The sequence below is a fragment of the Lontra canadensis genome, unplaced genomic scaffold (assembly GCF_010015895.1).
Source record: "Lontra canadensis isolate GAN:19392208 unplaced genomic scaffold, GSC_riverotter_1.0 scaffold10, whole genome shotgun sequence".
NCBI lineage: Eukaryota > Metazoa > Chordata > Mammalia > Carnivora > Mustelidae > Lontra > Lontra canadensis.
The window spans coordinates 9,415,787-9,487,875 of record NW_022631004.1 but is presented as its reverse complement, the minus strand read 5'-3'; positions in this window follow the sequence as shown (position 1 = coordinate 9,487,875).

The window sequence follows — 72,089 nt, the reverse complement described above, 5'->3', positions numbered from 1 at the left end:
TTTCTTTCTTTTGAGCACAAGTAGGCAGAGAGGCAGGCCGAGAGAGGGGAAGCAGGCTCCCTGCTGAGCAGAGAGCCCGATGAGGGGCTTCATCCCAGGACCCTGGGATCATGACTTGAGCCCAAGGCAGAGGCTTTAACCCACTGAGCCACATAGATGCCCCAATATTCTTTCTTTCTAGTTTATGTATATTATTTCTTGTGCTTATTTGGTTTGTTATCAATTTTATAATTAATCATTTAACTTGATACCAAATTTATTAATATAAGCTGGGAATGATAATACAAAAATGATTCAAAACATGTCCTCAAATGCTCTTCTGCATTCCTAATCTTAACTAATATTTTCTCTTATCTTATCATTTAAATCAAGTTTTTAAATAAATCCTAGCAGCAGTTTACTCAACTTATTCATTATTTTTATCTTAAATGCTTATTCACTTTCCATTTTATTCAGTTTTATTTCAGTATCTCCTTTTGCAATTACATGGAGTTTTTATAGAACATATTTAAGAATACCTTATGCCATTTTTATAGGAAGAAAACCAAATAACATCTACTTTGCTTAGTACAGATTGCTCTTTACTCCTATAGGGATCAGCAAGTCTATCATATTATATGAAAATGAACTTACCTGGGTGGAGCTAAGATACCTAGAAATCAATAAACAATTGTCAGACTAGACAGTCTGTCACTGACTTATCTATCTTTCAGGTTCTGAAACAGAAAAAAAAAATCTTTCAGATATACAGAAAAAATGCCAAGGTCATGTAAGATTGAAGAGAGATGGTCGCATTGGGTCTCAGCCTTTATATAGTCATGTTTCCAGAAGGTTTATAATAAGAACCAATAACCAGATGGACATTCAGTACTGACTCTTATCAGTCTACACAGCTCCACCAGGGCAAGAACTTCTCTCAGATCCTTGCTTCCAGGTGTGACTCACCTTACTGAAGCTCAGCCAACTTTAAAGAACTTCTTTTCCTCACAGCGCTTTCAAATTCTAATGAGATCTCCAGAAGTCTATTGCAAAATACCTGTGGCCCTTTGCACACTTTCATCATTGGCTCGTAAACAACCCTTCTTTTATCTTCAAACAGTCTACATGCATTTCAAAGTTTGTTTTTTTTTTCAAGTTTTGTTTGACTATACAATTCTAGGGGTTTTTTATTTTTGTCTAAAAGCCAATGAATTTGGGCTTTGAGGAATTTCTTTTTGTACCTAAAGACATCTTTGGTTTACATTTTTGCTGATCACAGAACTGACAGGTCCTGTGAAAAATAACAAGTCGTCAATCGGACTAATCTTTGTCCTTAGAACAGGAGGCTCATCTCAGTCTGTGAAGCTTCTTGACTTTACCCACATGCTGCTAAAGATAGGAGGTAGAATAAACAATCCAAAACTCACCAGGTAGCAGTTACATATAACAGCATAGTGACTGACGGGCTTCCATTTTTCATCCTTTTACAATGCTCTCTATTTTAAAGTAAAATCCTGGGCATTAAGCCACTGCCACAAAACAACAAGGAGTAAAACAATTACTAGAATATTTGTTTTTAAATAAATATTAGAACTACAAAATGTCCAGCTCCAGACTAGTCAAGAAGCCAAGTCTTGTTCATCTTTGTAATCTCTCTCCCTTAGGACTGTCATGGATGTGGTTCCTCACCCCTATCAACAAGGACTGGTTGCCATCAGGCCCTAGAGGGCCTCCAGACAAATGAAAAAAAGACATCTCTTCCTCATGTAAAAGTTTTTAAGTCGATATAGTATGTATTTCTCAGTTATGACTACAACAATTGTAAACTCATTCTTTATTAAATCCACGAATCAAACTACTGAATGTAAAACAATATAAAACTCAAAATTATAAACACAAAAATTAATAATACCAACTAATTCCAATTTAGTATTTTGCCTAAAATAATTACACAACATGCTTTCTTGGCAAATACATTTATTACAACAATTTTAAACATTTTTTGTAATTATGTCTCATTCTATAAAAATGGCCATTTGGTGAGACTATATTTTTTGTGCTACTGTAGGCCTTAAATCATGTTTAATAGATTTTCGAGTAAAGAATAAATCCTCCACTGCCACTGACAGACTAAAATATAAACTAAGAACCAGGTAAGTATTTGGAGAGAATTAAGGCTGCACAATGACATCCCATCTGTACTCCTTACCATGTTCATCAATTTTGATTGTAAATTTGTATGCACTTGTAGTAATTCGTTTCTACAATTTTTCAAAGTACATATGTCATCTAGAACAGAAGTCAGCAAAAAATGGCTCAGAGGCTGAATCTCATCCACCATCTGTTTCTGTGCAGTCCATGAGCCACGAATGGTTCTTACATTCCTCAATGATTGGAAAATGTTAAAAGAATAGTATAGCATGACACATGAAAATTCTATGAAATGAGCATTTCAGTTTCCATAAATAAAATTTTACTGGAATCCAGCCATGCTCATTCGCTTTTCTGGAGTCTAGGGCTACTTTTATACTATAACGGTAGAGGTGACTAATTGAACAGAGACTCTATGGCCCACAAGCTTAAAATACTTGTTATCTAACCTTTTTGCAAACCCCTGACCTAGAACTCTAAAAAGGTTATGATAGTCTTTTTTCTTTTTTTTTTTTTACCTTTTTAACTTAAAAATATTTTTAATTCTAATATAATTATCATACAGTGTTATATTAGTTTCAGGTGTATTGTGTAGTGATTCAATAATTTTATACACTATTATTCAGTCCTCATCTGTGATAGTTTTTTTAAATATTGAAAAACACTTTTGAAATGATAATCTTATTGTATCACTATTATGTATTAGTAGTAATGGTTGTATTATGATGTTATTGCTATATATTACTATTTTTTATTATTATGATCTCTATTTCTGTATTAATATTGCATGTTATTATTCTTTGTAAGTCTATGCCATTAATATATCTATCTACATATTTAGGGATTTCTAATTACCTCAGCAGCAATTTCTTTTTTTTTTTAATTTTTTATTTTTTCAGTGTAACAGTATTCGTTATTTTTCCACCACACCCAGTGCTCCATGCAATCCATGTCCTCTCCAATACCCACCACCTGGATCCCCCAACCTCCCACCTCCTGCCCCTTCAAAACCCTCAGATTGTTTTTCAGAGTCCATAGTCTCTCATGGTTCACCTTCCCTTCCAATTTCCCTCAACTCCCTTCTCCTCTCCATCTCCCCTTGTCCTCCATGCTATTTGTTATGTTCCACAAATAAGTGAAACCATATGATAATTGACTCTCTCTGCTTGACTTATTTCACTCAGCATAATCTCTTCCAGTCCCGTCCATGTTGCTACAAAAGTTGGGTATTCATCCTTTCTGATGGAGGCATAATACTCCATAGTGTATATGGACCACATCTTCCTTATCCATTCGTCTGTTGAAGGGCATCTTGGTTCTTTCCACACTTTCGTGACCGTGGCCATTTCAGCAGCAATTTCTAAAAGAGCATCACACTCTGCTTCTAACACAGTTTTTAGTGACAATGTTATCAGTTGACTTCTCCAAACCTCTCCATCTCATATTTGATAAAGGTTTTTAAGGGTTTTTTATATTTAGTAAATTTGTTTTAAATGCAATTCACTGTTTGGCTGAAGTCAAAAAATGGTTGGGTAGTTCTTGAAAGATAATTAAAATTTAGTGGTTTACCAGTATTATCAACTATCTAGTTTAAAGAATGCGCAGATGAAAGAATTAAAGGTTCTGTTGTGCAATCAGTTGTTTTCTATATATACTTACATTATTTGTCCTTAAGACATGAGGCTAATCCCAGAGGCATCTATGGAGATTCTCAAATTATTTTTGTCTTTAAAATTGTCTTTTTAAGTTGTTTAGTCCACAAGAAATGTACAAAAGTCTTTAGTTAATTAACTTACATGGCAAAATTCCAACTGAAGAATTCACATATGGAAATATATGCATTTCCATAATCCACAAATCTAGTAATAATTGCTCTTTACTCTATTTGGCACACATCAGGAATTGTATCTAAAATAATTAAGTCATGTTTTACATTTCTTGCTATCCAAACAATTATGCTCCAGTTTTATAATTTTGGCTTTGTATTCTATCCCCTAAGAAGTATGATACGTTGCCAATGTTTGTATTCTGTGCATATGTCTTCCATGGTATAAAATTCTGCTATAGTTTCCAAAAAATACAGCAAATCACTGTTGTCTCATCAAGTTTCTTGAATGATTCTCTGATGCTAGACATAGCCTTGCCAAAAACTGAACCCTGCAGATTAAGAGGTCAATCATAGAATGTAGATATTTTTCTCTTTCCAAGTAATCTCTGTTAGCACCAGGAGTTATAAAACTTTTCTATAAGATTTCAATTCTGAATACTTCCACTATGGCTGATGCACATTGTACTTTTTTACGTTTACTAAGAATATATAATAAAAGCTGACAGTCGTTTCATACTTTCTTTCATTAGTGGATTTTTTTTTCTATCCCCAAGACATTTACAATGGAGACAAAAAAAAATCTTTTGAGGTAGAATGGCATAATCTAATCATTTTCAACATTTGGAAGAATCTGTGTATGATCCTTTCTGAAATATTCTTAACTATAGTTTCTTTTGGACTGTTATACTTTCTTGCAAGAATTGGATTCTTTTCAACAAGAATGGCATGTCCTTTTATTTCACATTCAAATTAGATGACCATGAACCTGAATCTACAAATAGAATATTCAGTTTAGTAAATTCTTTTTGTGGTTTTTCCACTTCAAGTTTTTCCTGAAATTCTTCATTTAGAATTGACACTGAAGTGTAATTAACATTCTGCTCCATTATTGACGTATCTGTGGTCCATTCTGCTGAAAATTATGGTTCTGAAGTCCTTTTCCTTTTTATTCTGTCATTCCACCTGTTTCTCCAGAACATTTGTTTAACCAGCCAAAATTTCTCTTAATTTTCTTTTCCAAAAGTTTCCCAATTATTTGTTTTCTGATACTAATGATTTAAATTTTCCTTTCAACATCTGAGGGGAAATAACACATTTTTCAAAAAATTTGTAACATTTAAAAATATATAACATGTCTCCAGATTTTAAGAGGTTAAGTTCTAAAACAACACTTCTGTACTAACAAAAAAAGCCAACTCTATAATGCAATTAACAAATTGTTATACGGTAATCTCTATTTGGTATCTATGCAAAACATACTTTGTAGATTATTAATGGAAATTGCATCATTACATAGTAATTTGTGTCATAATATAAGAACTTGTAGATTAATTGGTAATTCAGCAGTACAATTCTGGTCCAAGAAACAAATAGCAGATGGTATAAACCATAGCACATGATACCCAATTAAGCCAGTGTACTAAAACCAATAGGAGATTTTTTTTAAAAAAGATTTTCACCAAGATACTCAGTAAGAAGCTCCTTGTTTCAAGGTCCAAATTATTGGATCAAGAAGTTTTTTTGATTATTAAGCTCATTCCTCTTTTACGAGGTAAAACATAATTATACACATCTTCTCTGTTGTAATAGGACACTGTATGTTCATCTGTTGGAAATCTGTCACACTTATGCCAACTTTACTAGAACAAAACTCCTTGCTGTACCAAGCCAGAAAAATCTGTCATAAAATATGCAGATCATCCTTCTTTGAAGTGAAGTTAGGATAGAGCAATTTTAAAAGTTCAATAGAAGGATATCTCTATGTGAACACAACCTCCATTGCTAGACCCCTTTGTGTAGTATACAATCAGAACGATGTGAACAACAGTGATCTATAAGAAGAAACTGGGAAACACTCTCCAGTTCCTAGTGCAGAAGTAGGCAAATAAGTATTTGTGGCATGATAGTACCTAGTGCCTAACTTGACTATTCCTTTCTCTTTTCTTTCCCATCCCCATCCACTTTCCCATTTTTATTTCTTCTTTATGGTGAAGTCAATTTTTAATGTTATGACACAGACTTTGGAGCCCCAAACTTCTTCATTTAATTTACATCATTGCTGAAAGTTGAAATTGTTCTGGGCAACATCAAGTACTTTATGCCTCTCAGCAAGATGACCAGCCAAGGACAAAGAAAGAATTAACTTAAAAATATAGAAGACTGACTAATCAATATTCTTGTAGTATTGTATGATGACATATGGTAGTTATATCTGTGGTGAGCAGAGCCTAACACGTGAAACTTGTTGAGGCACTATGTTGTATACCTAAAACTGATGCAACATTGTGTGTCAATTATATATCAATTTAAAAAGAGCAATTAAAAATATGGAAGATTAAGTAAATATTAGCAACTCTCTGGATGGGCTGTTCACATAAAAATGAGAATGCAACTACTAGGTCTCTAAGAAGTGTTTGATTTTTAATGTGAGAAAAGAGTAGGTCAGCAGAAAAAAGTAAATAGTTAACAATATGTTTCCAAGAGCATAAATTCAATTCATAAAAGGATGTATTAAAGACATGGAATAGTCAGCACTGAGCACCCATCTAGGAGTAGGGGTTAGCAATATACATATCGAGTCTATAGTCCTTAGAATACAATATATACAGTAAAACAGAGAAGGTGCTATGGGAAAATAAAGGAGAAAGAAACAACTTTGACTAGGAAGGATGGTAAAAAAAAAAAAAATTAATTGACCAAATATTGACGGAAGACATACAAAGTGCAAGAACTATTTTTAGTGCTAAAGCAAGCAAAACAGCCAGAATGATGACCCTCCTGATGCTTACAGTCCACTGAAGAAAGCAGATCACAAACAAATAAAAGTTAAAATATCTGTCAAATGGTGCAAAGTGCCATGGAGAACAATAGCAGCAGAAGACAGGAAAGTGTTGAAAAAGTGCGATTTTAGGTAGGATATTCAGGAAGGTCTCCTAAGGAAAGCAATGTTTTAGCAGATCCCTGGAGGAGGCAAGTCATGGGCCCTTGTGACTACCAGGCATGATGAGAGAAGTGTTTTTGCACTGGGGTACGAATGGTGCATTGGAGGAATGACGTATTCGAGGCACAGCGTGAAGGCCAGTGTGACTGGGATTGAAGGGAAGTTGAACTGTATGGAGAGAGAGAAAACAAGGGACAGATCATGTATGGTCTTATGAACCACTGTGAGGATTCTCCTCCCTGTGAGATGGGAAACAATTAAAAGTTTTAAGCAGAGAAATGCAACAATTGACTTGGGAAAAGCAAATATGAAAACTGGAAGACCAATTAGTCAACTATCTCAAAACTCTGGAGTGCTGGTGAGTGGCTCAGACCAGGGTGATAGCAGGGAAGAGGTCTGCAGTGGTCATAGGTGAATACTTAACTCTCTTAATCAACATCTTTTGAGTACCTACCAGATGACAGGTACTGTATCTAGCCCAAGAGCCAGGCCTCACTTTGGACTCCTTCGCACAGACCATCTGGACTCCCTTCTTCAAAATCCCAAACTCTATTGAAACTGAAACCATCCCCCCAACCCAACCACCAAAATATCCCTCAGTGCTGTTTCAAACCATATCGACCTCCTGGGTTTGGATTCCAGCCTAGCCCAGACCACTTTTTGCTACAAACCAAGAATGTGGTGACTTGAACTCCCACCTCTCCATTATCTCCGTTGATAAAAGGCCAAGGTGGAAACTTTCATAACACATTTGGGGGAGAGTGCCCAACTATCTTAGATACCTAAGATAAGAGTGCATACAAAAAGCAGTGCTGAAATATGAGACTGGAAAGGTAGGCTTGGTTTGTTTGACATTTGAACTTTAACCTTAGGGCAAAGATATTTTATTGCATGCTTTTTTAAGCACTGTAGTAAATTGGATTATGTTCAGCAGATACTCACTCATTTCTCCTAGGATCATTGATTTAGCTGGTGGTTCTTCAGTCAAGTTTAACATATAGAGCCACTGTAATCTTTCAAAAATGAAGGAGGAATATCCTCACGCATCTATCTGAGAAAATTAGCCCCAGGCCCAGAGAGAAAAGTGTTTCCAGATCTTTCTGCATCACTTCTACCTGTGAGATAAACTTTTTAAAAATAAATTGTTTAATGGTTCTTCAGAAAACCATGTGTACTAATGATCATATCTACCTTTGAGATGCCGAATTTAGAAATAATAAAGCAATGTAACTAGTCAATTACATGATCAGTTTTTAAGAAATGTCTTGACATATTTGCACTAGCTAGGAAAACCCACTACAGTGAGAAGTTAGATAAGACTGAGGCTCCCCATTTAAAACGTGAAACTATTTTTTAAAAGATACAGAAGCAGAGAGATGTTACTTTAGAAAGAGAAAAGGAGATCAGAAGCAAAAATCTATTTTTTTCCCTACCAAAGCCTTCAAGCTTTTAAGCAGTAATGTTGGCAATTCATTAAGTTTATATGAAATAGTGGTAACAGCTGCCCTTATTCAAGCAATTTCTACTTACAGGCACTATGCACACATAACCTCGTTGAAATTCACAAAACCTTTAGGATAGGTATTATCGCCATTTTACTGATATCAAAAAGGGGCCCCTCAGCAAGTGTTAGGAACTCGTCTGAGTTCACCCAGGTAGCTAAGCCTGTATATTTGCTACCATTCCTCACCATCTTCCCGTATGGAATCCACCAAAATGTTTCCTGTGAAACACAGTCATGAGTGTGCTGTGCTGGACTGTCATTCAAGACACTCTCTGCCCCACACCCTATACAGCACTACTTCACAGAAGAAGGATTGGAGGTGGATTTTGCTACAGAGCTTGTCACTTAAATATTTGTTGATCAAGTGATTGGAAAGTTAAATGGAACAAGTAAAAGCTTATTAGGAAAAGATTGCTTTTGCCTGTCTCAAAGTTTGAAATACATCCTTTTACTAAACCCTACAGACCCCCTGTGTTTTTCATGAATTATTAACAAGAAAGAAGAAAGAGAAGTATAAGCTATTTTAAGGAAAATGAAGATGAAATTTCACATCACTATCAAAGTTACACGTTGCTCTCTAAACCTTTATAGTCAAAAAGATTCTACATAAAAAATAAGTTACTTTTTTTTTTTTTTTTTTTTTTTTAATAACCCAAAGCCTGTTGCCTGATCAGCTCTCAGCTTCTGGTGTTACCTGATTAGCACAGAGTAGGCTGACCTCAGCTCCTCCTCTGAACTTCCCTACGACGAGTGAGAACCTGCTTTCTTGGGGCAGGCCCATACTCGAGCTTTCTTGGGCACTTGTCTATGTTTCACTAGCCTCAAAGTTTAATGGCAACTCTGTCATGAGAATATGAATCACACGTGTTGAAGTTATAGATTCTCCAATATTCTTGAGCAAGATGTGCTAAGCCTTGTGTTTTATTTGGCCCAGTTACACTCGGCTAAAGGGCACGCCTGAAGTTCCACAGAGCTATGGGAGAGCCACCTTCTAGCCTTATAGTTTCCTGTGGCGACGCTTATATTCTTCTCATTTTCTCCTTATGCCCTTCAGCATGAGACAAACCTGAAGCCTTTGTAAATTTTTAAGTCAATTCAATAAGGGAAAGATTAACTAAATGGAGTATTTTTCATTGAATAGAAGAAACTACTAACAGCAGATTTTCCATGCTACACCTGTTTACGTTGCTGCAATAATGACAAAACACAAAATAGACAGTGTCTATCCAAAATAAAATAAAGCTTAGCCTCCTAGCCATGTGATGAGGCCATGCCTTCCTTTTGACCTTGCCTCCTAGCACTCCTTCACATGATTTGTCTTCCTCAACCACACCAACCTTCTTTCTGTTCCTCAAAGAAACCAAGCTTGCTCCTGTTGGGGCTCTGCACCTTGCTGCTCCCTCTGCCTAGAACACTCTGCTTCTGGTTAGAGGCATGGTTTGCTTCTACTTGTCACTCATGACTCACTTCATGCATCACCCTCAGAACTGCTTTCCCAGGTCACCACCCCCCCGCAACACACACATACAATGAGGCAATCCCTCTCTCTTTGCAGCTCTATTTACTTCACTGTGTGAAGTAGCTTGTTCATTTGTTAAGCTGACTTCTCTCTGTCCCCCCATCTAATATAAGCAACCTAAGAGCAATGTCCTTGTCTGTCTTGTTTACCAGTATATCTCCAGAGAACGGGACTTTTGCCTAAAGAACTATTCAATGAATATTTGCTGTATGAATGAAGTAATAAATGAATAAATATATGAATGAATGAATGCATGAATGAATGAATGGTTTTTTATGAAAGTTGTAGCAAAGCCACTAACACTAAACATATCCAGGAGTTATGACAAAACAGCAGTCTCCTACAGCGGAAATGAGTAACTTTGGGAACAAGATTCTGTGTTTGATATTCATTCTTATGTTTAAATTCCAAACGGTGAAAAAGAGAAAATTCTTCTTTTTATTGCCATGTCTAAGCTTCTCTCCTCGTGCCAAAAGATGATATTTCTAAATAGAAGCCAACAACTAGAAAGCCAACCGATAGAAACGATGTAATTTCTGCCTTCATAAAGGGGTATCTCCATAAGCAAACAATTCTGAGTTTTCTCAACTTAATGTATTCCAAACACTATTTTTGCAGTTTACCAGGTATAAAACTTGAATGTACACAGTTCACATTCTTTAGTTCTACTTAATTTTGAATTTCTGGAAATTTCCATTTGGACATTCTCTCTTTCTCTCTTCTGTCCTCTACTTCTGCCCCAACCTTTTTTCTTTCTTTTTTTTTTTCTCTCTCTGACAATATATGCCTAAGTTAAGGATAAAAGGAAGGATTTGTGGGCTACAGCATGGGCATATTTGAGTCACCTCTGCAGTCAGAGAGACAAAGAAAACAAGCATGTTTACATAACAAAACGTTTGAAAACTGAACTAGAATGATGTCTCTTTTGCCTAAAGAAAAGCCATGCATAGGGGCTGCCTGACACCTTTTTTTTAATTTATGGAGGCAAAAGTATGTCTTTTTATTGAATATTATACACATAAATTTAATAATTCAAAACATGTCATCCTATTAAAAGCTGATTATCATTTTTGTTTTCTACCCCCAAACTGTTATATTCATTTTTAAAAAAGATTTTACTTATTTATTTGACAGAGAGAGACACAGCAAGAGAGGGGCAGTGGGAGAGGGAGAAGCAGGCTTCCTGCTGAGCAAGGAGCCCAATGCGGGCTCTATCCCAGGACCCTGAGATCATGACCTGAGCCAAAGGCTGATGCTTAATGATTGAACCACCCAGGGACCCCCAAACTGTTATATTCATATATATAATATATTTTACTATTTTATGAAGAGAAAATTTTGAATATTTACCATTTACCTCAAATGCCTATTTACCATATTAAAAATATGTGAAAATAACCATCTAAAAATTAAAATTTCTTTTTATCTAGAATTTAAAACATTTGAGATTTAATGACCAACATTTAACAAGTAGTAGTAATGGTGATAAAATAAAAGAGAAATAATTTCTACTGATGTAAATGTCTTTACATTCAGACAATTTTGACAAATTGTCACATGAACAAAAGTTTAGCCAGTACATTGATTTCTATGTATATTCTATTTCTATATATATAGAATATATGTATTTTATATGTATAATACACACACACACACACACACACACACACTATGGGCAAGGAGTCAACACTTTAGTTACCTAGCATTTCCTCTGCAGAATGAATTTCTCCAGTTTCAACATGCTTTGTGCCCCATTTATAAGCTAACACCATAACCTGCCCCTAAGCTAATACTCAGATAAAATGAGGCAATTTGGTGACTCAGATTGATCTTCCAATACCCTCAACCTTTGGCAGGGAAAAGCGTACATGTGCTAACTGTCCTTTTCAACCTAATCTCAATTGCATACAGCTGGGATTTTGTTGCTTTAAAAATTGTATTGCAAAAATGACATGATGACCCTCCCCCTCCCCACAAGAACTTCTTCTGGGCCTACTTTCACTCAAAAGTGCAACCAACACAGATATTTTAAGAGTAGGTCAGCCATTGTCATACTAGTCTAACAACATATCAGAAGGGGCCAACTTGTGGCAATAGTGAGATTCCCATCTCATGTAAGCCCATAATGTGTCTTTTCTTTCATACAGCCATTCTCCCTCATCTGGTGGGGGGGGGCGGTATGTTTCAAGATCCCCAGTGGATGCTTAAAACCAATAGTACCAAACCCTATATATACTATGTGTTCTCTTATATATACATAGCTATGATACTGTTTAATTTATAAACTAAGCATAGTAAGAGATTAGCAGCAATACTAATAAAATAGAATAATTATAACAATATCTTGTAATAAAAGTTATGTGACTATGGCCCCTCTCTCAAAATATCTTACTGTACCATACTCATCCCTCTTGTGATGATGGAAAAGAGAAAAGGTCTATGTGATTAGATGAAATGAGGAGAACAGTATAGGCTTTGTGACACAGCATCAGGCTGCTATTCTCTTCACAAGGACCTGAGGACACTCGAGAAGGACGAACATTTGCTCTGGGAGCAGTTGACCACAGGTGACTGAAACCAGGAAACCACAAATAAGGAAGGACTACTATATAGACTAACTATTGATATATGTTTGTCTAGGAATTTACATAAAGTAAGGCATGAAAAAGGAAAAACAGAGTCAAAACCCTAGAAACTGCTTTTGTCTCTAGTCTAGGGAGAATTTCTAAGATACCACCTTCTCTTGTTGAGAGAACAACAAATTTTTCCAAGAGTAGAGTAAACTTTCTTGAATAGTTTCCACTTCACTGAGGCTAACAATAATGGGAAGCTTCCTGGCCATCACCTTAACAGGAATGCATTAACAGAACATATTTCAAGTGAGTAACTTACTGCCAATCAAACATTCTTCTTATTAATGCCAGGACTCAGAGTTAACTATCAGTTTACCTGTCTGAAGAGGGGGAGAATGTGTAATAACAAGAGTTGTAGAACACTGTGCTACAAATAAATGCCCAAGTGAAAAAAAATTTTTTTATTTTTTTTAAAGGGAAAGCTCAATTCACGAACAATGAATCATGGAACACTTCATCAAAAACTAATGAAGTGCTGAATGGTGACTAACAGAACATTAAAAAAAGAGAAAAAAAGGTGGGGGAGAGCTCAGGCTCTAAAGTTAAAACTCATATAGTTTACAGGGATAATATGTACAATCTTTTCAATGCTTCACAAAAGTTTGTTTTTTGGAATTTAATCCAAGTTCATTCAATTTAGTGCTAAGAAAGAAAAGAGTAACTGACAGTTGTTCTTCCTCTCTAACAGGTTAACCTTGTGACCAGTCATCACAAAAATGCCTATTAATTTAGATCACCAGTCATTGTGTTATGGTTTTAGATGGCACATTGGCTTGGAAGGAGCAGATATGAATGTGTTTGTGTGTGTGTGTTCTGTTGGGGATTTGCTCTCTTGAATTTAATCTGGCTGAGCAGTAGGAGGAGAACCTCTGTACCTCTGGCTGTATTTTCCTGTAGGAAGGACCTCCACTCAACCTAGAGGAATGTGTTTGGCAGTTTGTCACCTCTTTACATGTATGTGTGTCTGTGGGTTGTTTTTTGTTTTTGTTTTTGTTTTTGTTTTAAGATTTTATTTACTCATTTTCAGGGAGAGAGAGAGAGAGAAAGAGCAAGCAAGCACAAGCAGGGGGGAGTGGCAGACAGAGGGAGAAGCAGGCTCCCTGACAAACAGGAGCCTCATGGGGGACTGGATCCCACAACCCTGGGATCATTACCCCGAGCCAAAGGCAGACGCCCAACTGACTGAGCCACCCAGGCATCCCTGTGTGTCTGTGTTTAATTACAAAATTGACCCTGCCTCTCAGGTAAGCCACTCCATTAAATCTTACAGATTTTACTAAAATATTAGGACAATTAGGACAATGGGAAGGTACACAACAATATTACAATCCATATTTCCACTGAAGTTAAGAATTTGGTCATTCGGCTCTGTTGAGTATTTGATATTTTCAGGTGCTCACTCAATGATGAGCAAGCTATTCAGGTCCTTACATGCACAGGGCTTATTTTTAAAAATGCTAAAAGAAAAGCCTTATACCTTCTCCTAAATACATTTTCATCATAAGGGTGTTTCTTCCTTTTATCTTCAAAACTGCTTTTGGTTGAAAATCTGAGGACAGACCCCAGCTATTTGTCAAAGAGAATATGGAAATACCAAAAGCTGTCCAGAGAAGAAATGAACTGCCTCAAAGGCAGTGCTTGTAAGGTATACAGCAATGTGACCTGGGTTGTCAACTTTTTGCCAGTCAATGCTTTTTGAAATTTTGTAATTACTTTTCTAAACACAAAGTAGGGAAAATTGAAGTAGATCTCATGAACTTCCAGTTATCCCAAATGAAAGAAACAACATATTAACAACTCATCACGTATTCTATTCTCTTTTTTCTTTCCATTCTGTATTTTTTTACCTGGTCAGTTTCTCCTTCATTAATTCATTTATTCAGACAACAAAATTTTTAGCACTGGGCCAAACCCCAAAATTTTTCAGATGAACATTATTTCTTAGAAAAGGTCCATTGCTTGGGTTTCAAAATATATCTCCTTAATATACACTGGGAACAAGCCCATATTTCTATCTATTGGCTGATAACTTTATGAAGTAAGGGATCTATTCAATAAGGGATGGAAAAGTTTCACCGTTATCCTTCAGAGAACAGCCTAGCAAGTGTGTTTTTTACTTTATTTTGTTAAATACACATATAGAAAGTGCATAAAACAAAAACATAACAAATGATTATAGAGCAAACCTGCATATCCACCACACAGGTCAAAAAAAAAATTCCAAATCAATTCCACTGCTTACCTAAATGAAACATTTTCCTGATTTTTATGGTAATCATTTTCTTGCTTTTCTTTGAAGTCTTATCAACCAGTATACATCTCTAAATACTATAGTTTTTAAACTTCGTAAAGATGGCATCATACATTTTGGGCTGTCTGCTCAGCAGGGAGCCTGCTTCCCCTTCTCTCTGCCTGCCTCTCTGCCTACTTGTGATCTCTCTCTCTGTCAAATAAACAAATAAAATCTTGAAAAAAAAAAAAAAAGATGGCATCATACAGTATGTATTCTTTTGTGGGTATAGACTGTGTGGCTGTACTGTTGGAGTGATTTGTGCATGATGTCCCATTCAGCTATAGCCCTTCCACTTTCTTTAATGGATAATATTACATTGCAGAAATATGCACTATTTCTGCATCCTTTTTCCTTTTAACAGGAACTTGGGATGCTACTTCTTGTTGGAGCTATAATGAATCCAGGTACTATGAGCATTCTTGGACATGTATGTATTCAGGGGCATATATGCCTGCATTTCAATAGAAGTGGAACCCCCTAAGTCATAGAAATCACAATAGCTTCAATTTTAGAAAATATTGCCGACTTTACAAAATGGTTGTACTAATTATAGCCCCACCAGCTATGTATGAGAGGTTTTGTTAGTGCTCTCATTTGACTTTAAATCAGGCATTTCCCTGATTATTAATGAGATTGATCACTTTCTTAGATGTTTATTGGATATTTAATTTTTTTTAATTCTCCTTTCAAATCTTTTTATACTAGGTTGTCTACATTTTTATTGATCTGTAGTTTTTTTAAGTACACTGGATACAAGCCTTTAATTGGTTGCAAATTTTGCAAATATCTTCACTCATTCTGTGGTTTGCCTTTGTCAGTCTCTTGTGGGGTATATACTATATATAAAACTAAATAAATGTATGCCAACATTAGAACAGATGATGGGAGGGAATTGTTTTCATTATAATAATTATTTAATTATGATATCAATTCAAGGAAGAATGTGATGAGATAAATGATATATTTTAATCATTTGAGTAACCTCTAGAAATTAAAAAAGTATAGCTAAAAACAAAAATAAAAGATGTAATAGAAAAGTAAAATACTCTCAAATAACCTAAAAGAAGACAAAGAAAGAATAGCAAAGGAACAAAGAACAAGGGAAATGGGGGGTAGGAGAATTACAATTATACTTGGAGATTTATTGTCTATCCGTCATAATTGATAAAGTAGGGGGAAAACTCAAAATATAAAAAAATTTGACCAATATGACCAAACTGGCATTTATATAGTATTATACCAACAACAGAACACATATCCCTTTAAAGTGCACAGGGCACATTCACTAAGATAGCTCAAGAAATTTCAAAGCATTGTTCTCTAATTGCAGTGGAACAGAATTACAAAAATAAGATAATAGAAAACCCTCAAATATATGAAAAGAAGACATAAAATAAGATATATTTATAATGTAAATTGATGTAATAGTCCCTGTGGAAAACAGTACGGAGTTTTTCAAAAAATTAAAAATAGAAATACCACCATCCAGTAATTCCACTACTGAGTATTTTACCCAAATCAAACAAAAACACTAATTTAAAAAGACATATGCACTCTTGTTATTACAACATTATTTACAATAGTTAATATATGGAAACTGTCTAGGTGTCCATCTATAAATGAATGGACAAAGGAACAAACAAATAAGCAAACAAAATAGAAACAGACTCACAAATACAGAGAACAAACTGGTGGCCACCAGCGGGGAGGAGAATGGAAGGATGGGTGAAATAGGGGAAAGGGATTAAGAGATACAATCTTACAGTTATAAAATAAATTAGTCACAGACATGAAAAGTATAAGACAAGGAATATAGTCAATAATATTATAATAACATTAAATGGTGACTGATGGTAACAATACTTACCGTGGTATGTAACATATAGAATTGTCAAATCACTATATTGTACAAGAAACTAATATAACATTGTATGTCAATTATACTTGAAGAATAAAAAATTAAGTTATATGAGTAGTTAATTAGTACCTGAAAAAATACTCAGTATCATTAGTCATAAAGGAAATGCAAATTAAAGCCACAATGAGATATTACTTCATTCTGACCAAAATAGCTAAAATTAAAGAGACTAGCAATACAAACTTTGACAAAGTTAGGAGACAATCAGAAATACAGTATGTCTGGTAGTGCAACATGGTAATGCAATATACACTTAACCTTTTAACCCAGCACTTTCACTTCTAAATTTTTACCCACGAAAAAAGAAAGCATATTTCTACAAAAAGCATTATATAAGAATATTTATAACAGATTTTCATAATAGCAAAAAATTGGAAATAATCCAAATGTCCATCAACAAGTGAATGGATAACTGAATAATGGTATAATATTATAATAGAATACTTTCAACAATAAAACGTTATGAAATATTAACACACAGAACTATATGAATAAATCTCAGAGAGACTATAATGAGTGAAAAAAAGTCAGATATCAAAGAGTACATAATATTGATTCCATTTATGGATTCTATTTCTGGAATAGATAACTCTGTTCTTTGGTAATCAAAATTAGATTAATTATTTGAATAGGGTATAAGTAAACTCCCTAAGTTAATGTGAATATCATATTTCTTGGTTCAACTAAGAGCTACATGTAAACATACATTTGTTAAAACTCATTAAACTAAAATCAGTTCGTTCTAAGTAAATTATAATGTAATAAAGTGGAATTTTAAAAGACATATCATAGAAAGTAATTTTATTAATAACTTTAAAAGTAGTGAAAAGAAAATAATTATTTTCTTAATCAGGAACAGATTATCTCATTTCTCTTTTTTAATTGAGGCAAAATTTATATAACATAAAAGAAACCATTTTAAAGTGTCATTTAGTACATTCACAATGTTGTACCATCTACTTCCAAAACACTATCATCATCCCAAAATAAGACCCTGTATCCATTAAACAGTTACTCCTGATTCTCCCCTCCCCCCAGCCCTCAGCAACCACTAATCTACTTCCTGTCTCTATGGATTTACATATTCTACGTATTACCAATAAATGGAATCATTTGATATGTACAATTTAGTGTTTGGCCTATTTCACTTAGCATAAAGTTTTCAAAGTTCATCCATTATGTAGCACAGATCAGTATCTAATTCCATTTCTTTTTTTTAAGAATTTATTTTTAAGTACACTCTACACCCAATGCAGGGCTTGAAGTCACAGTCCCACGATCAAGAGTCATATATTCTCCCAAGTGAGTCAACCAGGCGCCCCGGCACCTAATTCCTTTTTATGGCTGAATAATATTCCATTGTGTGTATCTACTATTATTTGCTTACCTGTTCCTCAGTTGGTAGACATTTGGATGGTTTCCATCTTTTGGCTATTGTAAATACTGCTGCTGGGAACACGGTATACAAGTTTTTGTTTGAGTAACTGCTTCAATTCTTTTGAATATAAAACTAGAAGTGTAATTGCTGGGTGATATGGCAATTCTTTGTTCAACTTTTTGAGAAAACTGCCTACTTTTCACAGCAGCTGAACCATTTCCCACCACCAGTGTAAGAGGCTTCCAATTTCTCCACAAACCAACACTTGTTCCTTTACATTTTGTTTTTTGCTTTTATTTATAGTTATCCTAGTGGATATGAAGTGGTATCTCATTGCGGACTTTCCATTACTGTTACACAAAGCTTAAACACAGAAATCCACCAACCGATTTCCTTAACAAATAATTTTTGTTGCTGTCTTGGTAAGGAATCCCCTCTAAGGATAGGCCATTTGGTAACATTTAACAACAACAAAAATAAAAATGATCATATCGGGGCACCTGGGTGGCTCAGTTGGTTAAGCCTCTGCCTTTGGCTCAGGTCATGATCCCAGGGTCCTGGAATCGAACCCCATGTCAGTGCTTCTCCCTCTCCTGCCTCCTGCTCTCCCTGCTCTCTCTCTCTCTCTGTCAAATGAATAAATAAAATCTTTTTAAAAATTATAGTATCTAACACATAGTGCTTATTGTCTAAAAATAATAATAATAACAATAATATTAATTTAACCCTCACTACAACTCTGTGAGGTAGTATTGTTAGCTCCACTTTGTGGATGAGGCTACTGGGGCACTAAGATCTCAAGTGACTTGTCCAAGGTCTATGACCAGTTAATACTGGAGCTGTGATTCACGCCCAGCCAGTATAACTCCGGAGTTCATTTCTTTCCTGTGGTTTCCAGACTGTACCCTAAATGGTCAGAGTCCTGTAGGCCTTATAGAGATAAAGTTAGGTAGTATAACTTAATTACAACACATAAATTCAAAATTAGGCACCCATGTTGTATTTTCAAATACAAATGCGTGATGAGGCTTTTAGCTCTTTGTTTTAAAAGGACTGTTGTTGGGGTACGTGGGTGGCTCAGTTGGTTAAGTGTCTTCCTTCCTCTCAGGTCATGATCGCATGATCATGATTCTTCCTCTTCTGCTCCCCCTGCTTATGCTCTCTCTGCGTGTGTCAAATAAATAAACAAAATCTTTAAAATTGAATTAAAATAAGATAAAAGGACTGTTGTTATATATGCCTCTGAATGAGTTCCACTCTCAGGAAGGGTCCAGTACCTTCCCTCCCAGCTGGGTGGGTAAGGGGAGGGTAAAGGCCAAGATCTGGGATGCACAAGGGGGTGTCCTATTACCTGTTATGCCAATCCCTCAGAGACCTGTAGGAGGTGCGATTCTGCCCTGTCAACTAGCAAGGATTTGGCTGTGACACACAAAAGTCTCCACCAACCACCTCCAGAAGCAAAGGCAAGTCTGAGCAGAAAACTAGGAAACTATAACCTTAAGCCTTCCTCTTTGGACTCTCTCCATTTTCCCTCAGGCTTCAGAGCACTAGAAGCAGCAGTGAAATTTCATGTCTCTGTAAAGAGAAAAGAGCTAGTTTCTCCTCTACGTCTGTAAGTCAAACTTAGTTCCTAATCAGCAGCTCCTAATTCAGCTCCCAACTGATTAGAAAAGACTCCACTAACCTCACAGCATTATCTTTGGATTTCAGATGCAAAAGAACACCCTTTTCAAACACCTCCTCATCCCCCACAAAACTGCAAGCAGTCTCAACTGATAAAGAAAAATCAGGTTTAAAAAACAAATTAAGACTTCATTAATAGCAAAAATCACGAACCCTGGCTAAGAATGTGAGCAAGAATTACCATCAATGACAAATAATGACTCAGAAGGTTATATAACATTCTTGAATCCCCCAGAGGGTCCAGAGAGCCCTGAAACCTTTGCCCTCCTCATGCTTGTCATTCCATCCTAGACTGACCGGTGTCCAGGCAGTGTCCTTGGTGTGCAGACATCCTATCCAACGAGATAACAGCCTTGCTGTCCTGGCCTACCACCACCCAAAAAAGAAAGAAACGAACATCTGGTGAGTTCCTGCTGTGTCACCAGGCCATGCTGGCCCTATACACACACTACATATACATGGTACAAGAAGTAGCAATGGGTGAAAGAAGGGTCCTGGGGTCAGGGAGACCAAAGTTTGGTGTTCAGTGTCCCCTCTCACCAGCCAAGTGACTTCACTAAGCCACTTATGGGCTCTGCATCTCACTATTCTCATCTGTAAAATCTAAGAGCTCACATGTCATAAGACTCAGGGGAGAATTGCATTAAGTAATACTTGTCAAGTGCCCTCCACATAGCCTAGAACAGAGTAACTTCTTGGTGAGTACTGCTAGCAAGAGCAGTACTATCATTAGTACTGTTATTATTGTTCTATCATCTCACATTCCCTTCTTAGGCAAAGTGAGAAAAAAACTCAGAATGGGAAGAAATTCTCAGATCTAAGCCAGCTCTTCCCAAGTTAGTCCCAAGGGCCATGTCAGCATGTAAGCTGTTCCTCTCACCAAAAAGTGTCCCTGCCCCCAGGAGGCATCTGAGTGGACACCAGGCTTCAGGGCATCCCTCTTAACCTTGGCAATGTCTGCTGTATAATTGCTCAAATGCAAGTCTCTGTAGTGTTTTCTAAATTGCCTTGTGAAAATAGCAGTCAACCCCAAATGTAAACTTGTGCACTTGTTGAATCAAAAAATGCCATTACCACCACAGGTCAGGGGTAGACTCATTGCTAAAATAACTGACTGCCTCCTGCTAAGAGTTTACATTGCTACTGAACTGATTAAAATCCATCTTTAAGATGTTTCATCAAGGGCGTCTGGGTGGCTCAGTTGGTTGGGCGACTGCCTTCGGCTCAGGTCATGATCCCGGACTTCCAGGATCGAGTCCCACATCAGGCTCCCAGCTCTTTGGGGAGTCTGCTTCTCCCTCTGACCTTCTCCTCTCTCATGCTCTCTCTCACTCATTCTCTCTCAAATAAATAAATAAAATCCTTAAAAAAAAAAAAAAGATGTTTCATCAATGATGGGTCAGTTGAAAACTTCTGCCCATTTTTAGAACAAAATTGGAATTGGCCTTTTATGGGGATTCAAAAGCAGATAGATAGTATCTACAATTATTTGCTTCTTTGCATTTGTGGAATTGTTGCTCTCCCAAAGCAGGTGGCCTGAAGCAAACTGTGCCAGCTGCTTCCAGAATAATCCATTGTATGTTCACTCCCCACACACATACTCCAAAAAGAATCCACAGGAACTAAGCAGAAACAGACACATGTAAAAAAACAGGTCTCTGACGCATGCACCTCAGCCCACAGTAAACCAGATTTCTGTCCTTCCTTTGGACTCACTTAAGTGGACAATTTTTAGCTCTTGTCTTACTTGACTTTTTGAATACTTTCTGAAGCATTTACACTGTTGTGTAATGGAAACTTTACAGCTTTATGGGAACTGCCTCATCCCAGTTCTGGTGATATTCTGTTCCCCAGGTTCTTTGGGCTTCTCCCTGTCTCTGTCCTTTCATAGGTTCATTTTCCCCTGTGCTCCCCACTTACACTACAGGTGTTATCCTGGGATGCCACCCAATGCCCATCTCCTCTCACTATATGGTACACTGTGTGGTACACTATATGGTACTGCCTGGCACATACTACTGGGAGGAAAGGAATCCAAACAATTTCAACATTCCAGTTGGAGAACATTCTAAAAACTTCAATCTTACTTTTAAAATAAAATATAAGCTCATAAAATTTCAAAGGTGTTTAGATGCCTATAAGAAAGCAACTTAAGATAAAGTCTCTAAATGGTACTCTGTTTACAAGAAGATAGGGAGATAGGCTAGTGGGAAAATAAAATTGCTCTAACCTCCCTGAAAGCAATTTAGCAATAATTATCAAGAAGTCTTTGTAATTTTGATGCAACAATTCTATTTCTATATAATAATTAAGAATATGTGCTAATAATCATCTTAATGCTTAATTAAAAATGCATTTCAAGTAGCTAAAAGTTGGAAGCAATCTAAATACTTCAATAAATAATGGCATAGCCATATAATAACATTTAAACATCTCTAAAATGTATTACTTCATGAAAAAGTGAAAAATAGCAAATAAAGCAAGACCCTAGTACTTAATATATGTATATATGTATTTGAATAAATACACATACATGTAAAAAACATGAGGGAGAAAAACAGAAAGAAGTCACACCCAGTGTTAATAATGATTATTTCTTTGTGTAAGGAATATGGATGATTTGTATTTTACTCTTTGGGCTTTTCTATATTTTCAAAATTCACTAAAAAAGCAAGAATTAATAAAGGGGAAAAACCTCTAAAAAGAGAGATCATATATATAAAGATATAGTAACGATTCTCCTAGAATACTGACTTATAACTCCTATATGATGCATACACTGAGACTATTTGAAATACAATATATATTTCAGAAGGAGTGGTATTTGATTAAATAAGCTGTAAATCCTGTTTGAGGTCAGTCTAGGGACAAACATCTAAGTGGAGATATCTCATCTTGTCACAACTTAATATGGGTAAGGGAACAGCATCTGACTGACTCCAGAATTTGCCAAGAGATAGCTTAGCTTTCTCAAATGCAGTGAGATACATAGTACAAATATGGAAGCCTTGCCTTTGGAACTAGAAGAGCATCATTTACCTTCTGTATCCCCCACTCACTAGCTGGTTAGCCTTAGGGAAGTGACTCAGCATCTTTAAACCTTAAAGATTTTCAATTTGTGAAATAAGGACAACTCTTACTTCATACAGTGTGGATGTAGAAATCAGTTGATTATTATTCATAGATTTCATATTCATGAATTTCCCTATCTACTAAAATTTATTTGTAACCTCAAAATCAATACAGTGTTTTCATGATCACTTCCCAATATGCTCAGAGCTGAGAAAATTTTGAGACATAAACCACACATTTCCAGGTAAGGTTGAACAAGCAATACTCTGCTTTGTTTCAATTCTCATAAACAAGTGTTCATTTCACGGTCTATTTAATGCCATGTTTTCCACATTTTTGTACCCTTTGTTAGTGATTTTGCTGTTTAAAATGGCTCCCTACTGTGTTAGGAGTGCAGTCTAGTGTCCCAAAGTACAAGAAGCCTGTGACGTGCCTTATGGCAAAAGTACATGTGTTAGGTAAGTTTCATTCAGACATAAGTTCTAGTACTGTTGGCTGTGAGTTCAATATTAATGACTCAACACTATATGTTAAATAAGGTATCTTTAAACAGAAACACATGTAAAACAAAATGACCTACTGATTACCTGACAAAAATTTTGTGACTAGAGGCTCACAGGAACCTAAACCGGTATTTTTCCTAGGAGCTATGGTTCGGTATTTGAGAATTCACTCTTCATGGCAACTTTATAAACCATCACTGGTCTACAAAGACCATCACTGTCTGTAAGAATAGGGTGTATAAACAATTCACTCATGCTTTCCACAAATAGTACATTAAATGCATCATGAGCTAGATTAACATCAAGCCTAGAATGAAGAGAAATGGATAATCAACATCTATTTAATAAATGTAATGTTGCCTTAAATAAAAATAACAGATGTCATAATCTGCCTATTGTTAACCAACATTTAGTTACATTTTCTGAAAAGTCTTAAGCATGATGGCTTTACAAACCTCCTTTGCTTGGGCCACCATTGCTTGCAGTAGTAGTTAGCCTTAATTTCTCACAGGCTAACTTGCCATTTAATAACCAAACATTTGTACAAAGGGAACATCCATGACACCTTCAAATGTATATTTTAGCCTAAAGGTAACTATAGATTCTCTTTAAGGAGAGCTTTCCCTCCATAAAAATTAAAAAAAAAAAAATCAGCTTCTTTTCAACCTAATTCATTCTCCTCCTATAAGGAGATACAACTATAGCTTATCTTTAACTTATTAGTTAATTCTTTAATATTCAACATCAGTATTTCTGAAAAAGCAGCCAGAAACAAAGTAGTTTTTTTAAAAAGAGGGAAATACCCATAATTTTAATCTAACCATGAGAAACATCAAAAAAAATTTCAAATTGAAGCGCATACAAGTTTGAGAGTCCTACAAAAATACCACTACTCTTGAAAAGTTTCAAGGTCACAAAAGACAAAGAGAGACAGAAGAACTGTCACAGATTTGAGGAGACTAAGGAGGAATGAAAACTAAATGTAAGAACAATCCTGGGTTGGATCCTGAAACAGGAAAAGGACACTGTTGGAAAACAAGAAATTATAAATAAAGTCTTTAGTTCACTTAAGAATATCATATCTGTGTAATTTCTTAGTTTTGCAATCTATATCTCAGTTATGTCTGGTGTTAACAATATGGAAAGCTGAGTGAAGACAAAGGGAACTCTGTACTAACTTTGCAATTGTTCTCTAATTATAAAAATTGTAAAAAAAAAAAAGTTTTGAAAAGAAAGAGAGTAAGAGAGTGTAAGAAAGGGGAGAAATGGCTCATCTCCTTTTAAGGTACAAATACTGAACTGAAGCCAGGTAGGGCAGGAGGGGTGGACAAACAGCTACTTTGGGTAGTTGGGCAAATTCCTTGCAGCACATAAGGGCCCATCATTTTCTGAAAGAATTGATAGGAAGTAGTTCTTTACTAGTACCATATGGGAGGACAGCTCTCCACAGAACACTTAAATTCCTGACTCCTGGAGGAATTCTGTAAGGCATCCTGAATTCTGAGTACACCTTCCAGGATGAAATGGTCTAAAGAGAAGAGGGACCGAGAAAGCCAGCATTCTGTAAACACGGATCTTATTTCACTAGAAAACTCAGCATAGGGGGATATCTGTGACCTAACAGTGTTTTTTCTGGGCATGAACTCTATGAGCAACAAGTATCTTCAAATGTCCTTCTTTGAAAGCATAGGTTCTTAAGCCTCAGTATCCTGTCTTTACATCACCAATTACATTACATGACCAATTCTAGCTCATAATTATTACCTGCTACAAGTTGTCCCCAGGTTCCTTTGAAAGCCTATTGCTCTTTAAAATTTTTCTTTTATTTAAATGTCATTTTATTTATTTAATTTTTTAAAGATTTTATTTATTTATTTGAGAAAGAGAGAGAGATCACAAGTAGGCAGAGAGGCAGGCGGGGGTGGGGGGAAGCAGGCTCCCCACTGAGCAGAGAGCCCAATACGGGGCTCAATCCCAGGACCCTGAGATCATGACCTGAGCTGAAGGCAAAGGATTAACCCACTGAGCCACCAAGGCACCCCATAAAATTTTGTTTTTCTTTAATTACAGGAAATCATAATAGGCATGATCCAAACATAGGGCAGAAAACTATTATTCCCTTCTTGAAATTACATCAAAGCTGGGGTCTTTTTTTCTGAAATTTGGGGGAATTTATTTTATTTTTCATAAGTCTCTTGAGCTAGCCCTTCCTGACAATGAGCTGATGGGTGGAGGCATTCAGCCCTGACTGCCAAGATTTGGCTGTCCACTATCCATCTATATGATTTTTAGAACAGTTGTCATGATTATATTCTGTATCTACCCAAGAAATATGAGAGCTCAGAGCTATATACCAAGGTCTGTCTAACAGATGCAAGAAATCCAAAGCACTGGCCTCAGAGTGTCACCGAGTCACACTTCCTAAAACCAGAGAAACTCAAGGTCCTAAATCATAAGCTCTGCTTAGAAGAAATGCTATAATTCTGGAACAGGCAGAGGCCTACATGCCCCAAGTGTGTTTGCAACAATAATGGTGTAGAGTAGTAACATAGTAGCAGTATTAATAGTAATAATAGTAAGAAATGCTAACACTTATTGAGTATTTACTATGCTCCAGGCACTGTACCAGGCACTCAATGTGTATTGCACTTTCAATCCTCTCCACAACCTTCTGAGGTAAATATGATTATTGTCTACCATTGGAATGATAAAGGAAATAGGAGTTTGTGGGATTCAGTAGTTTGCCAGAGCTCACAGAACTAGCAAATGTAGGAGATTAACAAATTTGCCCTGACCCCAGAGCCTACCCACTGAACCACTATCCTGTTGAGCACTGTGTAACATGATACATTCCAGGGATCCTTGTTACCTGATTTCTGAACCAACGTGTTCTCTAGGAGATGCTTTTAGGCAAAGTGAAGTGCTCAGAAACCACTTTAGTCCTTGGTCACTCTCTCTTCCTGCCTCCCTAAATACACAGTTTGCTCAGGTCTCTTGTCTTCACTCCTGATGGAGTCCTCACGGTTCCTGAGGCTTCGATTCACCAAGCAGTTTTGTATCCAATGTCTAAATGTGACTGCCCACTCCCTGGTCCTGAGGGTTAGCTTTCCTCTAGGGATAAAAGCAAAGGGCCAGGAATAAGGCTTGTTTTCTAGTCCTCCCTCTGTCATAACTACTTCCCTGGACTTCGATAGGTCTCTTTATTTCTCTGTGCATGTGTGTGTATGTGTGTGTGTTTACTTCATGGACGTATTTTAAGCAAAATAAAAATATTACCTCGGTATAAAATACTTAAGTATTTAAGTAATACTTAATACTGACTAAATAATGAAAAATCCTGGGACTTTAGACTCACTCTGGGAATCTAAAAATCATCTCGCTCAACTCAACTCTCTACCCTTGCCATCCTTATTAAAAATATCATCCAGTCTCTTTTCTAATGGACACTTTCATAGCTGTGGGCAGACAGCCAGTGTGACCTGGTTTTCTTCTGGGAAATGCCTCCTACTTTCCATGAGATTCTATTGAGCCCATCCATCAAAAATCTCTTTATCCCCTATAGACACATCACTCAGGCTGACCAATGAGAGTAATTCATCATCCCCCTATAAAAACCCAAGAAGTGTTCATCCAAGTCCTTTCTGAGGGATTAACATGAATGTTTCTTTTGTGCTTTCATCCCAAACTGTAAGGATTCCTGGGCTTGTATCCACCAGAGATATGTTTCCATAGAGAGAGTGAAAGAATAAAACAAAGTAGTGGTAGGCAATATTGAAAGGCAAAGAGAGACAAAGACAGTGAATAGAGAAAACAATGAAGAGACAGAAAGCAGATAAGATTGTTTGAATGCCTGATACAACTATGCTTAAAAGCAAACCTATCACTTGAAGGTCCCAGTTAAGTAAACCAAAATATTCCTTTGTATATTTGGTTGTATGGGATTTTTGGTTACTTGCAACATACAGTCCTAACCAATACCACGGACATTACAATGTTATTGATACTCAGGTTTCCTTCTTAGTCCTTTTTATCTGTTTTTAATTGTTTAGAAAGTGATGGAAACATGAAACATTACCATTTCTCTTAAGAAAAAAATAGATAAATTTCATGATTTTTCATGTATTAACCATGTGAAATGAAACTTGAGATACAGAAAAATTATAATAGTATGTTGGGTTAATTGAAATAATAAGGAGAAGCCTGAGTGGCTCAGTTGGTTAAGTGTCTGACTCTTGATTTCAGTTCAGGTCATGATCTTAGGGTTGTGGGATCAAGCCCTGCTTTGGGCTCTACACCCAGTATGGAGTCTGCTCGTCCCTCTCCCTCCTCCTCTGCCCCTTTCCCTACTCCCTCTCTCAAACAAATAAAAAATAATAATAACAATAAATAATTTAAAAGACCCTGATATTGTTAGCTTCAGAATATTGGCTAATATTACAAATAAATTAGATGGGCATATTTAAATTCCATGTAATCTTGAAAACTGTCAGTATGAATGTGTGTGTGTGTATGTGTGTGTATACACATCATTGAACTTCCAAATTTATTTTTCCTACTTTGACCTCCCCTGCTGAATGCCAGACTCATTTTTCCATCTGCCAATTGGACATCTCCCCTCTGATGTCAATATGCATCCAATGTCCAAAAGAGAACCTGGTTCTCTTCAGAGTTTTCCTTTTCTATAAAAAGAATCTTTAATTCACTCAATGGCTAAGGTACAAATGTTATTCCTTTCCTTCTTTCACCTCACATCTAGTCAATAAATTTTGTTAGTTCTGCTTCAGAATGTAACCTGAATCCTACCATTTCTCTCTGTCTCCACCATTATGACCTGATCTATCCGAAAACACCTCTCATATGAATCATGACAGCAACCTTTTACCTGGGATGCCTACTTCCACTCTCAGCTCTGTCTAGCCAAATGTTCACACAATAAGCAAAGGTACATCTTTTAAAATACATATCTGATTATGTCAGACCTCTGCTCAGAACCCTTCCACGACTCCCCACCACACTCAGAATAAAGCCAAAGTTCTTATCATGAACTATGAGGCCCCACATGATCCAACCCTTCACAACCTCTGATGTCATCTTTTACTACTGCCTCACTCATTCCTCTCTGGCTGCACTGGCTTCTCTGCTGTTCCTAAGATATAGCCAGCATGCACTCACCTCAGGGCATTTATTTGTATTCCCTATTTCTTCTACCTAGGATATCCTACCCCTCAGCTATCTCCAGAGCTTACCTTCTCTCTTCATTCAGATCTCTAATCAAATGTCACCTCATCCAAGAAGCCTTCCATAGCTAGTTTAAGATTGTCCTCCATCTTGCTCTCTACATTATATTATTATTTTCGCTTCCTGGCTTGTTCACTGACTGATTGCCTTCTCTAGAGCATAAGCTCCATGAAAAGCAGAGCCTTTGTTTTACTTGTGGCTCTATCTCCAGCATCTTGACCTAAGGTATTTTGTTATGGGCAGTACTAGCAAACTAATACACTTCCCTTTTCAGTGGCACTTTACTCCCACCCTGAATTTTGAGTCTGGGCTGAACTTAGTTACTTAATTCTAAAGAACAGAGTATGGAAAGTGAATAATAATGGATTTACAGTGGAGAAACCTGGCAAATACTACCAGAACAAAATAATTATGGTTAATACCATCAGTGCCAAGTCCTGTTGACAGCATGTGCCCCTCCAATAGGATACAATAGGAAAGACATTCTAACCTGTGGTATTCTTCCCAAAAACCCAACATCCCAGTCAAATCAGGAGAAAACATCAGGCAAATCCAAGTGAGAGATATTCCACAAATATCTGACGAGTAGTCCTCAAAACTGTCCAAGGTCATAAAAAACAAAGACTGAAAAACTGTCCCATACCAGGGGAAACTAAGAAAACGTAAAGTTTAAATGCTATGCAGTACTCTGGGCAAGATTCCAGAACAGAAAAAGGGTAATAGTGGAAACCTAGAGCCTGAAGTTTAGTTAACAGCAATGCACTAATGTTGGTTTCTTGTTTGTGATAAATGTACCACAGTAATGCAAAATATTATGTAGGATATACAAGAACTTTCTATAATGGTCTTTGTAATTCTTCTATAAACCTGAAGTGGTTCCAAAATAAACAGTTATTTTCTTTCAGATGGGCAGGGAGAATGAAAAGGCAAATCACTAAAAAACAAACAAACAAACAAACAAAAACAAAAAAAAAACCTAGATGGTCAAAAATCCACGGAAATTATGAACAACCAAACACAAGTAATCAAAGAAATGTAAATGATAACAATGAGTTACTTTTCACCCATCAGAGTGATAATGATTTTCAAAAGTGATAATGCCCAATGTTTCTAAAAAGTTACGGGAAAATATGTAATTTGCCACTGGCATCTAATGCCTTTATCAAGTACATACCTCAATCCATTTTCCAAGGAAATAAGCAAGCAAGTACTCAATATAGTAACTAACATTTATTGAACACTTCAATGTGTGGATGATAGTACAAATGTATTAGATCATTTGACTCTGATGATAATTCTGTAAGGTAAATACTATAATCAACATCCATCTTTTAAGGAAGATAAAATTTAATTAAAATTTTTGTAATAACTAGAATATTTATTATAGTAATGGCTTCCTCCAATAAAGTCTTCCTCCCTGTATCTGTGCTCTAGCATAGTCCCCTCCCACAGTGACTCTGGGTTTGGCCCTGTTACTTGTTTTGTCCAGTGAGATGTAAGCAAATGTCACAAATAGAGAATTTTCCTTTCTCTTTCTGCCTTTGAAATCTTGCCACAATGTTAAGACACCTAGCCTGCTAAGACTCAAATTTAGTCAACAGCCAGCATCAAACATCAGAAAAGGGAAGGCTAATTTAGACAACCCAGCCATTAGTTGAGCTCTCAGATGACATTAGCCACATGAGTGACCTCAGGTGAGAGAAGCAAAAGACCCATCAAGCTGAGCCCAGCCCAGTATGTTGGGCTCCCAGACTCATGAACCATAAATGAACCATAAAATGGTTTGTTTAAACCATTAAGTTTTGGTCTAATTTGTTTTGCAGCAATAGATAAAGACAATCCTATGAGAGTCTTGTTACATCTAATTTATTCATAAGAAATCCTAGACTTAGTTAAATAGTCTGTCTGGTAAGTACCAGAGTCAGGATTCACAGGGACATAGCTAATAATTTTAAGAGAATATTCTTAAACTCTGCCACGCCACTGACCATTCATCTTAGTAAAGTAACTGAAAAGTATTCGAAGGGATTTAAGTAAATTATGTTAAAAATAGCTACAATAGAGGATACAATAAACTACCACTAATAATAGAATAGTATGCCATTATCCTCTCAACAATATAAATCCATTGTTGATATGAGAAGATAAAAGTCCACTTCTGTTGGGTGTCACTATGGCTCATGCATTCTTCTTAGTGTTTTATGTGCTTTATTTTATTTGCTTGTCACAACAGCTTTGTGAATGGATTGCAAATTGTTCTCATTTATTCTTTTTCTCAATTATTCCCATTTCCCATTTCCTTACAAATGAGGAAAATGAGTGCAGGGCAATTGAACCCTTTGCTCAAGGTTAATAAGTGGCAAAGCTGAGCTGCAAACCAGGGAAGCCTGACTTCCAAGGCCATGTTCCCAACCACAACATCATGCTGTCTGTTTTTCCCACAACATATTTTTAGTTGAGAAAGATCAGATTATGAAAACAATATGTGTTTCCATTTCAGTACCAGAAAGAAAGTGTGGGTGGTTGTGTGGCATGTGTTTATATAGGCATAGAAGAGAATATGGAGAGACTTCTAAGTATACACTATCAACTGTAGTTACTCCTGAGTGATAGGATTATGAATTACTTTTTTTCTATATATTTTTATGCATTTCCTGATTTTTTGCAATGACAGTTTACAACTCTGAATATGAGAAATATGCAACTCTTTTTAAAAGAAACACCTTAACACTTCAATATTTAAACACTATAAAGCAGATTTTAAAATTTGCAGAATAAACATAAAGTCCTATATGACCACATAAAAAAGTACAGATTATTTTGTAAGTAAATATGATGACAGATGTCAATTGGACTTACTCTGGTGATCATTTTGCAATATATACAAATAGTCAATCCTTATGTTATGCACCTGAAACTAATATAATGTTATTTGTCAATTATACCTCAGTTAAAACACCAAAAAAATTACAAATTAAAAGCTAATTAAAATAATTCACTGGTTAAGACAATTTTTCTCATCAAATGGGCGTTTCTTAAATGTTAATTCTCAGTGCTTACAAGAGTCTTGAGAGATACATATTTTTAGCCACTGCCACTGGGAACATAAAAACCCTACATAGATATTGTATTCAGAAAGATTTAATATCATAACATGTGTTGGTGAGGATGTGGAGAAAAAGAAACCTTTCCTTGTGTGCTGTTGGTGGGAATGAAAACTGGGGAAGCCTCTCTAGAAGACAGTATGGAGATTCCTCAAAAAATTAAAAATAAAACTACCTTACAATTTAGCAATCAGACTGCTGGGTATTTACTCCCCCAAAAAGACAAGAACAATAATTCAAAGGGATATATGCACCCCTATGTTTATAGCAGCATTATATACAATAGCCAAACTATGGAAGCAGCCCAAGTGTTGATAGATGAGTGGATAAAGAAGATGTGGTGTATATGTACAGTGCAATATTATTCAAGAACAAAAAAAGAATGAAATCTTGCCATTTGCAACAACATGGATGGAGCTAGAGAGTATAATGCTAAACAAAATAAGTCAGTCATAGAAAGATAAATACCATATAATCTCACTCATATGTGAAATTTAAGAAACAAAACAAATGAGCAAAGGAAAAAATGGGATGAGAGAGAGACAAATCAAGAAGCAGACTCATAGCTATAGAGAATGAACTGATGACTACCAGACATGATATGTGAAATAAGTTATGGGAATTAAAGAGTACCCTTATCATGATTTAAAAATAAAATAAAAGAATAAAATAGAAGAAATGAGCAAAAATGAAGAAATAAATTTACACATAAAAAAGAATTAAATTATATGTAATAGTAGCAATGACATCTTATTTATAATTATAAAATTATAAATTTATAATTTATAAACAAATGGGGGAAAAAACCTAAGTCCAACAATAAAAGTATGGTTCAGTGGATAATGCAACATCTGTATAATTGAAAAGAATATAGCCACTAAAAATCCTGTTTTCATAAACTATTTAATAACATTCACTATTTCCTAGTACTTTACTTCTCCTATTACTTAAAAAGCAGAATACTGGGATTCCTGGAGAGGCAAGATGGCAGAGGAGTAGCAGAATGAAATGACATCAGGTCCCAGGAGTTCAGCTGGATAGTTATCAAACCATTCTGAACACCTACAAACTCAACAGAAGATAGAAGAGGAGAAGATGAGCAATTCTAGAAACAGAAAATCGACCACATTCTGTAAGGTAGGACATGCAGAGAAGTGAATCTGAAATGACAGAAAAACAGACCATGCAGGGAGGAACCAGCTCCCAGCAAGTGAGGGAGCAGCGGAGCACAAAATCAGAACTTTGAGAAGTCTGCTCCATTGAAGGACATCACTCCAGAGGCTAAGTGGGAGTGGAGCCCTCGTGGGAACAGTGTGGTCTCAGGACCCATAGGGTCACAGAAATGCCAGGGGTGCCTGAGTGTGGCAGAGCTCCCAGGTATCGGAGCAGGGAAGCTGACTACAGAGACAGAGCTGAGGAGTGAGCTCTGAGGTGGGGGTTATCTTAAACTGTGATCCAAGGCACAGTGGGGCCGTGGCTCTTCAAGCAGGGACCCCACAAGTGGCAATCCAAAGAGACCCCTCCTTCTTCCTCCAGGAGGAGTGGCACAGGAATGTGCTGCAGGAATCTGCTGGGTTTGGAGAATCCAAACAGGGCCATACGCCAGAGATAGAAACGCTCAGTCACAGGCTGGGTGTGCTCAGAACATGGCCAGAGACCAGGGAGACATGGCATGATTGACAGCTTTTCTCTGAGGATGCACTGAGGAGTGGGGCACCAAGTGCTCAGCTCCTCCAGGCCAGGGATTGGGAGGCCACAATTTTTATTCCTGGCCAGAGACCAGGGACACCAGGCATGATTGACGGCTTTTCTCTGAGGATGCACTGAGGAGTGGGGCACCAAGTGCTCAGCTCCTCCAGGCCAGGGATTGGGAGGCCACAATTTTTATTCCTGTCCTCCAGAGCTCTACAGGAAGCATTCAGGGAACAAAAACTCCCAAGAGCGAACCCAAGCAGATTACTTAGCCTGGCCCCTGGCAAGGGCAGTGCAATTCCTCCTCAGGCAAAGACATTGAGAATCATTGCAACAGGCCCCTCCCCCAGAAGGTCAGCAAGAACACCCAGCCAAGACCAGGCTCACTATTCAAGGAGAACAGCAGAACTCCAGAGTTAGGGGAAAGCAATGCATAGAATTCATGTTTTTTTCCCCATGATCCTTTAGTCTTGCAAAGTTAAATTTTTTTTATTTTATTTATTTTTTTTTAACTTTTCTTCTTTCCTCTTTCAGCGTTTTTAACTAGTTTATCTTAACAATACTTTTCTTAAAAAAAAAAAAAAAACTTTTTAAACCTTCATTACTATAATCAAATTTTATTCCCTCATTGTATTTAACCTTATTTTTTGTATACATATAGTTTTTTTTTTTCTTTAAAATCTTGGGATACAATTTCTTCATCAAAATATACCCTAAGTCTAACACATGTCTTTGTTCTAGTCTTCAGCCTGATCACATTCTCTTTTTTTTTCTTTTTCCAATCAACTTATCTTATCAATTCCCTTTTTTAGATTTTTTTTAAATTTTCATCTTTACAGTCATATTACATCCCTTCATCATGTTTACCCTTATTTGTGTGTGTGTGTGTGTGTGCGTGTATACATATACATACATATATAAGTTTTTCTTTCTTTAAAATTTTGGGAGGTAGTTTCTTCTAAAAGACCAGAATAAACCCAAAATCAAGTGGGTGGCTCTGTTCTTTTCACCAGTCTAACATATATTTTTTTTTCTTTCTTTTTTCCCCCTTTCCTTTCCCCCCAGTTTTGGGTCTCTTCTGATTTGGTTAGTGTACAGTTTTCTGGGGCCTTTGCCACACTTTTATTTTATTCTCATGTTTACATATTTTTATCTGGATAAAATGACAAGGTGGAAAAACACCACAAAAAAAAAAAAAAAAAAAAAGAAAAGAGGCAGTACAAATGGCTAGGGACCTAATCAATACGGACATTGGTAATGTCAGAACTAGAGTTCAGAATGATGATTCTGAAGGTGCTAGCTGGGCTCAAAAAAGGCATGGAAGATATTAGAGAAACACTTTCTGAAGAAATAAATCCCTTTCTGGAGAAATAAAAGAACTAAAATCTAACCAAGTTGAAATTTTAAAAAGCTATTAATGAGGTGCAATCAAAAAATGGAGGCTCTTACTACTAGTATAAATGAGGCAGAAGAGAGAATTAGTGATATAGAAGACCAAATGATGGAGAATAAAGCGCTGAGCAAAAGAGAGACAAACAACTACTGGATCATGAGGGGAGAATTTAAGAGATAAGTGATACCATAAGATGAAAAAATGTTAGAATAATTAGGACTCCAGAAGAAGAAGAAAGAGAGAGGGGGGCAGAAGGTATATTGAGGCAAATTATAGTAGAGAATTTCCCTAATATGGCAAAGAGAACAAGCATCAAAATCCAGGAGGCAGGGCTCCCTGGGTAGCTCAGGGGTTTAGGCCTCTGCCTTCAGCTCAGGTCCTGATCTCAGGGTTCTGGGATCGCCCACATTGGGCTCTCTGCTCAGCAGGGAGCCTGCTTTTCCCCACCCCTATCTGCCTCTCTGCCTACTTGTGATCTCTGTCTGTCAAATAAATAAACAAAATCTTTAAAAAAAAATCCAGGAGGCACAGAGAACCCCCTCAAAATCAATTAAAATTCGTCCACACCCCCATCATCTAATAGTAAAACATACAAGCCCTAGTGACAAAAAGAAAATCCTAAAAGAAACTGGGGACAAGAAGTCTATAACATACAATGGTAGAAATATTAGATTGGCAGCAGACTTATCCACAGAGACTTGGCAGGCCAAAAAGAACTGGCATGATATATTCAGAGCACTAAAAGAGAAAATTACGCAGCCAAGAATACTATATCCAGCTAGATTGTCACTGAAAATAGAAGGAGAGGTAAAAAAGCTTCCAGGACAAACAAAAACTAGAAGAATTTGCAAACATCAAACCAGCCCTACAGTAAATATTTAAAGGGGTCCTCTAAGCAAAGAGAGAGCCTAAAAGTAGTAGACCAGAAAGGAACAGAGACAATTTATAGTAACAGTCACCTTACAGGCAATACAATGGCACTAAATTCATATCTTTCAATAGTTACCCTGAATATAAATGAGCTAAATGCCCCCAATCAAAAGATGCAGGGTATCAGAATGTAATAAAAAAACAAAACCCATCAATATGCTATCTACAAGAAACTCATTTTAGACCCAAACACAGCTCCAGACTTAAAGTGAGGGGATGGAAAACGATTTTCCATAGTAATGGACACTAAAAGAAAGCTGGGGTGGCTATCCTTATATCGGATGAATTAGACTGTAAGCCAAAGACTATAGTAAGTGATGAGGAAGGACATCATATCATACTTAAAGATCTGTCCAACAAGAAGATCTAGCAATTTTAAATATCTATGCCCCTAACATGGGAGCATCCAATTATATAAACCAATTAATAATAAAATCAAAGAAACACATCAACAATAATACAATAATAGTAGGGGACTTTAACACTCCCCTCACTGAAATGGACAGATCACCCAAGCAAAAGATCAACAAGAAAATAAAGGCCTTACATACTGGACCAGGTTGACATCACAGATATATTCAGAACATTCCATCCCAAAGCAACAGAATACACATTCTTCTCTACTGCACATGGAACATTCTCCAGAATAGATCACATCCTGGGTCACAAATCAGTTCTCAACCAGTACCAAAAGAGTGGGATCATTCCCTGCATATTTTCAGACCACAGTGCTCTGAAACTACAACTCAATCAGAAGAGGAAAGTTGAAAAGAACTCAAATACATGGAGGCTAAAGAGCATCCTACTAAAGAATGAATGGGCCAACCAGGAAATTAAAGAAGAATTTTTAAAAATTCATGGAAACAAATGGAAATGAAAACACAATTGCTCAAAATCTGTGGGATACAGCAAAGGTGGTCCTGAGAGGAAAGTATATAGTGATACAAGTCTTTCTAAAAAAAACAGGAAAGGTCTCAAGTATACAACCTAACCCTACACCTAAAGGAGCTGGAGAAAGAACAGCAAAGAAAGCCTAAACCCAGCAGAAGAAGAGAAATCATAAAGATCAGAGCAGAAATCAATGAAATAGAAACCAAAAGAATAGTAGAACTAATCAACAAAACTAGGAGCTGGTTCTTTGAAAGAATTAATAAGATTGATAAACCCCTGGCAAGACTTATTAAAAAGAAAAGAGAAAACACCCAAATTAATAAAATCATGAATGAAAGAGGAGAGATCACAACCAACACCAAAGAAATACAATTAAAAGAACATATTATGAGCAAATATACACCAGCAAATTTGACAATCTGGAAGAAATGGATGTATTCCTTGAGACCTATAAACCACCAAAACTGAACCAGGAACAAATAGAAAACCTGAACAGACCCATAACCAGTAAGGAGTTTGAAGCAGTCATCAAAAATCTCCCAACAAACAAGAGCCCAGGGCCAGATGGCTTCCAAGGGGAATCCTATCAAATATTTAAAGAAGAATTAATACCCCTGAAACTGTTCCAAAAAATAGAAATGGAAGGAAAACTTCCAAACTCATTTTATGAGGACAGCATGACCTTGATCCCAAAACCAGACAACGACTCCATCAAAAAGAAGAATTACAGAACAATATCCTTGAGGAACAGAGATGTGAAAATTCTCACCCAAATACTAGCCAATAGGATCCAACAGTACATTAAAAGGATTATTCACTATGACCAAGTGGGATTTATTCCTGGGCTGCAAGGTTGGTTCAACAGCCCCAAATCAATCAATGTGATACAATATATTAATAAAAGGAAGAATAAGAACCATATGATATTCTCAATAGATGCTGAAAAACCATTTGGGAAAGTACAGCATCATTTCTTGATCAAAACTCTTCAAAGTGTAGAGACAGAGGGTACGTACCTCAATATCATCAAATACATCTATGAAAAACCCACAGCGAATATCATTCTCAGTGGGGAAAAACTGAGAACTTGTCCGCTAAGGGCAGGAACACGCCAGGGATGTCCACTATCACCACTGCTATTCGACATAGTACTAGAAGTCCTAGCCTCAGCAATCAGACAACAAAAAAGAAATTAAAGGCATCCGAATCAGCAAAAAAGAAGTCAAACTCTCACTCTTTGAAGATGATATGATACTTTATGTGGAAAACCCAAAAGACTCCACTCTAAAACTGCAAGAACTCATACAGGAATTCAGTAAAGTGTCAGGATATAAAATCAATGCACAGAAATCAGCTGCATTTGTATATACCAACAACAAGACAGAAGAAAGAGAAATTAGGAGTTGATCCTATTTACAATTGCACCTGAAACCATAAGATACTTAGGAATAAGTCTAATCTAACCAAAGAAGCAAAGAATCTGTACTCAGAAAACTATAAAGTACTCACAAACGAAATTGAGGAAGACACAAAGAAACGGAAAAACGTTCCATGCTCATGGGTTGAAAGGACAAGCACTGTGAAAATGTCTATGCTAGGGGCGCCTGGGTGGCTCAGTGGGTTAAGCCGCTGCCTTCAGCTCAGGTCATGATCTCAGGGTCCTGGGATCAAGCCCCACATCGGGCTCTCTGCTCAGCAGGGAGCCTGCTTCCTCCTCTCTCTCTGCCTGCCTCTCTGCCTGCTTGTGATCTCTCTCTGTCAAATAAATAAATAAAATCTTAAAAAAAAAAGAAAGAAAGAAAATGTCTATGCTACCTAAAGCAATCTACACATTTAATGCAACCCCTATCAAAATACCATCATTCTTTTTTCAAAGAAATGGGTCAAATCATCCTAAAATTTATATGGAACCAGAAAAGACCCTGAATAGCCAGAGGAATGTTGAAAAAGAAAGCCAAAGTTGGTGGCATCACAATATCAAAATTCAAGCTCTATTACAAAGCTGTCATCATCAAAACAGTATGGTACTGGCACAAAAACAGACACAGAGATCAATGGAACAGAATAGAGAGCTCAGAAATAGACCCTCAGCCCTATGGTCAACTAATCTTTGACAAAGCAGGAAAGAATGTCCAATGGAAAAAAGACAGCCTTTTCAATAAATGGTGTTGGGAACATTGGACAGCCACGTGCAGAAGAATGAAACTAGACCATTCCTTTATACCACACACAAAAATAGACTCAAAATGGATGAAAGATCTCAATGTGAGACAGGAATCCATCAAAATCCTTGAGGAGAACACAGGCAGCCACCTCTTTGACCTCAGCCACAGCAACTTCTTCCTAGAAACATCACCAAAGGCAAGGGAAGCAAGGGCAACAATGAACTACTGGGACTTCATCAAGATCAAAAGCTTTTGCACAGCAAGGAAACAGTCAACAAAACCAAAAGACAACTGACAGTATGGGAGAAGATATTCACAAAGGACATATCAGATAAAGGGCTAGTATCAAAAATCTATAAAGAACTTATCAAACCCAACACCCAAAGAACAAATAATCCAATCAAGAAGTGGGCAGAGGACATGAACAGACATTTCTGCAAAGATGACATCCAGATGGCCAACAGACATATGAAAAAGTGCTCCACATCACTTGGCATCAGGGAAGTACAAATCAAAACCACAATGAGATACCACCTCACACCAGTCAGAATGGCTACTATTAACAAGTCAGGAAATGACAGGTGTTGGCGAGGATGTGGAGAAAGGGGAACCCTCCTACACTGTTGGTGGGAACACAAGCTGATGCAACCACTCTGGAAAACAGTATGGAGGTTCCTCAAAAAGTTGAAAATAGAGCTACCCTACAACCCAGCAATTGCACTACTGGGCATTTACCCTAAAGATACAACTGTAGTGATCCAAAGGCGCACATGCACCCAAATGTTTATAGCAGCGATGTCCACAAAAGCCAAACTAAGGAAAGAATCTAGTCCATCAACAGATGAATGGATAAAGATGTGGAATAGGGGTGCCTGGGTGGCTCAGTCAGTTAAGCATCTGCCTTTGGCTTAGGTCATGTTCCCAGAGCCCTTGGATCAAGTCCCATGTCAGGCTCCCTGCTCATCAGAGACCCTGCTTCTCCCTCTCCCTCTGCCTGCTGCTCCCCATTTGTGCTCTCTTGTTCTCTCACACACACTCTTTCTCTTACATGTGCACTCTCTCTCTCTTTAAATAAAAAAAGAAGATGATGTGGTGTATATACATACACACAAACACACACACAATGAAATATTACTCAGCCTCCAGAAAGAATGAAATCTTGCCATTTGCAATGATAAGGATGGAACTAGAGGGTATTATGCTAAATGAAATGTCAACCAGAGAAAGACAAATATCATATGATTTCACTTACATGTGGAATTTAAGAAACAAAACAGATGAACATAGGAGAAAGGAAGGAGAAATAAGAGAAAAACAGAAATGGAGACAAACCATGAGAGGCCCAACTCTAGGAAACAAACTGAGGTTGCTGGAGGGGAGATGAGTTGGGGTTTGGGGTAACTGGGTGATGGGTATTAAGGAAAGCACTTGATGGAATGAGCACTCATCATTCTATGCAAGTGATGAACCACTAAATTCTACCTCAGAAATTAATAATACACTATATATTACTTAAATGGAATTTAAATTAAAAAAAAAATTTAAAAGGAACATCTGGGGCCAGATCTTCCCAAAATCATAACATCACACCTTGAATGTGGCTTCAGTAATTAGAATTTTACATTCCTGGGGCCTCTTTTCTTTTTTTTCCCTACCCCACACCAGGTACTTCCAACGTGCCAAGGCCACCTTCTAGAAGGAGCACAGGAGGCCTCATCTGCTTTCTGAGAGAGTCAGGGATACCTCCAAGTTAAGTTTTATTTTCTCATCTATACAAATACATAACCAACCCAGGATCCAAACCTGTCAGACTGCAAAGCCTACTGTAAATCTTAACCTGTGGCCTTTGAATGTGAAAAATTCCATCTTCTACCCATCTACTCCCAACTGGGGGCAGGTGAAGAGCAGTATACCAATATTTGTATATGAGATTTATTTACTTATTTACTTATTTATTTACTTATTTGGGAGAGAGCATGCATAAGTGGGAAAGGTGGGTTTTGATTTGGGAGAGGTGGGTTTTGATGTAGGGAGAAGTAGAGGGAAAGCAGACTCCCCACTGATCAGGGAGCCCTCCTTGGAGCTCAATCTCACAACTCTGAGATCATGACCTGAGCCCAAACCAGGAGTCAGAGGCTTAACTAACTGAGCCACCCAGATGTCCTCCCAACATTTGCATATAATGTGTGCTTAAATAAGCAACCAAATGGATGAATCCATGGATCTGATGGCAATTCCTAATCTTGATCAAAATTAACTAAATCTTGACTTTTAATCTAAACTATTATTTTTAAATTCTATTAATTCTATTATTTATATATTATATTATTTTAAATTATATTATATTTTACTTTACACCCCCACTTTGTTACCAAAAAGTAGCTTACCAAGATGCAAAAATTGTAAGAAAATAATATGAGAAGTAGGTGAGAAAGAAAAGTGAATACAGTGGTAGGGACAAAAAAACTGTGGCGTCGAGGCTAACACTAAATCACAGATCATGATGTGATTGGTATTTGTCCTTGGTATTATTGGTATTTGCACTTGGTATTTGTCCTCTTATAAATGTAAACAGCATTTTTGAGTTGCGTCAGTACAAATCCAAGTCAGTATGGTTTACTCCCAATTACGCAGTTACACCCTAAAAAGACAGGATAGCTCTGCTGCAGGTGGTTTAAAGGACGCCTGTCTCGGGGCGCCTGGGTGGTTCAGCTGTTAAGTGTCTGCCTTTGGCTCAGGTCATGATCCTAAGGTCCTGGGATGGAGCCCCACTACAGGCTCCCCGCTTGGTGGGAAGCCTGCTTCTCCCTCTCCTGCTTCCCCTACTTGTGTTCCCTCTCTCACTGCGTCTCTCTCTGTCAAATAAATAAAATTAAAAATAAATTTAAAAAACAAAACAAAAAAAAAGGACACCCGTCATGGTAGCAGGAAAGTCTAGTAGTTTAGAATTGGCTTTAGAACCTAATGAATACATGATCACAGATAGTGAACTAAAAAACCTTGAGACACACAACAGCAGTTATCTGGTTTTCCATCATACTGGTTGGGGTGACCAATGCCTAGTGGGACTAAAGATGTAATTTAGGAAAAAAGAAAAAAAAAGGTGTAATTTAGAATCAAGTAAATGTTTAATTTACCACCTCTTGTTTCTATCACATGCTGCAATTTTCAGTCCCCGCCCCCCAATTAATGGTAGAACAGTGCTAGGTATACCATAGTCACAAATATTGTAGCATTCAACATTTATTGTATTTAATGCAACTAATATGATATAATTGCTTTGATTGATAATAAACAGGAAGCCAAGGTAGATGTTGATTTGTACTTTGGAGAGATGTTATCAACGAACTATATCACATAAGGTAACACGAAGTTCAACTATATACCTATTCAGGAACAATGGCTTTTCACTTTGAGAAAATCCTAATAGCCACACATGCTATTCTCTACTCGAACAGAGCAAAAGAAATTAGAAGTTTATGAGCAAGTACAGCATCTTGAAAAATCAAAAACATGCACTGAGAGAATCTAATACTTTCCTTATAAAGGTGATGCCAGAACCAGGGCTGCAGGCATGTGGGGAGGGTACTCAGAAGAAGTCACATGAGCAATTTGAACAAAATCCTCCTTGCTTTCCCCTACTTCCACCTATGTGTAAAGACTGTATGGTTGGTTTATATCAGCAATTTTCAAATTTTAATGTGCACATAAACTCTCTCTTTAAGATGCAGACTCTAATTCAGCAGGTCTGGGGTGGGGCCTCAGATTTTATTCATGTAAGAAGCCCCTAGACGAGGCCTAGACGACGCTGCTGGGCTGAGGACCTCAGTTACCAGTAGTAAGGGTTTTTATTGTATTTTATTGTATTTATTGTATTGTATTTATTGTATTATATTGTATTTTACTGTATTTTTTATTGTATTTTTTTTAATCACTAAGTTGATCTATGAAGAGATTTGCCTTCACTCAGTACAATGGTTAATTGTATGTGCTGGCTTGACTAGACTGAAGGATGTTCTGAGAGCTAGTGAAACATTATTTCTGGGTGTGTCTGTGGGGATTTTTCCAGAAGGAATTATCATTTTAGTCAGGAGGCTGAGTGAAGGGCATCCTCACTACCGCAGGGGGCAACATCCATCCTTGAGGGCCCTCACAGAACAAGGAGTGAGGAAGAACAAATTCACTCTCTCTACTTCAGCTCAGACACCCACCTTCTCTTTGTCTTAGACATCAGCTCTCCTGGGTCTCGGGCTTTTAGACTTAGGTGGGGATTATACATTTGGGCCCCACTGAGTCTCAGGCCTTTGGACTTGGACTGAATTACACCACTAGCTTTCCTGGTTCTCCAGCTTGCAGACAGCAGATCATGAGAAACCTCAACCTCTATAACAACCACTTCAGCCAATTCCTGTAAAAATTCCCTCCCCTATATATGTGTATAGATCCTATTGGTTCTATCTCTGGAGAACCTTAACTAATCCACTTGAGTAAAACAAACCATAAGTGGAGTTTTGGAGACTCAATTCAATTTGCAAAGTGCAGTGTGATCACTTCTAGCCTTGTGCGCCTATTTAAATTTAAATGACTTTATGTAAAATAAAATCTAAAATTTAGTTTCTCAGTTACATTAGCCACCTTTTAAGTGCTCAGTAGCCATATGTGGCTAGTGGCCAATGGACAGCATGGAAGAACATTTCCATTATCCTAGAAGGTTCTAGTGAACAGTGCTGAACTAGAGATGGTTCGGTCACCACACAAAAATGTAAAGAATAGAAGGTTGACTCCACTTTCAAACAAATCAAAAAGTGAACTCCTGAACTGCCATTGGTAAAACTCCAGCCATGTCTGCTCAAAAAAAAAAAAAAACAAGGATAGGTCAGGACAACATGATACCCATTAATAAAAAGCTTACATTCTTTCTCCCCAGCAAAGCGCAGTCCAGCTTAACCTCAAAGGGAACGTGACATTAAGGAACGAAAAGGGAAAGACGGGTAACAGAGCCACTGAAGCGAAACAGAGCAGGCCCCACGTTCGGCATCCTTTCCTTCCACAACCATAGTCATTACCCTGAACTTTTATCAGTCAGTCTCTAGACCTGATGGGGAAGCTAATACCGGTGAGACAGAAGTGCAGGTGGGGTGGGGCAGTGTCACAGTCAGCTCTCACAATGCAAGGAAGTCAACTAGCACCACAAACAAAACAAAGGAACAAGAGGATGTATTAGTCAGGGATTAGATAGACAGACAGATAGGCAGACAAATTGAGATTTACTTAAGGAATTGGCTCATGTGACTGCGACGTCTGGCATATCTGAGTGTGTAATGCAGGCCAGAAGGCTGGAAATTCAAGGAAGAGCTTATGTGGTTTTGAGAACGAAGGCAGTCTAGAGGCAAGATGCCTTCGTCCTTTGGAAGCTTCAGACTTTTAAAATCTTCAACTGATTTGATGGGATTCATCTACGTTATCAAGCTTTACTCAAAGTCTACTGGTTTAACTGTTAATTATATCTAAATCATATCTAAAAAAATACCTTCTCCTGGCAATATCTAGACTGGTGTTTGACCAAACAACTGGGTACCCATAGCTGAGTCAATGTGACACAGTTCATCATGCCAAGGGGTTGGAGATTGAAACCTTTAGCTCTGGGTCCCTAGCATTTGGGGCCTCCCTTACCACCTCCCTTTCTGGCTAATTTCCTCAAGCTCAACAGCATCACCAGTGGAGATTAATGTTAGTGAGGCTGTAAGAAAGGCAGACTGGGCAGTGGTGGCCACTGATCACCTGTCCCACATGAGGCTGTTGACAATAGTAAGGTCTCCATGAGCTTTCAGAACAGCATGCCTGATGTCAACACTGAGGGTTGCTCTAGGACATGGGGTAGCAGAAACACCAGTCTTTCTCTTTTCCCCAAACTGCCCCCTGCCAAAGCCTACAAAGACACTACAATTTGGAATTACATTTTGCAGATTATATGACCACTTGGGAAATCCAGAAAATAAATGAGATATTTGTCAACTACTTTGAGCATTTCAAAAAACAAACTCTGATGGAGGGAAAAATGGTTTTTATTAAAAAAGCTTTTCCAGAGGCACCTGGGTGGTTCATTCAGCTAAGCATCTGATTTGGGCTCAGGTCATGATATCGGAGTTCTGGAATCGAGCCCCACATCAAGCTCCACATAGGGCTCTGCACTCAGCAGGGAATCTGTTTGTCCCTCTCCCTCTCCCTCTCTACCTGCTCATGCTTTCTCTCAAATTAAAAAAAAAAATCATTTAAAAAAGTAAATAATAATAATAATAATAATAATAAAAGAATGCTTCCAGACTTCTAAACCTAGCTTGAATTTTTCTGTGAGTTTTATGCAGAAGAGGAGGAAATTTCCTTGACTTCTAGAAAAAAAAAAAAGATTCTTCCAGACCCTGGGCTTCATAGGCTATGAGCAATATAAGTTTATGCTTCCCTGAGAAAGTTCCTTCTGCCCTTAACTTTTTCTGATTTTACATTCATAACTGATGAATATATCCTGCAATGGTATTATCTGGGCAAGAAGAAATTAACTTGTAAATCCATAGATATCTTTCCTCCCCCCCCCCCCCAATGATACTAGATATTCAGGTAGCAGGTTTTTGGACTGATTTCCTTTATCACTTATTTCAACATCCAACCATAAACTTTGTGAGTCACAGGCACTGATATCCAACTGTAGCTTTTTGCCTTTACCTTGGCGTAGCCCATGGGGCACTTTTTCTAAGCACTCCGTCAGAAACCAATTCCTGCTTATAATACTACAAGCCACACTCTCTGCACCTGTTTATTCCACAAGACACAACTAAACTCCATGATTATCATTTCCTCTCAGCTGTTAAAGAGAAAAGATTATAAAAAATGTAGTTATTTAAATCTACAAAAGTATTGGTTTATTTCCAATCTTGATCCAGACTTCAAACCTGGACCAAATCTCATCATAATTGGATTTCATAGGAAGTATGAGAACAGTATGTAATTAAAGTGACTTAGTTTCCAAGAGTCAATGTAAATTCAGGAAATGACACTAGTAAATTCATTCATACAAGAATATGCCCCTTTTCCAATCCCCCCCATCGAGCTTTTCTCATTCTAGACATTTTCTGCTACCCTCACCTCCCCTGTTTTGCATCCCACCTTCTCAAATTCATCCCTTCTTTTGAATTCACCCAACTCATTCTCATTTATAGATCCACCAAAAGTCTGTCTGCCAGATACTTTACCATCTAATCCCCTGTTTTTAAAAAGCCCTCTCAAAGCTAATCACTTAGAATTAATCTCTCCTCCTCTATACTTTCAGAATACGTTGTCTTTACCAGAATTAGAGACTTCATCACATGTCAGGCTAGGTTACTTGTGTACCTTTCTCATTACTTGCGAGCGCTGACTCGGAAATTTACTGTGTGTCATTTTTCTCTCCCAGAACCTAACACACCAAATATACGTTTAAAATGAAGTGGGATGATGGAAGGGGATGGAAGTAGTTCCAAAGGGGAACAGTTTCACAGGCTCAGGTTCAGCTGCTAATACAGCTTTTCTGAAAGCTGAGTGATTCTATAATGTGGTACCATGACTTTAGTCCACAGGACACCAAAGGCAGGAGAGAAATGTCCTTAGAGAAATGACATAGAGAAATAGAAAAGAATAGGACATTCAGTTAGCAAGTACTCATTCTCCCAGAGTTGCTTTGAACTTCCCATTCTTGCAAGAAGAATCTATCTCTGCCTCTGCACTTTCCAAGTGCAAAGTGGCAAACTCTGATTATTCTTCCAGTGCATACTATAAGAGAATGGGTTGTGTTTAAATCTCTTCCATATACATTAGCACATTCTATTTTGATGTATCCTGAGAGGCAAGCAGGGTAGTTTTAGCTCATTTTGTAGATGAGGAAAAGGAATGTCAGAAATTAGATCATTTTCCTAAGGTGGCAATGAGCTGGAACTCATGTGGCAGAGCTGGAACTGTAACTCAAGTCTTTCTGCTTCCTGATTTAGAAATGGTGGTGCTGGCGAGTAGATTTCCAAGCCTTGACTGCCATTCACTATTCCACTCCAGACATTGTGGGGTGGGGGTTGGGAGGGCAACAGGTAGCTCCACATGTGGAAGCAGAGAAAGCTCAAGCAAAGCATCAGGGAAGTAGAGAGGGAGCAAGCCCTGAGTGTTAGATTGTAGTATTGTGTCAGGGAAGTTCAGATTTCCATAGACTCTTTTCCACAAGGAGCAGAAACTTTGCCTATTTAAGACAAACCCTTCAGAGGTCATCAGTATTTATAATTGTCCAAGTTAGGTAAAAGTAAGGATTCCACACTGGCATGCAGGAATGATGGAATTTCTGGAACCCACTCAGGAATCATTGGTCCATCGAAAGGGAGAAAGGGACTGTCCATTTCTCCAGAAGAAAGAAAAAGGCAGGGTTTTTTGAGCTCTCAAAATATGTAGTCTTGAGACATTTGATCTTGAGAGAAAGTGCAAGTACCTCCTTGACCAAAGTCTAGGATGTTCTGCTACAGGCAGCGGCCACTTTTCATAGACTTGCTGACACTATGCCTAATTCAATGTTGTGACATTTTATGGGAATTACCCAAATACTGTGGTTATATGCAAATGACAGACAGAACAGCATTTCGGAGCTGTTCCAAAGTGCAAGGTAAAGTTGTTCATAAAATCTTTTTGGCTCTTTGGCATCTGGTATGAAAAGGGGAAGAAGCATGTACATGAAGCCAACATATATCAGATGTAAACGATACATCTGATAACAAAAGACAAAATACATGTTAATTCTATGTAAGATTTCTACAATGCTAAAGATGAACTGGATGAAGAACCCAAGGAATCCCTAAGGTTGAAAGGAAAAGAGGAAACCAAACCAAAGCATGGAAAGGGATCAGTGAAAACAGAGAGAGGGAGGGAAAAAAAAGCAAGTCTTTGTAAACACGAATATCTGCTCATCATAAAAAGATTTTTTTTTAAGATTTTTATTTTTTAACCTAGGTGTAAGCATACCATTTTCATAAATTTATTTTAAATATTGTTCCATTTTGCTTCAGTAGGTTTACAATTTACAAAAAGAGTCTGACTTTTTAAATAGGAAATACTAAAATGTATAATTTATTGAGACAATGGGACTAGGAACGCTTTTTAAGGTTAGATAATTCTAATATTGTTTGGAATGTGTGTGTGTGTGTAACATATATAATATATGATATGTAAAAATACATGTATATGATATATATAATTTGTATATTATATAATAAAAATACAAAAGTGTACATATATATATACACTTTTCTTTGAGAATATTGGCAAAGAGAGGTCTTGGGCACGTTGAGAATGAACTTTGGGTTCGCTGGGAAAAAACAGAATAATAAATTAGCTAAAGAAACAAATTGATGAGAAGAATAAATGACCAGGTTGCTATGTAAATTTTCTCCTGGCTGGTCCAAGAAGACAGATGTAAGGAACTACTGGAAGTGGAATCTTGTCTGCTTCACTCCCACACCCACCACCCCCAGATGTCAGCCACTAGGAAGTAAAGCAGAAAAAGCCTAGCTCTTTGATATGGAAGAGGAGCCCTTAGAAAGCTGTAGTCCATAGCTAATTAAAAAAGCCAAACAGAAAACCACCACATCCTTTCTGATAAAGAGGAAGAAATTAAAGACTTAGTTACAGGGTTGCTTAATAGACTGTGTGTGCAGGTGTGTATTTTAATGCAAAGTCAAATCAAATTCTAAATTACTATCATACAAGTAGAACCTAAAAGCAAATTTTTGACTTTGAAAAAAATGAAAATGAATTGTATTTTATCCAAAGCAACAAATCCATTATGGTTTATTTATTATTACTTGCCTATTTGAAAGAGAGACAAAGAGGGAATTTGATGTGGCTTTTTGTTCAAGTTGGGCATAAATACTGTTGGAATAGAAATTAAAACCAGAAAAGAAGAAAGAAACAAATGCTTAACCACAAAGGATAATACAGTTACTGTGACAGAGCTCCATCCTTGGCCCCAAGCTTCTTGGCAGTCAAGACCAAAAAGAAAACACAGTGAGTTATATAATGCCAATGAAAGAAAGCATACAAATCCTTCAAGGGAGAAAACCTTTGTTTCTGGTAATAAATTTTCCAAAAAGCATTCATCACTAGATTAAACAATAATTGATAACAGTTGAGCTCTCGTGGAAGGAGCTTGCCTTTGTATTTCTCAAAGGTTGCTATTTTTTATCTTGGCATAAACATATCATTTAATTCTTACCTATGAGAGGTTAATATGCATACTGGTGATGCTTCATTTGTACTCTTGTAGAAAAATATATAAGAACGTGGGCAATATGTTAAAGTCTTAACTCTCTGTCAGTTATTCATAAGCAAACTTTACCATTTTAATCAAAGCCAGATGCCAGTCCATGGTGGCATTCAGTAGAATTGCTTTTCATCTTCAAATTTACTAAGGGATATAGAGAACGATATCTTCATAAATAAGTGAGCATTCTCCAAAGAACAGGGGAATGGAATAAGAATAATATCCATGGGGAGCACCTGGGTGGCTCAGTTGGTCGAGCATCCAACTCTTGGTTTTGGCTCAGGTTGTGATCTCATGTGTTAGGAGCCTGAGCCCCGTGTGGGCCTCTGTGCTCATTGGGGAGTCTGCTTCAAGAGTCCCTCCTTCTGAACCTCTCCCCATTCTCTCTCAAAAAATCTTTGAAAAAAAGATTAGTGCCAATGGGATTTTAAGATAGCTTGAATATTTTACTGTAGTCAAAGCTTTTTTGGAGTACAGTGGGTCTATTTCTATTTTAATGTCAGAAGAAGGGGAATGGATTATTCCTCTTCCTTGGAATGGTGGAGAGAAGAGTCTCCACAAAACCATGACAAAGGCATGTGAAAAAAAGCTGTAGAAAAGATTAAGAAGTGACAGATACAGGATTATACCAAGACAAGAAACAAAGGAAAGCAGATATAATGGGAAAGGATGCCAAAAGGCATTTATGAAGGTCAAGAGAAAGAGATCCAGGTCGATTTTCTAGGAAAAGGCAAATTTTAGAAAGAAATTATTGAAAATTGCTAAAAATCCTGCTTTAAAAGCAGAACTCAAGAACAAATAGGAAAAACAACTTTTAGAGACAACAGAAATTCAAGAGATTCTAGGAGTTACTTAGAGTTTAATGTGTAGGATTCTGGAATATCAAACATATCAAGTTTATGTTATAAAAGAATAGGAATTACATTCACATAAGGATTTCAAGTCTTGTGACTATTGATGCCATAACCAAAAATAGTGGAAAGAAAAGAAATAGATACTATAGGTGATACTATAGGTAGAAAGGAAGAGAGGGAGGGAGGAAGAAGGGAGAGAGGGAGGGAAAGGAAAAAACAAGATGAGAAGCAGTGGTACAGACACAGACAGAGCCTGCATTTGGAGATGGGCTCCTGTGGATGTAACTCCCTTTTCACCACTCACTGATTCTGTGATATGACAAGTTACAAAATTCCTCCAAGCCTCAGTTTACTTGTTCGTAAAATAAGAGTAACAACAGAATTATGAGGAAGGGTAAATGGAATAGTATGGAAAACACTTAGCACAATGCCTTCCATAAAGATTATTGATGTATTAATAGGGATTGGGTGGGTGGCTGGGGGGATAGAGTGAGTGAGTGAGAGAAGGAAGAAAGGAGGGAGGGAGAGAGAAAAGAAAGAAAAATGAAATCCCTACTTAGACTTCAAAGAAATATAAACAGCCAAATAAATTAGGGGAGGAAGCCCATGCTGTTATATACTATGGGATGTATTAGAGTAGAAATTCCCCTTAGAGATTATGGAATTCGACTCCAATTTATAGGTAGCTAAACTGAAGCCCAAAGTCATATTAACTCAAGATCACACTGCAAGTGTGCAACGGCTACCTTCTCTGGAAAAAATGTAAAGAGAAGATTTCTTCTCTGAAAAAAAATGTAAAAAATAATGGTTACTTTAGAAAAGAAAATTAATGTCAGACAAGGTTTCCTGATTTATTTATGGCCATAAGTAAGGGATAAGCATTAGCCTTGGCTGGCTTAAATTTCCAAAATGTATAACCTGAATATTTTACTTGTCTTTGGCCTAGCCACCTGAGCACTTTTTCTTCTAAATTTAATGAATACTGTTTCATATTCTACTTAAATATAAACCTAAAGAATATACTGAACATTTTATTAATTATAAAACTTCCAAGACTGAGCATGTAGTTCTTTGGGGTAAATAATTATTACCTCTTTGTTACTTTAACCACTGTCTCTGAACACAATTTAGCCCAGACATGTCAATTAATTCCAGAATCATTAGTTCTTGGCTGCCAGTGTTTCTGATACTATTTCTCTTATTCTAGCCAAATTCTAGAAGCTATAATCACAAAGATCCTTTTCAGTGCCCTATAACATTGTTATTATTTTAAAACTGTAGCCAGAAAGAGTAATTCTCAAAAGGGGAGAAAAAAAAAATGTTTGTTTCTGAGGAAAAATTATGTGTTCCAGCCAATGAAGCCTATTGTTGAATATTTATAGAGAGTATAAGAATATATTTTAGTTCTTTTCATTGTTTCAAAGTCCAAATAACTAACAGATACTTAGAATGGGATTTTGGCTTATGTTTATTTTTTACATCAGTATATAGCACATCATCTTAGGAAAATGGTGGAGGTACATTGTTCTATTGTTTAACTAGATTTCTTGACTTTTCACTTAGTTACTACCACCAATCTGATTCCAATATACAAACACTAGCTATAAGATGTTTTTAGGCTCTTTTAAATCCTTACAGAGAGAAATGTCAGACAGACTTACCTATTCTGAAGAGTTTAGCACCTAAAAGAGGAGATAATACCTAAATGGTTTAAGAAGATAATTACAAACGCAAGAAAAGACATCATTTCGACAGTTACAAAATGAGTAACTTTGTAAATAAATGCTGAGTTGAGAGAAGGGATGTAAGATGGTTAGGATAGACCCTCATCTCCATCATCGCCATCATCATTATCATTATCACCACCACTACCACCATTATATCTAAGACGGATGAAGGGCTTATCAGGTGCCACAGGATAGTTTAAGTACTATATATCCATTAGCTCATTTAATTTTTACAACACAACCTGTGAATAGGTAATTGTATCCTCATTTACAGATGAGGAAATTGAAGCTCAAAAAGGTCAAGTGATTTATCCAAGATCACACAGCAGAGCTGAGATTTGAATCCATACATTCCAGCTTCAAAGAACCTAAAAGGAGGAACAAAGAAGTGAGGTTTAATCTGGGTCTTGAAAGATAAGATTTCACTAAATGCAGAGGAGATTAGTGGGGAAAAGTAAGAGCAAAAGCAAAAAGGTGAGAAAAGTCACATTGCCTGGAGTAGAAGATAGGAAAGATTGGCTATTGGTAACAATGACAACAAAACCATTGAGATTTTTAAGCAAGAAATACACGTATCAAAATGACATTTCAGGGAAATGAATATGACAATAACATGCTTGATGGATTGAAATATTAGAAGACTAGTCTAACTAGTCATGACAAGTGAGATTTGCAAATACAAAGACTCAAACAAGTAGTAAGAGGGAAGGAAGAGATGACTGAGAAATATTAAAAAAAGCAGTGTCATCTCAGTCACTGAATTTGCCTGAGGGTTCAGAAAAAATGAAGAATCAAAAGATGGCTCTGAACCTGTACAAACAGCAATATAATATCACTATTAACAGAAATTAGAGAGTTGATTTTATAGACAACAGCAAACTAAACTGATCATTTTTCCGAAGTCGGTTTTCCTATTCAAACGATTCTTCAGTGTATTACTTCTTTCTCTGACAATCCATTTTTGTATTTCCCAAGGCTTAGTCACTAATGCTCTTTTCTTTTTCCCCATCCTTTCCCCTTCAGACAGTGCATCCATTCTTATAGTTTTAATATTAATTTGTATGTTCACAATCCTTAATTCCATATTGGTATCCAGCCTATCTCCTGAGTTCAATATCTACTCCAATGTGCTAAGTCTTCCCCTTGGAGACACATCCACCATCTCATATTAATATGTTCTCAAATAAGTGAAGTAATGGCAGAGCAGGCAACAAAGCCAAAAAGGCAACCTTTACTACCAACACATACAGTCAATAGATCTTGATCCTTGCTATACAGTAGAATCAATTATGGAGCATTTGAAATCCACACGTGGCCATTTCATACCTCAGAATCTCTGGTGGAGGGTCATGAACATGTATATCTGAAAACTTCCATAGGTCTTCCCATTGTGAAATAAGGTTTGGAAATTACTAACTGATACTGTGATTGATCAATAAAGGTACAGCTTAATGTCTGGGGAGAAAAAGAAATGAAACAATTAGAAGTTAGAATCAGGTTACAGAAGAGAGCGCAGTTTCTTGCATGAAACAACCTCAGCACAATTGTAGAGGTGTTAGGATAGCAAAGTTCAGAAACGGGTCTTGAGTAAAAACCAGATTCCCCAGACCAACCACTTCAGCATCACCTGGAAACTTAAAAACACAAAATCCCTCAAGCACAGTTGACCTACTGAATCTAGAACTCCAGTAGCAGGGCCCAGCATTGTATATTCTAACAGTTCTCTAGGTGATGGTGATGCACCATAAAGTTTGAGAACCACTGGTCAAGAATCTTAGAGAATGGACAGAAGGAGAGAACCTAACTAGAGAAGAGGATGTCTGGAGGCCTTAAAATGTTTCCAGCCATCCTGTGGAAAACTTGTTAGGTAACCAAGCCCTATGCTACAAGGGAAGTTTCATCTACTACCAGAGGATTAATGTTATACAGATAGTATTGTCTGACAACAACGCAACAAAAATAGAAATCAGTAACAAAAGTCTGTAAAAAAAAAAAAAATACCGTTAGAAACTAGAACATACTTCTAAATAATTCACTGAAGAAATAAATATTAGACTGGAAATTATAAAATCCTCAGACATGAATGTTAACAAAAATACTATGTATAAAACTTGCACAATGCGAATAAAGTGAGACTTAAGGGGGCACTTATAATCTTAAATATGTACATTTAAAAAGACCAGGATTAAAAATTAATGAATTAAGTTTCTAAACATAGATGAAATATGCCATTTTCTAAATTTATCAAAATTAACTCAAGAAGAAATACTGAACATGAATAGACTTGCAATCATAATATTAAAGGTTCTCAAACTGATAATCCCAGACCAGAAATAACATCACATGGGTACTTGTTAGAAATGCAAATTCCCAAGCCCCCCTCATAACAACTGAACCAGAAATTCTGGGGGGTGGGGCCTAGCAATGTATATTTTCACAAATCCTCTCTGTGATTCTGGTACCACTAAAATAATACAGCTTGCTCTACAAAAGAAGCTATTAAAATCATTTCAGCAACTTTTTTCTCTGATTAACACCAGAAAACTTACGTATAATCATTGCGAAAATTTGAATGGGTTTTCATAGGTGAAATCAGTGAGAGTCACCAGAATGTGGATTGCCTAAAACATTTTGCTCCCGTTTTGCTTGAAGATGGTATAAAAGTCTACTATGCCCTGTAGCCAGTACACTTTCAGATGGCATCCTAGCCAAGGTCTCTAGTCAGTCCCACGTCGAGCTTTAAATTCAAGCCATTCCAGTTGTGTGTATGGTGCCTCTAGGATATTGTAATGTTTGATACGACATTTCCAAATAAGCTGTGATCAGAGCACCTAAAAGGACAAAGATTTGAGATTTTTACATAGTTTTTGTGCCCGCTTGCTAACAAATGTTATACATGGATGAAAATTTGCTCTAGGACTAGCTTTCATTATAACCTGGTGGGGGGATAGTGAAGAATAGCAAACCCCTACTTGTCTGTCCTGATGCCTACCAGTATCTACCGAAAAGCCAAATGTGGTCAATTAGTATGGGCTAGTTCATGTTACGTAGACTTAAATGAGACTGGGAAAAGAGAAGTTGGAGACAAAGAGTATAGACAATTCCTTCAAGTAATTTTATAAATGGGAACAGATATGTCAAGACATGACTGGTGTGGGGAGAGTGAAGTCAAAAGGATTATTGCATTTGCTTTGAAGAATCGGTAAAGTAGTTTTCCGACCTTTTGTCCTTTTCAAGAAAATACTCCCCCAGTACATTGAAAGTATCACAAAGAAGAAAACTGAGAGCTGGTGATGCTCAAAAAAACCTTAAAGTGTTTTAAGTTAATTCACATTTTTAATCTGTTACAGTCTACATTTGAATGTGCACATATGTAACCTATATAGCATCCCAAAGAGCTTGGCAAATTAGGAAATACATTTAGAACAACAGAATCAGTTTTTAAATTTTTAATGTTTTAGCCACCAAAACACAGAACAGTCGTGAACCTGCCACTCAGCACCTCTTACTCTGTTCCACTTCTGTGGAATGCCATTCCCCTGCGACCATCACAAACAAACTTTCAACAATATTTGTTCTTTGAAGTGTTCTGTTTCCATAACTTTAGTTCACAGAAGGTTGGATGAGAGAGAAGGACTTTTTGTTAATGAATCCTTCTCTTTTTCCAAAGGCTTAATCCTGCTCATTAGAATGTTTGATTTTTTCTGCAATAAATACACCCCGGGTTATTTTCCCTGGTGAATTATCTGGACACAAATGAATTCTGAGTTTTCATGGCCTGACTTCAGATTTTTTCTTTTACAGTTCCCTGCCTGGCAGAATTCTTAAACTGAAGACTGACTCACAAAGACTGCTGGATTGGGCATTCTGAATAAAGAATGAGTCTCTTCAGCTGACAGTAGTTACTGTAGGAACTAACCTAGGAAAGGTGAGTCCTAAGTATCTATTCTAGAGAAAAGACTTAGCCAGCCAAAGTAAATTAAATACTCAGACCAGGACATTCTAAACATTTCTAACCCACTATCCAGATGTTTCTATGAAAACATCTCTAAATTGGTTCCTTTTGGGAAGCATAATTTTGAAACATTGATGAAAAGAAACCTCTATCTTTTCATCATATCTAATGAATTGTTCAACTTTATTTAAAAAAAAGAACTTATTATTCTGCATTTATCTTTTTCTCATATAAAAAGTCCTCGTTTTAATAGTAAAAAATAATCAACATTTAAGTTCAAGTTGTCATCTCTTTAAACAATTCAAGAATTCTATTCATTCTTTAAATCTAATCTTTGGGGATGACTGGGTGTCTCAGCCAGTTGAGTGTCTGCCTTTGGCTCAGGTCATGATCTCTGGGTCCTGGGATGGAGGCTTGTGGTGGGCTCCCTGCTCAGAAGGGAGCCTGCTTCTCCTTCTTCCCCTCCCCACCCCTGTATGTGCTCTTGTGCTCTCTCAAATAAATAAGTAAAACCTTTGAAAAAGAAAAATAAATAATTAAATCTAATCTTTGAAGGTAGTCATTGGGAAAGTATGAGAATACTTAATGTTAACTTATCGTACTGTTTTTTTTTTTAATATTTTATTTATTTATTTGACAGACAGAGATCACAAGTAGGCAGAGAGGCAGGCAGAGAGAGGAGGAAGCAGGCTCCCTGCTGAGCAGAGAGCCCACGATGCGGGCTTGATCCCAGGACCCCGGGGATCATGACCTGAGCCATGAACCAAAGGCAGAGGCTTTAACCCACTGAGCCACCCAGGCGCCTCTATGTTTGGTTTCTTAAAGGAGCTTCACATTTATTCTCTCAACATCTGTGAGATAGGAATAATAATCACTACCATTTGGCACGTGAGATTCAGTAATTTAAGGTACTTGCTCAAGGTCCAACAGCTAGTAAGTGCTAAATGCAAAACAAACTCCAAACTAAACGGCCCTCTCATGACATTACTTAGTTCCCATCTGAGTATCTAAGCAGAAGATGGTACTGTCCATTTCCAAGAGGTTATATATCAATCCTTTCTCAGCTGATTCAGTGACTGAATTCTAGACTGGCCTTACTGAAGCAACTACCAAAAGCACTATAGAATTTTACCAAAAAACAAAACAACTTTTCAATGCTCGAATAAACCTATGGTTCAAACATAATAGGAGTCTAATATGATCTCCCTGATATAAGGAAGTTGAGAGGCAACATGTGGGGTTTGGGGGGCAGGAAAAGAATAAATGAAACAAGATGGGATCGGGAGTCTCACAAAACAAACTGAGGGTTGGGGGTGGAGGGAGGGAGAGGGAGGTGGGGTTATGGACATTGGGGAGGGTATGTGCTATGGTGAGTGTTGTGAAGTGTATAAACCTGGCGATTCATAGACTTGTACCCCTAGGGCTAATAATACATTATATGTTAATTAAAAATTTAAAAAAAACATAATAGGAGTCTAAAGATTAAGAAATGTTGGGGTGCCTGGGTGGCTCAGTCGGTTAAGTGTCTGCCTTCCGCTCAGGTAATGATCTTGGGGTCTCAGAATCCAAACCGGCATCAGGCTCCCCACTCAGCAGAGAGCCTGATTCTCCCTCTGCCCTTCCCCCTGCTCGTCCTCTCTCTCTCTCTCAAATAAGTAAAATCTTTAAAAAAAAAAGATTTAGAAGTGTTTCAAAAATATCTCTCACCAATACTGTGTTAATACAATAATGTTATTTAAAAAAAAAAAAAAAAAAACTTGGGGCACCTGGGTGGCTCAGTGGGTTAAAGCCTCTGCCTTCAGCTCAGGTCATGATCCCAGGGTCCTGGGATCGAGCCCCACATCAGGCTTTCTGCTCAGCAGGGATCCTGCTTCCCCCTCTTTCTCTCTGCCTACTAATGATCTCTGTCAAATAAATAAATAAAAATCTTAAAAAAAAAAAAAAGCAAAAAACCTTATCTAATATTAACTATTAACTCATCAACAGAGAGGGGAAAAGTGTGTTTGTTAGAAGAGTGACCAAGCAAGACTGACAAAGTAATAACTATTGCTATACAGAACACATAAAGTCTTCAGCTCAAGGTCAGACTAAACATATATGTTTACTTTTCATTCCTTCCCAAACCCCATTTGAAATAAATATATTTGTACTTATATACATGTGTATTTATATACATAAACAAATAAATACATTTAAGGAATAAACCTCTAACAGCACTGGAAACAAGAAACAAGAAAACGTATCAGTAGACCAGAAATTTTGAGGAAATAAAAAGCAGATGAAATCAGATGGATGGAAAATGCAAACCAGAGAAAACTGGAACACACAATAGGTGTGGGAAAGACAGCTGTGAGAGACATCCATCTCTAAGGACTCCATCAGAGAGAAACTGTAAGCTCTGAATCTACAAATGTGGAAGGCAGACTGGAAGATAATAAATTAAGGAAATATCTGTAAAACAGCTGAGCCAGTAGTGTCCCTTCTTTCTGTCTATGGAAATCTTCTGGCTGAGGCATTTTTCTTCCAGAGGATCTAACTAGGCAGAGTAAATGGAAGCACAGCAGAGTCCGAGGTAACTCCAGACTTGCACAATGGACACATACACACACACACACACACACACACACACACACACACACGGAATCAACTTTCACACCCAAACATTCCTTGTACTGGCCATCCTGGAGGTCTCTCAGCCTGCACAACTGCTCCTAGCTAACATACTCTGAAAGAAATCATATCTTCTTACACAGAAATTTTAAATTCTAGATGAAATGTTATGTCCCTAAAAAACGTAAATATTCACAGTTCTAGAAAAAACTCTAAGCCAAAACTGGATAATAACCGTAGGATAAATGAAAAGCATAGGGGGAGAGAGAGTAAATGTATGCCCCAAAAGATAAAGGATCCAGACTTTTCATGGTTTTATTTGTCTCAATAAAACCGATCATCTCTATTTATTGAAACTATCCCTACATATTTAAAAAAAAAAAAAAAATTGGGCACCTGGGTGGCTCAGTTGGTTGAGCGACTGCCTTCGGCTCAGGTCATGATCACGGACTTCCAGGATTGAGTCCCGCATTGGGCTCCCAGCTCCTTGGGAAGTCTGCTTCTCCCTCTGACCTTCTCCTCTCTCATGCTCTCTCTCACTCATTCTCTCTCAAATAAATAAATAACATCTTTTTAAAAAAATTTTTTAAAAATTTCCCTGCTCCTTCTATGAGGCTAGCACAAACACATACACACATACCAAATGCTACTAGCTGGGTTCTACGGGCCACATCTACCTTGCCAATGATTATGCATACATAGCAATTTTTAATATTGAATATAAGTATTATGAAAGCCAAAATCTATTCTCTGTTATCATAGTCTCTGTTTCTTTATGAGCCTCATCTACTCTAGTTGACTTTTTTAAACAAATTTCACTCCTTTAGGCATGTGAGTTCACTATTCTTACCACAGACCAGTTTCATTTGCAAATGTGAATTGTAAAATTCTTTCCAAAATATTAGCAAATCAAATCTAGCACATAGAACAAAACAGTATAACTAAATAGAGTTTATGCAGGGACTGGTTTATCATCAGAAAATTAACTTGCAGAATTCACTATATTAACATATTAAAGAACCATTTGATAGATGGACATACACACACACTTGAAAATTTTATATCCATTCCTGATTCTTTTGTAACTCTTAGTAAGCTAAGAATAGAAGAATACTTCCTTAATTTGACAAAGAAAATGTATCTAAAACATAGAGCAAATGACATTTTTTTTAAGATTTTATTTATTTGTTTGGCAGAGAGACAGAGCACGCACACACACGAGCACAAGCAGTGGGACAGGCAGGCAGAGGGAGAGAGAAAGGGAGAGGGAGAAGCAGGCTTCCTGTGGAAAAGGGAGCCCAACACAGGGCTGATCCCAGGACTCTGGGATCATGACATCAGACAAAGGCAGATGCTCAACTCACTGAGCCACCCAGGTGTCCCAGCAAATGACATTAAGGGTAAAAGATAAGAAATAATTAAGGAAAAGACAAATAGCTATTACTAAAAATTATTCTTAGTTCCTAAATAATGTAATAAGACAAGAAACCAAAGGAAGCATAAATACCACAATGACAATAGCCAATGTTTTGAATAGTTACAGCTCAGGATAATCAATGGAAAATTTTTAGACCTAATGAGTTTTCTGGAAGATCAAGATATAAGCTAAGTACACCGAAATAACGACATTACTAAAAAAAACAATAACCCATTAAATACAATAAAAAATCATATTCATAACAATTAAAATTTTATATATACCTATGTTTTAAAATAATCAAACCAGAGAAGTATAAGAAAATTATTAAATATTTTAGAAAAGCCTTTATAAAAACCTGAGTAAATATCAAAATACATTATTCTTTTTTATATAGGAAGATTCCATTGGTAAATGTATCAGTTTTTGTCAAACTGATAGCTACAAGTTGAATGTGTTTCTGACAAAAATCCCAACTATTTTCAATGGAATTTGAAAAGTCAATTCTAGGGGTGCCTGGGTGGCTCAGTGGGTTAAAGCCTCTGCCTTCAGCTCAGGTCATGATCCCAGGACCCTGGGATCTAGCCCGGCATCGTGGGCTCTCTGCTCAGCAGGGAGCCTGCTTCCTCCTCTCTGTCTCTGCCTGCCTCACTGCCTACTTGTGATCTCTGTCTGTCAAATAAATAAAATCTTAAAAAAAAAAAAAAGAAAGAAAAGTCAATTCTAAAGTTTACTAGTAAAAATAAATGTGCCCAGAAAAGGTGCTTAAAAATTGAAAAATAAGGATTTTTTCCCCCTGGCAAATATCAAATATCAAACTATAAAGCCATGTTAATTAAAACAGAGAATTCACATTAAAAATATAGATTCATAGACATACACATAAATATAGATACATATAGACACACACACACCACATGCACACACACACACACACACACACACCCCTCTTCAGGGTACAACCAGAATGAGGTGTGAAGGAAATATATGAAAGAAGGAAATAAATGAGTCTTCCTAAGTTTCACATCCTTAGTGCACCACCATCAGAGTAACCATTAGGAGCTAAAATCTATGAAATTATGCAGTTCACAAACACTTTTAAGTGCACTGTAGAATATTTATAAATACCAAATGCCTGTAACCTGTAAGTAATTTTACATATAAACTTAATAATAATAATCTGGCTAAGGGTGAGCATTTTATTTTTAATCCTGGGTCACAGTTGGCTTTATTCTACAGAAACACAAGAGTCACGACCCAATATCAAGGGTCAAAGAAAATGCTTGCACTATGAACCTGGGGGCCAAAATTTCTGTGGAGCATTTCCCCCATGCTTTGTAAGATGTTTGGCAGCATCTCTGGCTTGTAGCTAGGCCAGAGTGATATTTTTATAAAGAAATTGGATCATCTCTCTCCCTTATTCAAAATTCTCCAATAACTTCCCATCCACTTACAATGAAATCCAAATTCTCTACAATTCTGTGGCTCCCAGAAGTAGGCACCACACAGACCTCCAGCCTTAGATGCCAGTAGAACTCTCCCCGCTACACACACCTTCTCAGCTGTGATGACCAAAAACGTTTCTAGACACTGCTAATGTCCCCTTGGGGACACAATTAATTGCCTGGGGCTGAGAACCACTACTATGAACAATCCAAAACAAACCTTTGCCTCCTCTGGGCTGATGAGCACTCAATAATGTGCAACCCCATTTTGATATTGCTGACCCAAAGCTCTGGCGGGCCTTCTGTGTTACCTGGCATTCCTGCATTGTACCCTACAGCATCACTCCCCCAGAGTCTAGGAGAAGAAACCATAATTTCATCCCATTTTCATTTTTATCAACCCTCCACCAATTCATCCTCAATCCTCGCTTTTGTCAACTACTAAAAGACAAAACTGTAAGCTCCAGAATAAAATATGTGCGTTTATTTAGGGACTTAGAGATTGCAACTGGGAGACACTGACCCCACCAGAATCAAAAGCATGCTCCAGAGAGACAAAGGGTAAGGTTAGAGCTTTTAAGGAGGGAATTTACATAAGTTGTTTCAAACAAAATGTGATTGGTGCTGGTATAGTTACACTAATCTATACATGATTGGTTGCTAGGGCTACTGTCAGGCAGAAAGTTCATTTGTGTCCATCTTAACATATAACAGATGCCTTGGCTTTCAGCTGAGTTCAGCAAAAATTCTGAGAATTTGTGATGAAGACGTGCATAAGCCCCACATCCTCAATGTCCACCCAGCTCCATTTTAAATAACCCTGTTAGCAAAGCTTACTCCCATTTTATTCTCTCTGTTGTCACTTTTAACTAATGGCTTTACTTCCTATTTCACTGAGAAAAGAGAAGCAATCTGAGAATAGCTTTCTCACCTTCTTACCACAAATTCTACCAGCATTTATGTGGCTGCACATTAGTTCCCCCCTTATCCTCAGGGATGCGTTCCAAGACCCCTGGTGGCTACCTGAAACCGTGGATAGTAGCAAACCCTGTACATACTGTTTTTTCCTATGCGTGCAAACCTATAATAAAGTTTCACTTATAAATTAGACACTGTAAGAGATTAACAATAATAATAAAATAGAACAATTATAACAATGTCTTGTAATAAAAGGTATGTGGGTGTGGTCTCTGTCTCTTTTTCAAAATATCTTATTGTAGTGTACTCACCCTTCTTCCTGTGATGATGTAAGATGACAAAATGCCTGAGTGATGAGAGCAGTGAGGTAAAAAGCGCAGGCATGACGTAGCGTTAGGCTACCATTGACCTTCTAATGATTTGTCAGAAGGAGGATCACCTGCTTCCGGTTGACACAGTAACTGGAAATGCCAGGAAAGCAAAACCACAAGTAAGGTGCGGGATGGCTTTACCTCTATTTGCAACCTTTTTTCCTGTTACAATGAGCAATCCCTCCTTGCTCCTAGCTAAATTCATGGAATGATAATTAATATACACATTAACTTTATAGCATTTAGTAATTCACAGTTGCCACTATCCAAAGTATATGTATTTAAATTAAGATTCTATCTTATTCCAGTTGTAGAACCACTGTGATAATGTTCCATTTTTTAAATTCTGATCTTATACCCTGATAACAATATTTATAGATATCAATGACGTATGAGGAATCCTGATATCTAATATCTGTCAACAGAGTGTTCGGAAGTCCAACGTCTTTGAAGGATGGAAGCGTCCAAATATCTGGTATCAAGCAACCACATTCATTAATTTTGGGCAAATTGAGGATGTGGAAGAGAGTGAAGATGGAACTTCATTTTTAATTTTTTAAGAATGTTGTCAGTGAGAACAAAAAATGTGAATGCATTTTGTCAGGTCTTTTATCAAACAGCTACTACACTTTTTAGAATAGCTCTAAGATAAGTGGGAGTCTTTAATAAGGTATGTAACCTCCAAATTTAAATTTTTCCTTTGGGGAAAATAAGATCTCCTTACAGCGATTTACCTTATGATATAATTTCCAGAGAAATTGGTAAGAAAATGAAGTTTGCCTGTACCTGCACTACTTTTCTCATGGGAATACTCTGAACCTCATAAAAATGTTGGCTATAAATGCAGTTTGAAAAAGTTGAGTGAATTAAATGCAAAGTATTATCCAAAAAAAAAAAAAATCCAGTTCTTATCACGGAAATATTCTATCCTAGTATGGGCAGCATGATTACCATGCATAGTCATCCTTTTAGCTTTTAAAATTTGTGGGAGCAGGGACTCTTATATTCTCTTCCACTGTAAAGCCTAAATAAGGACAATCTTAAAAATGAGTAAAATTAAACAAGCATTTAAGTAATTTAAAAGACAGAAAATGGATACATTCTAACCCCTGGAGAGATAAGGATAAGTGGACTCAGCTGACCGAGTCTGGAAAGCGCTCAGCTAGATGCATCAAATGCTGTGATAGAAGGGTTAGAGGGTGTTCCTGAAAAGGAACTGGGATGGTACTCTGGTCAGAGTGAGTGGCACCTACAGAAGGCACAATGGATAGCACTTGCTTGAGAATAGTCAAATGTTATTTGTCTGACTAACCCCCGAGAGCACCTAGGCTCAAAACACGGCCTTTTCTGTAACATATGATAAATATGGACTAGTAGGATCCCATTCCCAATACCGATAAAGAGACAAGACACTCAGGAGTTTCAGTCTCCTATAGCTCAGGATGCAAGACAGGGAAGATCCTTATAGGGTCCTGGGATGGGAGGGTAGATGTTGGCAAATGACACAGTAGTTCTCGGCATTCTAGAACTGGCTCTGAATAAAGAGAGAAGGAGGGGATGAGGTAAAGTCTTTTATATGAACTCAAACTAGTTCCTAGCAGCCATAAAGGACAAAGAAAATAAATGTTCTGGAGAAATATTATCACAGACCAGAAATGAAAAAAGAATATTAAAGAACATTTCCAAGGAATAAAATATGTAAGGGTTCCAAGTAAAAGAGCTTAAAATGTTATTAAAAACAATCTCTAAAACTTAATATACTCAAGGCATGATTTTTTTCTAAGTCTTACATAGGTAGATATTACAAAACTATAGCATGAATAAACTTTACCTGTACTGACTAATATCAACATAGTATTGCTAAAAGGAGGAATAATGACAAATAACCACATCCTTGAGAAACCTGCATCAGCATTTCCTAATGTTACGTAACCACAGGATGCTTTATGAATTATAAAATGTTGACGGAACACCAAAGATTTTCTTATTTTTATTTACTTTCTTAAGATTTTATTTATTTATTTATTTGTCAGAGAGAGAGAGAGTGTGTGTAAGCAGGGGGAATGACAGGCAAAGGAAGAAGCAAGCTCATCTGCGGAGCAAGGAGCCTGATGCAGGACTCAATCCCAGGACCCTGAGATCATGACCTGAGCTGAAGGCAGATGCTTAACCAACTGAAGCACCCAGGCACCCCACCAACATTTTTTTAAAAGATTTTATTTACTTATTTATTTATTTGAGAGAGAGAGAGAGAGCCAGCGACAAAGTACAAGAGGAGGGGAGGAGCAGGGACAGAAGCAGGCTCCCCACTGGCAAGGAGCCCGAATAGGACTCCGTCGCAGGGCCCTGGGATCATGACCTGAGTCAAAGGTGGATGCTTAACCAACTGAGCCACCCAGGTGCCCCAGAACACCAACATTTTGACAGAAGATATTATGCACACTTGATTAAAAGAGGACAGCCAAAATAAGTGTTTTGGGAAAACATCAAAATTGAATTCACATGTGTCAGAAGAAATAAACACTTAATGAAATCGCAAACAAATTCAATAATAAATAAATATATATCAAAATCATAAATAAATTCAATAGGAAAATGTTCTTCTATTATAGAGATAATCAAATATTTAGAAATGAATGCTATGATGTTCATAACCTACTTTAAAATACTGGCACAGAAATATGTACATTTGTAAAACATATAAAGCAAACTGGACACTTTCTTTAAGTCATGCAAACCCAAGAGTCGCTACATGATGTGGCAAGTTGGAGCAGAGCTACAGAGTCTGGAGTGTAGTGGGGTATGCTGAATATGTCCACAAAATCAAGGTATTTCAAGCCACAGGTTGCAAATGTTGAATGTTATGAGCTGAATTATGTTCCCTCTAAAATTCACATGCTGAAGTTCTGTCAGTACCTCAGAACCTAATTATATTTGGAAATAGCGTCTTTAAAAAAAAGTAATCAAATCAAAATGAGATCATATGGTGGGCCCTAATCCATTATGACCTTATAAGAAGGAAAGAGTAGGACACACATGTATCCAACCTCCTCATGCAGAGAAGAGACCATGTGAAGACACGGGCAAGAAGGTTGCCATTTGCAAGGCAAGGAGAGAAGCCTGGGAAGAAACCAACCCTGCTGACACCTTGATCTCTGACTTCCGGCTTCCGGAACAGTAAAAATTAAGTTGCTGTTGTTTGAGCCACCCAGTCGGTGGTATTTTGTTATGATAGTCTTAGCAAACAAATACGGATGTCCTCCCAGATATATTCGAATCAGAAAGCAGTAAACACAGGTCCTTGAGATGCTGCCTAATCTGTCCATCATCCTTTGGGCAGAGCCACCTTTATGTCTCCCAGGTGAGGGATAAGAGTACTTGGATATCCACAGGAGAGGACTGTTGTCAGCGGTGCATGCTGAAAATTGTGAAATCTCAGTTTTAAATTCTTCACAGCACAAACCCATCAATGAGTTTCGGATATTGATTCCAGAACAGCAGCCTTAAAGCTCTGGTTGACAAATTAAGACAAAAAAATTTGGAATGCTTTGCTACAGAACACACTGCATTAGAAACTACCTAAATGTAATCAATAAAAATACATGAGAAGCTGGGAGTCTCAGTCTTTTTTTTTCCTTAACTCAGATTCAGATGAGGCCATGAAAAACATCGTAGGTAGCATTTTAAAAATATAAGTTGAAGAAATTCGGAAGAAACTTAGCTTCAGACTTTACCTTACATGCACATTTCCTTGTGTCTTGTTCACCTCTAAAAAAATATAAGTAGAATTGTTTCCCCAATAAAATTCCTTTTCCAAACCTACCAAGAAGTCTTGAAAAAAATCCCAATGTAGTACATGCTAATTGTAGATGGTGTTGACTTTTCTTCCACATATTACAAAAATAAATTTAGCAGAAAGATTTATACTTACTAGTTAGCAATGTCCCTGCATGTCTTTTTGCACTGTTTCTAATTACTAAGTTATTTTGAATGTGTGTAAAGCAGAGGAGTTTGCCTAAAGGGCCAGCTTGACATCCTTAGAACAATATCCCCCTTATTGCCCATCTCCCCACCCCATTCTCACTCTTCATTCCCTTTGACCTCTCCTGACCACCCACTCATTCCTGTAACTCTCTTCTTTCTTCCCAGCACGGACATGGCCCTTCCCTGGCTCTTTCTCTGATGCTTCTCTCTCTCTGTTCAAAAGGTTCTGGTTGTTGCTTACCCTAAGTGAATTATTTGTACAAGGCTCATCCTGGCTTCTTGGCCCTTTTCTTTTTCACATTCAGTCTCCAAATGAAATTCTTCCAACTACAGCTTCAGTTACTGATTTTCACCCCCATGTAAGCCTGAATGCCGCACCTAGACCCAGACCTAGAGTTCCATATACCCCTAAATATCAATCACATCCACTTGAACGTTTTCAAACTCTTTAAAAACTGAATTCATCTGCTTCCCACTTACGTAAACCTCTCTTGCCCCTCAAACCTGGCTTCCCTTTCTTGGTACCCTAATGGATTCACTGTCAATCTTCCTCATCTGGCCATTTTGCTCACATTCTGTATATGGTTCTTTTTTGTAATAAAAGCAAAGTCCAGTAACTTGGAGGCTGTAGTGTCCGCAAAGCCAAAGTATTTATTAGATAGCCCTTTACAGAAAATGTTCTCTGAACCCTATCTAGCACATAGCTCTAGCCTAACCTCTGGTGGGCTGTTTTTAAGCTGTTTATATATCTTTTCCCCCATTAGACTCTAGACTTCTTTAGAATAGGGTTAGGTCTAATTCATTACTGTTTTTTAAAATCTCTACTCCTAGCACAGAACCTGATACACAGTATTTACTCAATAAATACTGGTATAGAGTCATTTTTATTTTATTCTTCCTGCTTCATCTTCTAGATCTACTCTGCACTCTTTCCCCCAAAATAATTCTTGGTTTCATGAGATAGGTTGCAAAAATGGCTGTCATAGTTCTCGCACTATTTCCATGCCCTTGGTTAGTCTCCACGGATACAGGCTCTGGCCTTGACCACATTACTTGCTTTGGCCAATGGGATGAAAGCAAATATGGTGCAAGAGGACACTAGAAGACTACTTGGTTACTGGGTCTTGCCCTTGCTTACTGCAGTTGGAACTCTGATACCACCAGACGAATGAACCAGACTAGCCTGTTTGATGGTGGAAGACACATGGCCCTGTAAATCCCTTGCTCCAGCCAGATAGGTGAGGGAGGCCATCAAATGCTAGCTGATTGCACATCCATGAGGAAACTCTACTACATGAATGAGCCCAGACAAGACCAGCAAAAGAACCACCCAGATGAATCTAACCAAACCTGCTGATGTATAATATCATGAGCTAGTAAACTATTATTGTTTTAATCCAATATGTTCCCTTGTGGAAGAGAGTTGTTATATAACATAAGCTGGCTGCTATTTAGGTCTTCTTTATTTTAAATATCTCTACCATTTCTGCCGTAAACTTGACCACCAAACCACCAAAGCTGTGTCCACCACCTCTTTATTCTCTACCCTTACACTTTATACTAAGATAACACACTGTAGGAGGAGAAGGAAAAAACTTTCCATCTACCTTTCTTCTAAGTTCTCTGGCTGGCTTAATAATCAAATTAATAAATAGATTAACTAGAGAAAAGCAATTTCAATTACATACATATGGGGACCCCACAAAAAAAATGAGACCCCAGGACAATCCAGACAATTGAGGGTTATATGCCATCTTGAGCTAAGGAATGGGATAAGCCCTGGGGCTTCAGAGAGATGGGTGAGTCACAAGAGGCTAAGAAAAGCAGATGTTTAGCAATTGTATTTGTCTTGCCATTCAGATGGGTCATTGTGATTTAAAAAAAAAAAAAAATTATCTCTCAGTAGTATCCCTCTTTCTGGGCCAGGCCCCCAATCTAAAATGTTTTAGGTAGTTTAAGGGAGAGGTAAAAGTTTCTTTTGAATCTGCTGAGTCTTAATTGCCTTCAGCTCAAAATAGTCTACCTGCCAAAGTGGCACATTTTGGGAAGATTTGTTCCTAACCCCTTCAACACTAACTTGTCTTCTTGCTCCTAGTTTCTATTTAGATATGTAAATTGTAGGGGCTCCTGGGTGGCTCAGTCAATTAAGCATCTGCCTTTGGCTCAGGTCATGATCCCAGGGTCCTGGGATGGAGCCCCACATAGTTGAGCTCCTTGCTCAGTGGGGAGCGTGTTTGTGCTCCCTCACGTGCTCTCCCTCTCTCTCTGTCAGATAAACCAATAAAATCTTTTTAAAAACGTTATGCAAATTGTAACCTCCATGAGAAAAGCTCCTAAAGCATAAAAAGCCTACAGATGAAGTGATCTTACAACTTCATCTGATATATGAGCAAACTGTCTACTCTTTGCATGTCTCACCATTATATTTTGGAAGTAGTTTTTACAGGTTCACAGCTGGAGAAGAAATTTCCCTTAGTGAAGAATCATACCTCTAGTCTCACCCATATCTGATTTAGATGATATTTAGATGAGACTTTGGACCTAAAACTTTAGAGTTAATGTTGGAATGAATTAAGACTTCGGGGGCTCTTGGGTTAGAATGAATGTATTTTCCATGCAAGAAGGACATGAATTTAAGAAGTCTAGAGGCAAAGTATTATAAACTGAATGTTTGTTCCCCCCTTGAATTCATATATTGAAACCTTGTGATATCATGATTTATAAGGAATATATATTTGGTCATTCAGATGACCAATGTATATGTCTCACATGTATTTCATCTTCATCAACAATTCCTGGCTCACAGCTCCCACCCTTAGAATTTCCTGAGCTATAAGAGTATCTTTTGTTATAATATTTGGTCTCTTGACCTCATTGCCAAAAAGCACTTCTGATCATAAAGGTGAAATGAATGTCTTGTTATTCATGACAAACCCCTTACCAACAAACGGGGCTATATAAATGAGGTGACTTTTAGAAAGAAGCTAAGGATATGGGCTGTCAGGGGAACCAACCATGAGTAGAGGATTGGAACTTTTAGTCCATGCTCTGATTTCTTGAGACTGAATCAGTGATCAATGGCCAATGATTTAATCAATGCTGCCTACATAAAAGAGAGGGTTTGGAGAGCCTCCAGGCTGTGGAATCAGATGGCTCCCACATACCACCATGCTGGGCCCCAGACTCCATAAAAACAAAAGCTTATTTGTCCAGGACCTCAGCCTATGTATCTTTTTTATAGGGCTATTGATTAGTATCCTTTTATAACCTTGGTCATAAATCAGTAATCTGGTGAATAAACAAGTTTTCCTGTGTTCTGTGAGCCACTCTGGCAAATTAACCGAACCCAAGGAGGAGGGTGTGTGAACCTCGGATTTACAGCGAGTCAGTCAGAAGCACAGACAATAAATAACCTGGGTCTGTGATTGATAGCTTAAGTGGAGTGCCATCTCTTGGGACTGAGCCCTTCATGTGGAAACTCTGATGCTATTTCTGAGAAGATAGTGTCAGCACTGAGTTGAAGTGTAGAACATCTAGCTGGTGTTGGAGAAGTGGTTGGTGGTGTGGAAAACTGCCCCCTCAAATATACCCCTCTACACATTAAAAGTGTTGATCAGCGCCCATGAAACCTTAACCTCCAATGTGAAGGTATTTAGAGACAGGACCTTGGGAGGTAATTAGGATTAGATGAGGTCATGAGGGTGGTGCTTTCATGATGGAAATAGTACCCTTATAAAAAGAGATACCAGGGTACACACCCTTTCTCTCTCTCACTTTCTTTCCCTTTGCCACGTGAGGACCCAGTAAGAGGCCAGGAAGAGAGCTTTCACCAGAACCTGAGCCTGCTGACACCCAGAACTTGCACTTCCAGCCTCCAAAACTGTGAGAAAATAAATTTTTGTTGTTTAAACCGTCCAGTCTGTGGCAGTGTACTAGGGCAGCCTGAGCTGACTAAGACCAGTGGTCAACAACCACAAGGCAAAAATCGCTTGCATCTCTACCAATCAAAACTAATTGTTATTTCTATATTCGAGAATCTCTTATATTGTTATCAGTTTTCTACAACTTACAGAGTTGTAAAAGAGCTCAAAGGTGATGGGAGGCACAGAGAACACAGAAAAATACCCTAGACAGGACACCTAGTGATCTTTTCTGCCAATTTCCAAATCTATCATAAGTTGCCCTGACATATCTAAAAAGCAAACTGTAAGCTAATTATCCCTACCTCTCCTGCTCTGAGGCTATTCCACAGGACATCTGCTGTCACTTCCTTGGATTAAGTCTCTTTGTTCAAATTTACACATATCTTGTTTGCTGTCTTTTATTACAAGTGCAACCCACAGTTCCCAAGGCCATACCAACTCAAAGGAGTTGACAAGAGTCAGAGTCACAATGATGTCCTCATAGTATCCATCTTGACCTCTAGTCCTCACCAGCAAAATCTTGAACCTTAGATGCCATTGGTGTCCTTGGCCTTAGTCACTACTAGGTCACTTTTCCAAAGTCACCCATATTGCCATGGGAAGCTGCTCATTCTGTGCTACCATTCTCCTCATGGACAAACAAAGAAGGGGCAATGAAAGTAAAAAAGAGCTATCGTTTACTGAGCTCCTATTATGTGCCAAGCCTAGATACTTTACATTCTTTTTTTTTTTTTTCAAAATCATGTCATTTTTGTTCCTGCCTTGGTAGTTAAAACTAAATTATATATCCCCGAAAAGCATTTCTAAAATATAAGACCATTCTTCTATATGCCAAAAATAATCACATTTAATAAAGTTCATTTCATATTTGATAAAATTAGTAAGTTCTTCACTGCATCTAATATTCAGTCCAAATCTAAATTTTCCCAGCTGTCCAAAGAATGTCCCTTACAGTGGGTTTCTCCAAACCAGAATCCAATCCAGGACAGTGTAGCTGGTTGCCAGGCTCCTTTAAGTCTCTTTTAATCTAGAAAAATACCCCTTTTTCGTTGGCTGACTTGTTGAGGAGATCGGGCTAGCTGTCCTGTAAAATGTCACACTTTCTAGATTTGTCTATTTATTCCCTCACGGCATTTGTCTAATTTGTCTAATTTCTCCTATGTCTCCTGGAAACTAGAATAGCTAAAATCTCCAGTTAAACATTTGTGGCCAGACAGAAAATGACATCAGAGGACAACTAATATCCACTTGCCTGATCATTAGTGATGCTACGATAGAATGATTTTTCACCTCTCCAGTAAGGCCACCAGTGGTTTACAAAACATTGGGCTGCCTTAGGCCTTAAGTATGTTTGAATGAGGTCACCTGCAGTCTTGGCCACCATGTACAAAATTACTGCAGTGAAAAAACACTTTAGAATCCTCAGCAACCCATCACAAGCTAACATTTAGGACTATTTCCTTTAGAAAAAAACAACTCTCTGTAGTGAATTTCAATTAAAAATGGAACCTTAAACTCACTGGGCTTGCTTTTTCTTCTCTAGGTACATTGTCAACAGGGAGCCTTGACCCTGGCACTGCCCAGTGTGAAGGCTATGGTGATGGGTCTGGGTCACTGACATGCATGTCCGCAGCTTCTCCCCGTCTCCTCTCACAGCCAGCTTTCCAGCCTTTCTTTATCTCTGTGGTTTTTCTCTGACCTCTTCATGTTTGCTTTCCCCCAGGGGCCCCTGAAGTGAACACAATA